General features: G+C 39.0%; 2 protein-coding genes across 8 annotated transcripts in view; both read left to right on the forward strand.

Annotated features, from left to right (window-relative positions):
• Positions 9,465–41,650, forward strand: SLC35F5 (solute carrier family 35 member F5). 7 transcript variants are annotated; one of them, XM_021397949.1, is made up of 18 exons: positions 9,493–9,599; positions 10,491–10,611; positions 11,923–11,993; positions 12,644–12,719; positions 16,230–16,371; positions 17,480–17,623; positions 19,930–19,992; positions 21,639–21,720; positions 23,028–23,218; positions 24,126–24,207; positions 24,934–25,021; positions 25,567–25,631; positions 25,960–26,064; positions 26,531–26,690; positions 29,650–29,740; positions 32,723–32,877; positions 33,314–33,402; positions 33,981–41,650. In XM_021397949.1, exons 5-17 carry the CDS (start codon positions 16,237–16,239, stop codon positions 33,393–33,395), a joined length of 1,443 nt encoding a protein of 480 aa, XP_021253624.1. In that variant the 5' UTR covers positions 9,493–9,599; positions 10,491–10,611; positions 11,923–11,993; positions 12,644–12,719; positions 16,230–16,236; the 3' UTR covers positions 33,396–33,402; positions 33,981–41,650. The 7 variants fall into 7 exon arrangements, with proteins under 7 accessions (XP_021253623.1, XP_021253624.1, XP_021253625.1 ...); XM_021397950.1 differs by having other exon boundaries at positions 9,502–9,599; positions 10,496–10,611; XM_021397955.1 differs by having other exon boundaries at positions 9,502–9,599; positions 10,496–10,611; positions 11,926–11,993.
• GPR39 (G protein-coupled receptor 39) overlaps positions 67,453–72,089 on the forward strand; it is a 64,787-nt gene continuing 60,150 nt past the window's right edge. The window contains exon 1 of the mRNA XM_021397956.1: positions 67,453–68,782. Within this exon, the coding sequence (XP_021253631.1) occupies positions 67,915–68,782 (868 nt within the window). The 5' untranslated portion in view covers positions 67,453–67,914. The remainder of the gene's footprint in view (positions 68,783–72,089) is intronic.

Below are 72,089 nucleotides of genomic sequence, written 5' to 3' on the forward strand. Positions count from 1 at the left end.
GAAGTACCATGTGGACTTCTCACTTCCTCCTTGTTTTTATTACCTGCTGTTCAGGGCTATAAGTGCACCAGGTACTACTGCTCTGTCTGGCAGATGGAGCCCTGGAGCAAGAGTAGCTGAGTTGCGGGAGTTCAGGTAAGCCTGGATAGGAGTATGAGACAAAGGCAAAAAGCTGTGACATGCGGAAAGCATGGAGCTGGCAAGTATTGACCTTGCTGTGCAACTTGTAAGGCAAGCCACAGGGGGGGATCAGCGCTGCCTAGTTAGCATGACTAAGTGTAGTGGGTTCTGAGCAGCGTAACTGTAGCTGACTGTTCTTTATTTCCTAATATTTCCAAATAGGAAAAGTAGGAGCATTTTCTGTGAGGTTGAAAGGATGCAGAGTACAAAGAAAAAAATACTGCACAGAATTTGAAACGAATCCCCACTGTGATCTCTTCCTATCAGTTTCTGCTCTTAATGAGGCTGTTTTAAGAATAATACGGGGGGGGGGGGGGGGAAGCAGTACAGTTGGGTTTTGTCTTACTAAATTACAGTTGAATTTACATTTGGGAAAGGAGGAGATTAGGACTTCTGTCATACTGAGGTGCTGAGTCAATTGAAGTTTTGCATGGAAAGGAGTTGAAAGACTAAACTGTCTGGCCATGAGCTCTTGCGTTCCATTTTATTAGTCCTCAAGTGGCTGTGGACCAAGGTCCCGATCCAATAAACTGAAGGTGCAAGTTTTCTCTCTAAGCAATATTATCCCACATCATTTTACCATAAAAATGTTTGCTGTACTCCTCAGCAAAATTCAAGTAGATCAGTCTAAATTTCAGTACTAATTCCTGCACAGACCCTTTGTAGTTTCACGCGTTGGCATCTCAATTATCTTGGTGGATATTTTTAGTGTAGAATCTTGTGCTCAGATGACAAAATACAGCCTATAAAGCTTCAACTCAGCTATATCCAGCAGGATTGCTGTGATGAATAATACGCTTCAAAACATTCTAGCTTTTAAATGTTATCGAACTCTTATTTATTTGTTCAGTACAGGAATAGTGGGAAATGCCATTTTGTCTGTTTTCATAGTATAATTTTCTGAATCTTTTCATCCTAGCTTGGCCAGAAGTCAGTTACAACAATATGTAAAACTCCTCACTGTTTCAGGGTGTACCAGGAATTGAATTTTAGTATGTAGAGTCAATGCCTTAGTATGTTCTCATTCTCTCCAGTAGAAGTAGAGTAAACTTCTAAATTGCCTTTATCTGGCACTATCCTGTACAGCACCAATATCATAATTCTGTGATGCATCAGAGATTAGCTTTTATAAACCCAGTTGAATTACAGGTGACCTTTTCCTGAATATCCACAATAAGATCATTACCACTGGAGAGCACACTCCTTGTGTTGCTGTCTCTGCTTTGAGGCAGTTTACAATGTAAATAGAGAACAAGAGAATGCACATGAATGCAAATGCGTAAGGAATGAGAAATGTTGAGGAGAAAAGTGATACCATTAGTTAGCAAGCAAACACAAGAGTAATCTAACAGCTTGACTTGGATTGAGGTAATTTTCAGATGACAACTTCATCCAATTTTACATTAAAAAATGTCTTGTGACCTCAAGCTTTTCCAGGACACTAGCACAGCTCTGGCGGTATTACATATTGAAATTTCATGAGTCCTTCAGCTCACAGAACAGCACACCTAGACAGAACCATTACAGATCACATACTGAACTAAGTGGGAAGCTTTTCAGCAGCCTGCTCATTCTGGATCATTTTCATGCAGGTAAAGGCCTGCCCGTGAGCATGCAGAAAGAACAATGCTATGAACCCACATTTAGATCAAGGCACTGTGAAGTGCAAGGGGTAAGAAGAAATAAAGGGAAGTGAAAGTTGCAGGGGTGCAGGGATGTTGGAAATGGTTGTGAGAGTGTGATTAAAATAGGATGAGAACCTGATCTTGCCTGGGTCAGCATGTTGCCATTCGGACTGGCATAAATTGAATTTAACAGGTGGGTAAATTTCCACTGCATCACACCCAACATCCTTTAAGCCCAGCTAAAACTGAGAATAAAAGTCAGAGAAAAAATCAAGGAAAATCTGGTCTAGATTATCCACTAGACAATGTTTATTGCATGCATTTCTTAAAAAGCACCTTGCTTAATAATTTATCCAACATATTCTGATTATTTTACTGTAAATAAGTTTTAGTAATTGGTGATGGAAAAATACAGAGAGCTAAATAAGAAAACACTATCTACTGTGATATTTGACATACGCAGATTTCTTCCAGGAAGGGCCACAAGCAAAATTATAATGCTACTGGTTGATTTTGGCATAGCTATAGCAACAGCCATATGGAAGGCATGTAGTTTCATGGAGCTGCACATGGCAAAGTCATCACAATTACCAGGATTTCATTTGATGCGGCTGCTTGCCAAGGTTTCTGACTTAAATGAACTAAAAACATTAGTTTTCAAAATACAATTAGTCCAACTATATTTTTTTAAAAATAACAAATGGGGGAAAAAATGCTATGATCCTTTGTACAGTGAAACAAGTATTTGAGAAAGAAACTTATAAATGGGAGCCTGTTTATATCCTTAATATTATGGTGATAACACCTCTATTGCCCATTGTATCTGCTAGGAAAAGCAACAGAATGCACATCAAAAGATAAACCAGAAAATATAAAGGAAGAATTTCACTGCAAATCTGATGACTTAAATAGGAACTTGATATTCTGGACAGAGGCAAAATCTGCAAGAGAAACAGTGAATTCCAATTTAAATCTTGCATTTTCATTCAAAATTATCTATCTTTATCCTGTTATTCTGTGGTCAATCATAACAAATACAACTTTTTGTTTATGATGGTTGTGAGGAAATTAGCAGCGTGATGCTGCAGTATTCCCAGAATAGCAAAATGCCACGTATTCTCTGCCTTTGTATCTTATCCATACTGCACAGATTCCACGCAGTCACACCCGGGAGCCAGGGAGTAGTAACATGTAGCTTGACCCTGATCAGAAAATCTGTACTTCCTTGTGTAATATAATTCTTCTTACATGTTCTGAGTATCTACTTTTTTGGCTGTAACAAATCTGTGTTACTACTTATTTCACAGGACTTCTAGGTACTATATGCTTAACAGAAGAGAGAACATCAATTGCAGCTTTGAGAATCCACTTGCCTTAGTGGCCGGATGGATGTTAGGCATCCACTTGCATGTTCACTTAGTCACAAAGTATTGACTGAACTAAAATTAAAGATAGCTTGCAAACAGACGTAAAATACCTTCTTAAATTTAATGGGCTTTAAAAAATATATTATTCAAAAACATTAATTGTGCTATATCACACCAGTATATCACGACTTGGTAATTTTGCAGTTTAGCAGCCACTGCAGGTGTCTGTATCCAGTGATATTTCCAGCAAAGCACAGGAGTAAAACCAAGCCTTAAAAATGTGGCAAGTGCAAGAGAAGTGCCAGATCATACATGCTTAGAACAGAGGAAGCCAGCATCTAAGTGGGCAGATTCATGAAAACAGGAGCATGATGATTCAAAGAGCATGCAATGATGCTGTGGATATTTGACCTGAAAACATGCTGTGCTAAACCTTCAGAGCTGCTCAAACACTCAAAGCTGCAAACAATTGAATCGGATAGGTAAACAAATTAGTTTCTGTTCCGAAACACTTGTTCAGACTTTAACAGATGTTTCCCAAATTTTGAGAGGGCTTTCCAGCCAACACTTGACCTCCCATTCTAAATTGCCCCTCTGATTAGCTTTTTAGAAGACAACTGAATTTAAAGACCACTGTATCACAAGTACTGTTGTAGTGCTGCGTTCTTCATTTTGTACTTAGTTCAAGATAACTAGGGGAGGAATATTTGAAACTTACATAGGCAGATGTCCTTCTCTGGATCAAGCAGAATGCCTGTTAAAAATGGCACAGCCTTTCCAATCAGCTGGATAATATTATAGCATCCACAGTTCTAATGTCTGCGCCAAGAGTAAGCAGTGCCTGATTTGTTTCAGACAAAATGAGAAGTAACTAAAAATATCACTCTCCGATGGGTTAAATGATGTGGCTGCTTTCTCTCCAGCAGAATAAGGAATGCTCTCTCCAGCAGAGCTGGGAGGTAGCAATGAACAGCTCATGCAGTATCTTTTCCAGTTATCACAACTATCTGGAGCCCAAGTTTGACTATGAACACTTCAAAAATATTGTGTTCTGTAAAAAAAAAAAAATTAAAAAAAATATTTCTAGTGACAATGTTGCATGTGTAAAAATGGAAACAACTTCAAATCACTATTTCTGAGTGCTGGGTACCTCTACACTAGGTTTATTCAGTCTATTTGTAATACGTAGGGAAATAAACTCTTAACTCATTTCTGTAGAATTGGCATTTCTTGCTTGTCCTGCTGAAAGACTGTAGGTAATTCTCCTGGAATAACACTTTAATTGATCATAAAAAGAATAAGAGATGATTTATAGCTGTACAATGATGTGTCAACCATTGCCAGGATCGTGTACGTGTCTTTGAAGAAGACCAGAGGTGGTCTGTGAGAAAGCCCTTGTGTAGTATCACAGATCTATCAAAACCAACAGAAACATTTTATCCAAGTGTTTCATTCCCTCTGCTGTTTTTTAAAAACTGCGTTAGACAAGAACTGCAGCAAATGATACTGATGATTATGTAAGTTGGCCAAAATCTTATGGATAAACAGGTGATGTGAATTATAGAATCATAGAATGGCTTGGGTTGGAAGGGACTTCAGGGATCATCATTCCAACGACAGTGTCACAGGCAGGGCTGCCAAGTGCTAGACCAAGTACTAGATCAGGTTGCCCAGGGCAATTATGTTACCCCTTATTGCAAGAATGGATACATGAACATACATATTTGGGGCACTACGTTCTTTTTCAGGTTGGTGTACCAGCCTGAAAGCCAGCCAACTTAACATTTAATGACAAAATATTCTGAGATCTTACTATCTGAAGACAAAGCACAAAATCAATAGTTCTGTCAGTGCAATTTCTCATCTGATAAACTTAAGACTTAGGAGTCTGTACTGGAAAGACTATAGGTACTTGCTACATCACAGGATGTGAGAAACAGAAACTTTTCTTCCTGTATTTCCCTGCAGAATAACTTCCAGTTTAATCCCTTTGAGTATTCTATAGATATGACCTATTTGAACAGTATGCCTGCAATGCTAATACTTTATGAATCAACACGGAACATTTGTTCCTTTGCTTTAAGCCCTCTTTACGTGAGCACCAGATTTATCTTGAATATTATGCTTGCCCAGCAAGGGATCAGTTAACTATTACCATATTGGGCGATGCTGCAATTCACTTTGAATAGTACCTTATGTTGCAATCAACCTCAGTGAATCACTGTGATTATTCATACAGGAAAGTACAAAAGCACAAATATCAAAATCTGTTCCATGTTCTCCTGAACGTGCAGGGTTAGACAGATTGTGAAGCTCTACACTGGTCAAACTGCCTGGCTTGACCTCTAGAAAGTGGCTTCTATGGGAATATTCAGTGTAAGTAAAAATCACATTTGACTCTAAATTACGGTTCATTTCTTCTTTTGATTGACTCTCCAGGCAGAGCAGGTACCCCCACACATGCACTTCTGCTATCTTTGGTATTCACATGATTCCCCTTTTGCCAACCTGTTTGAAGGTTACGCACGAGTCCTCTCCTGAGCAGATTATTTTTCTCAGTAGCATGGTGAATCTGTGATTCAGAACATTTCTGAAGGCTTGCTTTCCACTTCTTCTTTTGCTTGGATAGGCTTTCAAATGCTCTTTTTTTTTTTTTTTTAAATTGCCGTTTTTAACAAATTAATTATAATCACAATTTATCAACTGAAAATAATCGAGGAATAGTAATTTAATCATATTTTCAGTCCGGGAAAAAAAAGTTTTTAAATGCCCCCCTTCCCCCTCCCCCCCCAAAATCCTGTAAGAGTAAAGAGACTCTTATTACTAGATAATATTTGCAAGAACTGTTCAGGAGGCAGCAGAAAAGGCTCTGGATTCTATTTCATTTTCTAAAGCTATTAAAAGTAAGGCTTGATAAGAAGCTACATTGCAAAAATATTTGTGGTTTTTCCTTCTAAGCCATCTGCAGTGTAACATTTTTCCTTTAAGTACTGGTAGTATTCATATTAACAAGCATAGGTCTTATTGAAAACAACAGGCTTCTAAGGACTGAAGTTGTAAAGCTTTGTCACATGGTAAAGTAGGGAGCAATAGTAATCATGTAACAGCTCAGCAAGGGTAAAAAAAAATACAATACGTTAATAAATATAACAAAATGGAAACCATAACTTCATAATCTTAACTCAAAATATGCCCAGATTTTGATATTTTAATTTCAGTATCTCAAAAACTGGATCAGAAGTCTGGGAAGGCAGCGAGGATATGGAGTAATAGAGCCATTCCCTTGGCCACCAGTGGCTTCATGCAAAGTGCAGGATGTGAGGACATACCAAGGACAGCTGGGGGGGACTGTGATAAGACCCATTAAAACACAGACGGTGCAAAGGTGGTGAAGTGGAATAACTAGCAACCAGTGGGCTAACAAAGCAAAACAAAGCATTTTCTTTTATGCTCAGAAACTACCTAAATAAATCCTTAACAGCTAATATTCTGCACTACAACTGGTTCAAAGAAGGAATTAGACAAGTTAATAGGTCTGTCAAGAGCCATCGAACACACTGGCTGAATAACAGACATCCAGACAAGGATGCTGTAAACCATTTATTTCTAAAAACCACAAGGATGTACCATGTACCAACTCCTCTGCAAGTGCCTTGTTTCCAAAACCCTTTTCCCAGCTATCTGTTACCGGTCATCGTGGAGATGTGACTCAGAGCAGAATGGATTTTTGGTCTTACACAACAGAACAGAGAAAACCCTGCTGCAATGCATTCTGGTCTTGCACACTTAGACTGCACCCTTTTCATTATGAGAAAAATAATGGGTCGAAACTGAGTTTCTCAGTTTCCATTTTAATACAATTTTTTCTGCTGCTTTGTTGTTTATATCTTGTACATCAAAGATCTGATCCAAATCCTTCTGAAGCTTTTCTCTAAAATAAGCACATAAAATTCCTTTGTAAAGATCCATCACGAGACTTACAGAAGTATTACATTTCCTTCTTGAGATCTGATCTACTTCATCCAAACCATCCGTTACATTATCCTAAGCAGAGCATACAAGAGCAGAAGCTAAATTCTAATGTTCTTTATAAATGTAATTTATCAGCCTGTAAAATAAAATTGAGGATATTTTCTCTTATGAAAATGGTACAGTGCTGCGGAGAAGTAAATCTAATTTTGCCTTGAGATTTATGTACCTAAAATAGCCACTATGACAAAAATAAATATACAGCATATCTGCAATACACTAGAAGAGATAGTTCTATTGCATGGGATTACGCAAACTAATTCTAAAAAAGAACAACCAAAAAAAAAAAAAAAAAAGGGAAATCATTCTTACAGCAGTTTTTCTCAGAGAAGACATAAGATCATCATGTGAACTTTTAAAATAGGAAGCAAACTTCATAGCTAAGAGCTAAGACTACAGGAGTCCTGTGATATTTCTAGGTGTAAAAAAATGTAGGCTCGTGGGCTTCTTACAATGTTGCCCTGTTTTTCTTCAAATGCCTTAAAAACCACAGCCTAAGTTCCTCCTTGTGTGATGAAGAAATGTCTGGCGCTCCACCTTAAGCACCACAGTTTGCACAGCTCAGTCAGAATGTTTAAACCCAAAACATTTAACTGTGTCACCACAAGGAGATGCGAACGGCTCAGCCTCATAAGGGCTAAAACTTGCATACAAGAGAGGTCTCTGAGTTTTACCTCATAAACTTTCCACTATCAAAGACTGAGAAGAAAATACATAACATTTGTGCGTCTCCAGATGTTTTGCCCGGCGCAATGAGTTGAGTTTCATTACACCATTTCCTGATCACTGTGTGATCAGGCAGGACAGAAAAAGCTGGGAACGTGCCCCTTCCCTCTCGCCTTAGTTGCTCTCCCTGTTCGCATGAACACATGCAGCTTGATATTAGTAAAGGATTTAACTATCACTCCATTTTAATATAAATTATGCATTAAAAAATTTCGAAATATCTACTCAGTAACTAAGTGCCATTAGCTACAAAAAGGCATTATCTGCAGTCTCTCCGTCAGTGCTGCAGTCACAGCTCTGTGGATCTCTTCTTGGGCTTTGCCACACATTAACTCAGTGACCTTGGATGAGCCGTGGAAGTTTACTAAGTCCCAGCATAAACACTTCGAGGAAGGAAGTGCAAGATCAAAATAAAATCAGATGCTGTGAGATGCATACGCACTTTCATAATTACATTTTGCATTGTTTTCAGGTCCTCCAAGTTCTAGAGAAAGTACAAGTTCTAGAGGACTGCTGTTTTCTCAGTTTTAAGAAATTAATTTTATCTATAATAAAGTTGTGAAGTCAAAATTTTATATAAAAGCACCTTCCTGCATGTTTTGGCTTGAAGGCAGAAGAGTAAGGGCTGAAGCACAATGAATCAATGCAGCATTATTCATAATATATCCACAGAATACATTAAAAAAAGAAAGTAGTCTGAACCAAGAGCTAATTCACCGGATTTCCTGGAACACTCAGATCTCAAGTGCTTCGGGGCAGGTATTGCTTATCTTGTTACTTCTAAGAAGCAGTTATGAGGCACTAAGCTCGCTGGATGTCCTAGTACTACCACAAGTTCATAGGTTTCTCTTTTCCTCCTATGAAGCAGCTTTTCTTTGTACTGTTAACAATGTATGCATCTGAGAATTAACCTTAACACTTTTAGTACGTTCAATGTCCATCCAGTTTCATTTTTTTTTTTTACTGTTAAAACTGTGCTGACAGCAAGACAGACATCTCATTTGAGGATTAATTTGTCAGCACTACTTCCACTTTCTCCAAGCTGTTGTACCGCAAAGCTGTGCAGATTATTGTGTTTATGATACAAAATTTCTGCTATCTCCGTGTATTTTAGGCCATTTCTCAGGGGTCTCGCCGTTTGTTTTCCCTCTTCCCTTTTCATAACATGCCGCCAAGCTCCGTCCTACTCCTCCAGCCCCTAGTTAGTGCTGTGCCTCTGTGCTCTGTTCCTCCACAGTGCTTTTTTATTCGACCTCATCTCCCCTCAGCATCTCGCTGACGAGACCGCAGAAACACTCGATAACGACTGTCTGGAGGAAATCCTCTTCCATCACAGCTGTTCCCGCTCCCGTCAGAGGGAACCCCAGGCCTGCCCAGCCCCTCATTCGCTGAAGGGGACCGCCGCTGCGGGTCTTCAGCACCGCACTCCTCCGGGCTGCGCGGCTGAAGGAGCGGCCCAGCACAGCACAGCACAACGCAGCGCGACGGGCCGGCAGACCGAGCGCCGAGCGCCTCGATGGGCCCAGCCCCGGGGCGGGGCGGCCGCTCGCTCGCGGCCTCGGGGATGGATTCTCGGCCGCCGGTGTCGGCACGGCACCATCTTGGGAGGGCGGGAGGAAGGGGCGGACCGCGGGCGGCGCCGGCGGAGCTGCGGGCCCTGCGCGGCGCTCAGGTACCTCCGCGGGCGGGGGGCGGCCGGCGGCGCGTCCCGGCGGTTGTGCGCGGGGGAGGCGGGCGGCGAAACCCCCGCTCGGCCCCGCCGCCTGTCAGCCCCCACCGGCCGTCGTGGGCGAGAGGCCTCCCTGCCCGGCCCGCGGCGCTGAGGGGCGAGGCGAGGCCCGGCCCGCCTCGCTCCGCAGCCTGCCCTGGGGGCGGCTTTCCTCTTCCCGTCGTGCGTGGGCGGAGGCGCCGCGTGTGTGGGAGCCGTCCCCGCCGGCGCAGCGAGGGCCGTGCTGCTTCCTCACACGGGGGCGGGCCGGGGCCGGAGGTGTCTTCTCCCCGTCCTTCTGTCCGGTTGTCCTCTCTGGCTCTCATCCTCACTCGTTCTACGTGTGAGTGCAGGGAGAGACCCCGTCCTTCCCCCTCTCACGGTCCTCGCAGGGTGCGCAGCCGTATTCCTCTCTCCTCCGCCTTCCACTGCGTTCTGAGCGTTCAGGGAATTCACTCACTTCCCTTTCCTCTGTTCCTGCCGCTTTTACCCAGAAATAACTAGGCAGGAAGGGAAGTGAAGAGCCCATTCAGACTCGTGTTTCTGAGAGCAGTGGTTTTGCAGCGTGCCGAAGGGCTCGGCCTTCAGAGGGATGAGGGGTGACGTGCAGTTCGGAAGGCCGCTGTGTTCGCTGTTATCAGAGGTCTGCGGCTGTTTGTCCTGTGACACAGTGCGATATGTTTAGGTCTCGCTTTCAACAGCACTATATGGGCAGCCGGTGAGGTAGATGTCACTTGTTCGTAGCAAGCTGTAGGTGTATAATTACAGGTGTCTGACAGATGTCTGTTGCTCTGTACGTGATTACGTTGGAAGAGCTTGGGCAGCCTGACGTTAGTTTTTCTTCTGTTATTGGAGGAAAGGAAGAACCAGGCAACATCGGTCCTACTTGCTGGCTTTCAGCCTGAAGCTGCCGTGTGTGTGATTGATGTGGCGATTGATGTCCTTGCCCAGCAGCATGTAGTCATGCTGAGATGCTGTATGTATGTTTTCCAGTATCGTGTACAAGCAGATTTCTATAGCATCTCTTTATGTTAAGCTAAGTTTTCTCTCTTTCTTTTTTTTCTGTTGGTAATTAAGTTAGTGTGATATCTCTGCATACTTGGGGCTTGTGGAACATTTTATGTAGCAAAGAAAGGCGATCTTTACTTGCAGCACTCAATATTGGCATGAATAACTTTTGTCCTTCGCCTCATTGTATTCTGCAAGAAGCTTGTCCTGAGTGAGGATTACAGGGCTTCAATGAGCATGGCTGTCAAGCTATATAAGGCTCACCTCTCCATCTTTTCTGAAGGCTCTGGCTTTTACTATCACCCAGTGGTGCCTCTTGAGACGTAGGTCAAAGCTGTGTTAGATTAACATTGCTGTCATGTACATTTTGAGATTTAGAAGGATGGGTTTAACGTGTTAGCCAGTTTGCTTTCAGCTTTTTTTTTTTTTTTCTACTAAGAGGCAATGCATTGTTTCTATTTATCTTATCTTGAAAGTAATCAAACATGAAATGAGAATCACCTGACGGTGACAGTACATGTTCAAGGAGTGGGGGGTTGTGTCCCAGAACTCGTGGGATTGGAGCAGCCAGTATAACTGGAAAAACTAAAGCTGTTCTGTCTGTGGGTAAGCCTTGGTATGTTGTCTTTCATATTGTATTTACACAAGATTATTTCACCTCCAAGGAAGAATTTCAAGTTGAGTTGCTCTCTTCATAGTCTGTGACTGAGCTTCTGTTCTGGGTCTCATGTTATTCTTCTGAAATACTTCTTTGGGTGTTTTGTTTAATTCATGAAACACCTAGGGGCAATGCTCCTGTGTTACAATGATTTTTCAGTTCTTTTACTCATAAGGATCTCTTTCCTTATCATCAGTACAGTAGAAGTGCTTATGTATCTTGTGAACTTCATGTGGTTTTTCCTTTTAGGTTTGAACTTTTAATGGGGGCAAGGGGAAGGAGAACAAGTGATAATGTGCCCACTGAAATGTGTAGTACTACAGAAACAAGTTTGCACATTAAGTGTCGCCGTAGTTATACATTTTGCATCCTCTGTAGTCGCTTCTCACCCATTCAGTGTAGTAAGAGTTGGGCAAGACGTTGAGCCTTTGGCTTCTGTGTAAGCAGTGAGTTGAGCACGTACTGTGGATTATGTAGAGACTTTAAGTCCTCTTTGTTTTTGAGTACCATAAATTGAAGTGGTGACTGAAGTGATCTAGGATACTGTTACTATTTGAAAAGCAAAATGCAACCACAAGAATTGATAAATACGCTTTTTTTCATGCTTTTTTTTTCTTTCAGAAGATCTTCATGTAACTGGCTGAAAAATGGTTCTACAAGATGGCAATCCCAACTCTAACACTATTAAAATGGTAAATAAAATTGAAAAGAATTAAAAAGGTAGCCATGCTATTTGCTGAAAACTATAATGATATTAAGAAATGCATTTAAAATGAACATTCCTTTAAGTATTTACATTCACCTGGTATATTATAAGTTATACCCCATGGAAAGCATATTTCCTAATAACGGAAACAGAAAGCAAACATAGGCTAAAGTGTCTGCTAGATGTAGCAGGGTAAAATATTGTATTTACTTCTAACTCAACATTTCTGTTTTAAACTGTGTTTTCTGGTAGATAAAATTTATAACAACTCTATGCACTTTATTAATAAAATGTTTTGAAAGGAGAAAGCTGTGCTCTTCAGGAGAGGTGTCTGATAGAAGCAATGTTGTTGGCTTCCTTCTCACAGGAGCTGCTTGCGTTCTGTTAATAAGGAAGGAAGGGACAGTGATCTTTGGAACGTGTCTTACAATAAATGATCCTGTTCTCATGCAGTTCGGTGTTGTCTTGCTAGCAGTTTGATGTGAACCAATTGTTAAGGTTCTCTAGATGCCTCTAACATCTAGGACTTAAGCTGCAGTAGATGCTAGTTGGACTTTTAATTTTAGAAAATATTTTGCAAATCTAAGTGTATAATATACAAACACAGTTTTTCAGAGCTTTTTTTTTTTCCTTTAGGAGATTATCTTCACTGTGACATGATCTGTGAAATTTGTTAGCATTTTCTGTTTGTGTTTTACGCTTACTGTGCAAGGTATGTATGAGTGAAGTATGTCTTCCTATATTCATTTTTATTAGAGTTAATTGCTGTCATTGTGCAGAAGCCAAATATGGAGAAATGTGTATGACTGTGTTTCATTGCAAGTTTGGGAGTACTTGTTCTTTGTCAGTAAGTAGGATAACATGTCTAAAACTTCCCAAAATACTAGTTGGCATCTCTTTGCATTCTGTGTGAAGTGTTACATTCTTTTAGTCAGCTTCTAGCTGGAGATGCATCTTGCTGCACAGTCAAGACTTCTTAGTTGCCTGTTGAGCTCTTCCTTGTTATGGAAGAATGGTTTATTAGGTACTCAAAAATGTTAAGGAGACACCGTGTAGCCAAAAGAGCAAGTAATAATTGCTACTACTGTAACATAAGGCGTATTGTAGCTTTGAGGAATAAGTACGTTCTTTTTAATTTGAATTTTAAATCCCATGTATAGGTAGAAAAGAAATGATGTAACCTATTTATACTCTGAATGACTTCATGTAACCTCTAATGCACAGAGTACTAGTTCTGTTGTCCTTGTGTCCGCTCCCACTGAAAGATCCTAATGCAAGGAATTTGTACGTGCCTAACATAGGTTGAGTACAGTGCTAAGCAACTACAGAATGTACACAGTCTCCAGGCACAGCTTATACGGGCTGTGTGCTTTGGAGCAGTTTGTGGTGCGAACAAAAGAGTGATGGGTGTGAGCATGTCACGTAGAGATCTCAAATCCGTTAGGCAACTGTAATTCCTTCCAGTTTCCACCTACCTTTCCTCTAACTATCCACAGCATGTAAGTGGTGAAAGGATGGAGTAATTTCTACTTCTGCTGTATCTTACCACTGTTTTGCATCACCCTGTAGCCTGACAAGGAATTAGACTTTTCTTATAGATCCTTTCTTACTTTTTAATGCCCAGCTTCAATTTTGGCTGCATGTTATGCAAGTGTGTGAGTGATCTGTAGGCTAAATATAACAAAACTTAATATAATGGCTTGTAGGCGATTAGTCAAAATAGCAGCACAGTTCGTACAGCATAGTACATAGTATTTATTAAGCCAACTCCTAAACACTCAAAAGCCCTCACAAGATTCCAAGCACCACAACCTTTTTGTTAGATTGATCAGGTTTAAAATAATATCCCTGTTTTTCTCTTTGAAATAAATATTTTCTCCTTTATTCTTTATTGAATAGAGATTGCAACCCCTTGCTGAGTCTTTCATAACTTTGCTCCTGTCTACTTACGGATTTTTGCTTGCTTTTGTCAAATCCCACCATTTTATCAGGAAAGCAGAACAATTACCCAGAACTAATGCCCACACATGGAATATATCAGCATAGATCTAGTGGTGTAATTGTACTTCAAGAACTCTGCTTGATAATCTTTTTCTTTGGAAAGAAGCTCTTTTGAGAAATGGAGAAAGTAAAAATGGCAACGTTTGAACATGGCAAAGACTATTTACTGAAGGAGAGGCGTGAAACAGAAGTGGGAAATAGTGTCCTGATCTCAAAAGCACTTGTGGATTTTAGGGAACTGGCTTTGGCAGGGCAGTTAGACTAGATGATCTCCAGAGGTCCCCGTGGTTCTATGATATATAAGATGCAAGTGATTAATCTGAAGAAAAGGCTTGTCTGAAAACTAAAAATTCATGCAGCTTCCTCACTGAAGACAGTGGCACAGTCATTAAAAAAAAAATTATAAATAATGAAACGACAGTGAGTGATTGGTAACATGTGGAAAAACCAAAGTGTAATGTAAACTCCTATAACTATATTAACAAAGCAGTTCATCTGTCTTTACTAGAAGAGACAGGATGTGCTCTAAAAAGGTGAATCACTCTTTGGTTACTTGAAGACAGCGTGTGTTTGAGTTCTTTATGCTGATAAACAGCAAGGAACACTATATATTCTGTAGCAAATAAACTCTTAATGCGTTTTATTAAACTAGACAAATAATGTTAATCATAGAACTATGATATGCATATCTTACTGATTTTTATTAGTAAGTATTTGTAAGGCTATTATGAGTAGACAGAGCTATGAGAGATCGAGATCCATCTCTCTCCCATGTCTAAACTTGTATTTGAGACTTTTAGGGATAAAATTTGAGGTTTTCCTGAGTTTAAGTCTTAAAATGGGCACTTGTAAGGCAGTATCACAAGACTGAATTGCTTTTTGGTAGCATTATTGAATATAAGAATGCATGTAGATGTGGTATGCTCATGATTAGTGCTTGACTTGAAATGTAAACAAGAATAAAAAAAAATTCTTTTTGAAAGAATTTATTGAACACTTAAAGTGTTCAATAACACAAAGTTAACACTTTATAAAAACATTGAGTTAATATTTAATTTTAATGCAAGCTGCTGCAAAGTCAAGCCCCATAAAGTCAGAATGTGCCATTCTTTTGGCCAACCCAAGCAATATCAGTTCTGTTTTCTTGTGGTTACTCTGTGCTTTGAATAAAACAGAAGTACTCAGCCTACTGAGAGAGAAGGAAAGAAGGTTGGTGTACGCACCGCTGCTGTGCTCATCTCCTGCATAAATGTTACTGTTTTCATTCTGAATAGTCATCTTCCAAATGTGAATTTTTGCAGCATGCTTCTGCTCTTTCAGTACTCTTTCAGTTTCAACAGGAACAGTTGACTGTAAGCATTCAAACCCAACTGTGCTTTCCTGATAGCTCACCAGAATTGCTCTAATTGAGAACTGCTGCTACTTTGAATAAATATTTCTAAGGTCTGTGAGATGTGTATATGCAAAAGATAATAGGCTTTTGTATTTAAAAATCTGAATTTCAAGCTGTAATTTCTGGCAAGTCTGTGCAGCTTTAGTAAGGCACTTTTTTGCTAGCTGACAAGCTTAAACCTAATTAGTAGGTGTAGTTCTGATTTCTCAGCATACGGATTTTTCTAAAGTGGCTATTCCTATATGTAACATAGCAAAGTCACAGTCAAAATCATAGTTCTTTGAGCTTTTCCTTTTAACAGGCAAAGCTTTCTCTTGCATGCGTGCTTACCCATTGTTGGAAACATTACCACTAGAATGCCTATACCTCATGAATTATCAAGTAGATATTTAAAATTTGAGTTCAAGTGCAGCTGTCATCTGATTATTATTATTATTATTTTTTTTTTGGTCAAACTAATTCCTACCATCAGCTTGGAGTATCTGAACTTACAGAAATGTGCTTTTACCTTTTGCGGAACTTAGAATGCGTTTTTGGAATTTGCATGCTGCATGCTTTACCTACTTGGTTTGGTGGTAGAACAGTAGATAAATTGTTGAGAAGTCTAGATTTTCTTTATAATTGTCCCTCATGTCTCTGAGAGTTTCATACTAGATCTGTCAAAGACACACTTCTTAATAAACATTAGCATGTGTTTCCTGGCACAGTGGGTCCATCTCATAGATGTGAAATGCTTTGGGTTTTGTTTGCTTTGTTGTTTTCTTTTTGTTTGTTTTAACTTGCTGTTTGTAATCTTCTGGGTTTTATTCCTTTATTAATACTGAATAGGTTACAAATGGTGTGGGTTTTTATCATGAATCGAATGAGCTCCCAGAGCAGTTCATCTTCTCAGCGTAGAAGAATGGCTCTAGGAATTGTCATTCTTCTCCTTGTTGATGTGATATGGGTTGCCTCTTCAGAACTCACTTCTGTAAGTATTGCTCCATGCATCTTGAAAGAATCCTATTTAAGAGGAAAAGCTCAGTGGGAGTGTAGTCCCTTGCACTCAGTAGGTTAGAACTTATTGAAAAGAACGTTAGGAAGTTCAGTAAGGGGAAGACAGTGTCCTTTAGGTTACTGAAGTCACCTGTATATGCTACAAGTTATGAACAAGCTCAACTCAATGACTATTGGTTTCAGTATAGAAGATGTTGATGACAGTTTTAAAATGAAACAAAATAAGCTCATAAAAATGTACCATAATTAGGGAATTCATTTTGGTTTTTTGCCATTTTGATTAAATAATGCCTGAACTTTTCCAGAGTAGTAAATGAATTGTAGCATTACAGGTTATGTCATGTGGTTGATTTTTAGACCAGAAGATCCATAAGTCTAGGATCAAAGGCCTTGTGTGTTACTGAGTTACAGCCTATAGTTGTGGAAAAGTTTGTGGTGATTAGGTCATATATTCAGTCTTAAAACTGGTCTGGTATTTACTTAACAATAAGTTTTAGGACCTTAAACAGAGCAAATAAGCAAATAGAAATTGGATTTTTAATAAATTCTTCTTAAATTCAGGTTCCTGAACAGTTCACATTAAGTTCTGTATTGGTTTTGAAACTAGACATATAAAAGTGTTTGTGCTTTAATATGCTGTTATATTAATATTACATTTTTTCCAGTGACCTGGTGGAAACGCTGTTGATACTGAAATGTTACTTAAAATAATGTTTTCTGGTCTGTGATTGCTGTGTTACTGCTTATAAAGTTGGTCTTTCATTTAGGAATATTTGCATATAGGCGTATTTTTGGTCCTAATTGAGTTCAATAGCAAATCAATACTTTGGTTAATCAGTAAAAACTAGCTTTCCTGTGGTAGCATAGTACCTTGCAAGATGATATTTAAGATGGTTTGGGGGAGGATGTCCCCAGAATGGGTAGGACCCCATGTCTATTGATTGTGGCTGTCAAGACTGGGAGCATTATGAATTTGGAAGCCAGAATGTCCTGTACTATATATGCTTGAAACTGTTCATTCATTTTTATGAATTCTGACATAACCAGTAATTTTGGACGCTGCAATTATTTTCTTTCCACAGTATGTTTTTACCAAGTACAACAAACCTTTTTTCAGTACGTTTGCAAAAACATCTATGTTTGTTCTATACCTCTTGGGATTTATTGTTTGGAAACCATGGAGGCAACAATGTACTCGTGGGTTTCGTGGAAGGCATGCAGCTTTTGTAAGTATTTTAACTTTAGAACTGCTTGGTGTTGTAGAAGTTCGTATAGGATAATCTAAAATAGGCAATCAAAATTTGTACGCTTGCTAAATAATGTTTTAAGACAAGCATTTACAAACTGAATCATGGCACAGGCAGAGAAAACAATCATAATAGTCTCATGAGAGTAAGAAACTAAAGGTAAATAGTATGAAGTATGTGAGGAATCATAAGAAATGCTGTACTGAGCCAGGGCATTGGCCATTTAGCCTTGTATTTAACCTTAAACAGTTGCAGAGGATGATTCTTTTCAAGAAGAGCTGATGAGCCTCACGCTTTTACTTCCCCCATATCTGTAACTAATTGAATTAGTATTTGAACATTGTAGTTAAATGTCATTAATGACTCCTTTTGTGCCTGGCAGAACTCTGAACTGTTTTTTGAAGAGATTTTGAGGTTTTTAAAGTTGTATTTAGGAGATGTAGTAGAGCTGTGATTTTTCTTTTTGCTGTTCTTAACCCTGTACTTGGTAACTTTCATGCACATGAATGCCCTTCTGTTGCTCATCCTAGAACTGGGCACAGTTTGTGCTAGAGTCTAAAATTATTACAGAAACAGAGGCATTTTCCAAGGAAGTGAAAGATGTTGAAGAGCCCTTGTTCTATGCCAGTGTTTCAGAATGCTGAGCAGCAGGACTCAGGAAACAGTAAGGCATTTGGCCTGATGCTAATCTTGCACTCAAGTAACAGAAAAGGTGATCCAAGAACATGTAGTTAATAACATCTCTTTATAGAAATGAGCTGTATGAAAAGAATTTTTTCACGCAGAGGGTGGTGACACACTGGAACAGGTTGCCCAGGGAAGCTGTGGATGCCCCGTCCCTGGAGGCATTCCAGACCGGGCTGGACGTGGCTCTGGGCAGCCTGGTCTAGTGGTTGGCAATCCTGCACACAGCAGGGGGCTTGAAACTAGATGATCTTTGAGGTCCTTTTCAACCCAGGCCATTCTCTGATTCTATGATAAAGAACTGATTTCAGTCCTTCTGGATATGTCAGACTTCACAGATAGCAATCGTTGTACAATGTAATTGACTTAAACCCACGGAAGTTAAACATCATTTTTCTTTTTCTTTAAATCTTGCTTTAAATACTTGGAAAACATTTAGAGTTGGCTGTTATCTTGACATAATTTTTGGTAGACCAGCCTACAGGTTCTTCACTGGCAGTAACCATTAATAAGGATGATGTATGCACTAAAGGACAATTAGTTGTACAGAGCAGTTAACCAAATTAACTAATCTGAGCAGGTGAGTAGAATGAGGGGCTACTGTCTGGAGTGCATTGTGTAGTGGTTATATAGACCAGCTGAATCCAGTGTAGCGCTGTGTTAAAGAAGGTAATGCAATCGTCTTGTGAACTGAGCAGCAATGAGTGAGAGTGCTCAATCTGTCACATTTTGCGTGTGGCACTCATGGGGTCACTGCTGGAGTCCCATTATTTTCCTTTGTAACCCTATAAAGTTAATTTTCAATAATTTGTAGGAGATACCTAAACATCAAAAGTAATGACTGCTTTGAAAGAATGACACAGAGAAAGGGGGGTGTAGTGTGCAGTAAAAAATAAGATTTTTTTTTTTGCAGAGCCTTTTTTTTTCCCAAGGAGTTTAGTTAAATATTCAACAATATAATTACAACAAGTGCCTTTAAAATACCTTGTGTTTATCAGCCTGAACCAAAGTGGTACACTTACAGATTGTTATTTCAACCGTGATTGTTTAAGTAAAGACACCTCACTGCAAGCCCTTTTTCCACATCAAAGACTTTATTTAGCAGATACCATTTATTACCAGAACTGTAGAACAGGGAACTACCAATCAGGGAACAGGGGTAGTGGTGCTTGTTAGCATGTGGAAAGGAAGAGGAAAAATAATAGCTGGCCTCATCCTAATTGAAATCTTGTTAAACTAAGTCAAGAGTTCCATGCTTTTTTGCAAAGAAACGCTGTCTCAGTAAAAGACACCAAAAGACTACTGTAATATATGTGCAGTAACTTAGGGGAGAGTCTCACTAACTGAACTTTGTAAGTTTTGGCATTCTAACAGCCTGATCCTGCACTGATACCTGCGTATTGCATTCAGTGGGGTCACTCAGGAAATAATAGGAATTGCTGAAATCGAGTTACTTTCTGAATTTCTAAGCCCTGTTGATTATTGGAGTGGGGATGATGAGGGGAAGGAATTGTAACAGAACTATGGAAAAAAACCATGAAAAATCTTGTTCTCAAAATAGTGTCATCATAAATTGTTACATTTAAGGTTCTTTTAATTAGTTTGCAGATGCTGAAGGTTATTTTGCTGCTTGTACAACAGATAATGCTGTAAACAGTTCTCTGGTAAGTTCCTTAATTTGTGAAGGTTGGTGCTTTATATTTTAACGTGACCATTATCCTGACTTCTTGTCTTTAAAGTGTGATCTACTTTTATGTAATACCTTTTGGCAAAGGAAAATAGCAACTTCAATATTACCTATAAGTACTGCAAATAGTGCTATTACATGTTATGGGAAATACAGGTTCTCAGCTCAATGAAACATTTGTTTCAGTAGTACTTCATGCAATAAATGTTTATATTGCGAAAAGCAAATGTTTAGGTATTCAGATCAGCAGCTGCCAAAGCAAAATGTTGAGAACTAGCGGTAAAGCCAAACATCTTTCAAGACAAATAAGCAACGTTCAGTTAGTTGAGTATCTTGTTTACTGTGTTCCTGCACTGCGGTTTGGAAGAGGAATGGACTGCCCTTCTTCCTTCCAGTGGATGAAGTGGTTGCAGTTTACTGAATGAAATGCCAGTGCTGGTATTCTGCTGATAAGCCAGATGGCATTTTTGTAATGATTTTCATTGTCCGTAAATGACGATTTGTTATGCTCGCAGTCTGCTGCTTAATCTGCATACAGAGTTGGAGGCCACCTCCAGAAATGAATTAAAAACATTGAATTTTATCTGAAGTTCATGCTGTCTCCATTATAGCGTAGGGGATGGCAACTGAGCGTAGACGAGTTACAATACGTAGTGTATATTTTATACTGAATGAGTTGCTGAAGAGAGATTTTTCAGAAGTTTTCATCATGTCATTCTTTGTTATTTCAATTTCATTTATTTACCTACATTTAAAAAACAATCTTGTTAGTGTGCTCAATGCATTAAGATCACGCGACCCTAGAAATAGGATTTGTTGTAAAACAATTTTGCGTTAACTTAAACACTCACAAAAATTCTGGTCCTAAACAAGGAGCCTAATAAAAATGCAGCTACCAGAACATTTTTATTATTTCATTCCTACTACTTACTAATTTAATTTTAATAAGCAGCTTAACTCTTGTCTTATTGGAATTATGTTGAAACTCCTGCAAAGTGTCTTGAATACCAGAGTTCTGTTCCCAGACACGTATTTTGACATTTAGTCTTAGTTCACCAGTTTCAAATAGATTCATTTTTGTATGGATATTCTGGCTTTTATGTTTCTAGTTTAGCATTTGGAGAGAGGCTATCTACAGAAACTTCTGTGATTTTTGAGTTGTTTTTTATTTTAAATCAGTAGTTTTGAAGTTTTCAGGGATGGCCTTTGTGTTCATGAGGATATACACAAAAGCACACCACTGTAAAATGCAGCAGACAAATACCAGTATGTTGAATGTATAGATAATGTGAGCATACTTGACAACCTTATCAATTGTTTGTTGAACATTCAATTAAATGCGATTTTCTTAATATTCACCAATCATTTTATTGTATTTTTATTGTATTTATATCGTCCCTGGAGGTATTCAAGGCCAGGCTGGACGTGGCTCTGGGCAGCCTGGTCTAGTGGTTGGTGACCCTGCACTCAGCAGGGGGGTTGAAACTCGATGATCTTTGAGGTCCTTTTCAACCCAGGCCATTCTGTGATTCTATGATGATTTAGTTTTGAAGAATTTAATTCTACTGCTTGTAATTTAAATATCCTGCTTAATTGTATTTTACTTACACTGCATCTTTTCAGAGTGAACCTTTATATGTTCCTGTAAAGTTCCACGATTTGCCAACTGAAAAAAGTGGCAGTAATAATAGTGATGCAGAGAAAAGTGAGTAAAGATTTTCTGGAATGCTGAAATGCTACTTTGACTTATTTTCTTCTTTGTTTGTATAACTGTTGTCATGTTGCAGGACTTACTTTTTTTTTTTCTTTTCTTTCTCCCTCCCTCTTCCCCTTAAATCTCATGATGCATGAATTGCAGTTTCATATTTACTTTCAGGTAGAGAAAACATAGGCCTGTTGTTCAGTTTACCTTTCTTGGTCACTACAGATCCAGCCTATGTTTATCTCAAGGGACCAGCTGGGTTCAGTACTTGTGATTCTTTCCTTCTGGGCTTGTATGACCAGCAGCAGTGGGTCAGCCTCTGGAAAAAAACAAGCTATTGTCCTTTTTAGAGCAGGAGCAAAGCAGTCAAAGTAAGAATTTTACCAGTCTATGTGCATTCTGATATTATTTGAGCTTTACTATCACGTGATAGTAGCTGATACAGACCTGGCTATCCCAGATAATTAAAGAAGTATTGGCTGTCAAAGAGTCCAGTTGTCTGATCCTCAGCAAAAGGGTCCCTGGTTATAAAGGGGAAAGTCTCTTTGTTAATTGCTGAATGACATCTTTAGAATTGCTTTGTTAGGCTCTGCTGTCCTGTGATAGCAGGTACCAATCACTTAATGATTGCTTGAGCTAGAAGGCTTTTTTTTTTTGTAATTTAGAAAATGAGATATTGTTTCATGTCAAATCAAGTTAATATTTATATGTAGTGTGTAATGTTTTCTTTCCATAGGAAAATAATAATGCTACAATAATCTTGTAAATGAAACCTGAAACTGTCTATTCCTGACATTCAGATTAGTTAGGGGAGTAGATTTCAGATGAGGAGGTGACTTTATGATCTCTGCTAAGCTTTGACATCTGTTGGACATTCTCATCCTCTGAAAAACTGGCCTTGGAGTTAGGCATAGTTGTGTGTAGTTTTTGGTTAACTTTCTTTATTGGATTAATAGTCAATCTTGAATAATCCCTAACTAAAACGTCGTTGTTGTCTTGTGGGTATTTTTGACAGGAAAGATGCTGTTTTCAGTGATGTGGGGTTTTTTTGGTTTGTTTGTTTTGTGGATAGACAAGTGTACTGATTTAAAGCAGTAATTGTATTTTGCCTCGGTAGCAACCTACCAAATAGCAAAACAGTACTGTAAGAAATAAAAATAGGGGAAAGTCTTCTATTTGGATAAATACTTGTCATTAATTGGGGAGTATTGTAATCAGCACTGTATTAAAACATCGTAGTGTTATTTGTATGCTGTGTTGGCTTTAAAAGTTCAATGATCACGTGCAACTGTTTTCTTTTTTCTCTTAAGCTCCCAAAAAACCTCGTGTGAGGTTCAGTAATATTATGGAGATCCGGCAGCTCCCATCGAGCCATGCACTGGAAGCAAAGCTGTCTCGCATGTCGTACCCAACAGTTAAGGAGCAGGAATCAATATTAAAAACTGTAGGAAAACTCACTGCAACTCAAGTAGCAAAAATTAGCTTTTTCTTTTGCTTTGTGGTATGTGCTCTTTTTTTTTTTTTCAGAAAACTATAGATGCAATTAAAACTTAGATAATTTTCATTATTATTATTATACATAGAGTATTGAGAGGAATTGTATTCTTTATGCCACTTTTTCTAAAAAATATTGTAAACAGTAAAACCTGCCTCATGCTGAACATAAATGTGTAACTTCTTAAAAGGAGGGTAACAAAAAGAACTCCTGGGTTTCTAGTTAACTGTAAGGTCAGTTGTAAAGATACACCGTGATTTCCGAGCTTCCAGGTCCTATTGTCCAACACTGGATATGTTTAATGCAGCAAAATCTGTTGTTACGTCTACACAGACTGTTTCCACCTTCAGTGAAAATGATCTGAATGTATTTCCATGTATACACACATGCAGTTTTTCTAGACTGAAGTCATTATGTTCAAAAGAAATCCTCTTCATCCCATTCATGGATGCTGCTACTAATAGCACGTCTGTGTAATTCTTCTTGGACACTATAAATAGCCTTGTCTAAGACTTCAGAGTAACTTTCTTAATGAGATGATAAATCAAGAAATGTTTAAACACTTGCTGCTTTTTAAATTTATGAGGGGACAGACAGACATGAATCTTTCCAAAGTTTTTTGAGGCATTAAGTGTGTTTTCTTTTTAGTACGAACATTAGGCTGTCTAATGTCCCATGTAACTCCAGAAATTTCTTTGTGGCCCGTGTGCAGTAATTATCTTGTTTTGCGAGTTCTTCAAGATAAAAAGTACCTTCAGATAATGTGTTTCCATTATGTTATTTAATTATGTTGAAGTTCTGAAGTATATTATTTCATTATTACGCATGTAGTTGAATGTGGTTGGTTTAATTTTGTTCTAATTTTGTCTCTGTCATGTAATGTAATCACTAAATTATTTCTCTCATCCTCCAGTGGTTCTTGGCAAATTTCTCTTACCAAGAAGCTCTATCAGATACCCAAGTTGCTATAGTTAATATCTTGTCTTCAACCTCTGGTAGGTTTCAGTTACACAATCAGATGTGATATCAAGCTTTATAATGCACAAAATTATTTTTGGTTGTGTACACATCACTTGTGTAATATTTTAGCTGTGTTTTTGGGGAATGATGAGGCTATTGGAAAAAGTATATTTTAAATGTCACTATGTAATTGCGAAGTCTTAGGCTTTATGATTTCACTGCTTTTTGCTTTTCAAGGGGTGTGTGTGTTAATATTAAGTCTATATTTAAAGAACTATACCGGGAATGTGATAAAGTTTGAAGGAAAGATGGTATAACTTGTTGTCAAAATGGACACAATTCAGAGAAAAGTCATCTTGGTAATTTAAAAAAGATTTTTTTGGGTATATAAAACATAAACCATCTAAATATTGCGTATATAACTTGATAGTTTTTTTTGAAAGATTCAAATATGACCTTTCAAATGATATTCCTGTTTTGAATTGTTTTATAAAAATGAATTTTAAACGCACCGTTACTGACTTTTCAGGCTTACTGCTGTTTGTTAGTATGTCAGCTGTTCTCAGTTGAGTGTGTATTTATTTGTTCATTTGAGGATTCAGGTTATGATGTGCTAGTTTCATAATAGCTCCATTTAAGATTATGGATGCAAAGATCACATATTTGAAATGAGTACATGGAATATAAAGTGTCAGTGCTGTTTTCTGAGCAAACTAGTAGCAAAACTGAATTGTATAAACTCTTCTCATTTTGTCCTGCAGGGCTTTTTACTTTAATATTAGCTGCAGTCTTTCCAAGTAACAGTGGAGACAGATTTACTCTGTCCAAATTATTGGCAGTTTTTTTAAGGTAAGATAATGCAATAGAACATTTAATCAAAAACGCAGTGATATGTTGAGAAGACAAATATACCTATGGTGCCTGTGACAATATATTGATGTACTTTTAAGTCATTGCTCCTCCGACAAATTGAAGAAAATGTCTTTTTAAATACTGCATGTTGTGAGCAGATATCAAACTCATGCTCACATAGAAAATAAGATTAATCAAGTTTCTGTTGGAAACGTGTGGTTACTTTTTAAACTATGATTTCTCTACATTCATTGGAAAAACAGAGGTGGCTTGATGTGTGATGTCTTGTCAGCCTGCTCTATTAGATGCATGGTGCGTTGTGTAAGGGAGTGGGGTTTCTTGTTTGTTTTATAGCTTTGGATCTGGCCTTAACAATACAGTATTCCTTTTGGCTGTGCCAAAAGTCAGTTGTTATGGTTAATTAAGACCATGAAAAGATTGAACTCTTTTATGAACTTTTTCTCCTCCTTCCTTTTTTTTCATCTTTTTTTAAAAAGCTTTTGTGTTTTAAGTAGCATTTTGCATTTCTTCTTTTTTGCTAGCATTGGTGGTGTGGTACTTGTTAACCTTTCTGGATCTGAGAAATCTCCGGGAAGAGATACAATAGGTATTTACTTACTTTATAACTGTAGATTGTGCAGTGATGAGTACCATCTTTTGACATTACTCAGTATGTTGTATTGAAGTTGTTTCATACTTAACACTTCATGAACTGTCTCTGTAGTTTCAACTTCTGACGCTGATTTATAGCTTAAATGAGTCAGTCTTTGCGTTTTTGAGCTTTCTGCATTTTCCGTACTCTTTACATAGTGATGGATTCCATAACAAAGAATTTGTATCTCTGCCAACTTTATAGTAGGTACGTGTTTTGAATAGTTGACCCTAACGTGTGTAACAACTGACATGTCTTAAGCCAGTGTTTTTCATCTTTACAGGCTCCCTTTGGTCTCTTGTAGGAGCAATGCTGTACGCTGTGTACATAGTGATGATAAAAAGAAAAGTAGATAGAGAAGATAAACTCGATATACCAATGTTCTTTGGTAAGAATAAAAGCAATGTTATTGAAAGTTTTAATTCAATCTGATTAAATTCTTTGCTTTCAGGCAGTTAACTTATATGAATGGCCAAAGGGCTTAGAAGAGCTGTGGAAGTAGAGAAGGCTCGTTGTTGCCATGGTGAATGAGTACTTAAGAAACTAGTTGCGTGAGGGATTTCTTGTTTATACTCCCAACAAAGGAAGATAACACTACCTGTAGGAATGTGGACAGACCCTTTTGATTCAGTGGATTTTTTTTTTTACAGTTTCAAAACTAAGTATCTGATATGTGTTGTTTGTTAGTGTAAGGTAAAGTTCCTTACATTTCTCTCTCTCTGAAAGATTTAAAATCTCGTTTTGTTGCTGCTTCTTCACATGTGTGTTGTCAGAATAGCAGAGTTTGAGATTTCAGTTATGCTGAAGCTGAAGGATATTTATTTTGATTAACTTAATATTGCTTTTATGCTCAGGTTTTGTAGGACTGTTCAATCTGTTGCTGCTATGGCCAGGGTTTTTTCTGCTTCACTATACCGGCTTTGAAGCATTTGAGTTTCCCAGTAAACTGATATGGATGTGCATTGTCATTAACGGCCTTATTGGAACAGTTCTGTCAGAGTTCCTCTGGTTATGGTATGTACTATTCACATAAATTTCACAATTTAAATTGTCTTACCTGTGTCAGCAAATATTGAGATGTGAAATTGGCAGGGTTTTTGCTTTCTAGCTTGAGTTGCAAGTTGTCATTCATTGCATTATGCTTTAAAGTAAGCAGCAGCTTACTTTAAAAAGCAAGTGATGTGTGCTCTAGAGAATTTATTAAGATATTGGGTGCATAGTTCATTATAGAACTCACATTTTCAGATGAAAAGTCTTGGTAGTATAGAGTCACAGTCCTAATAGGATAGTATGAACTTCTATTTTAACAGTTATTTGGCTTCTGAGGCCTTGTGGAAATATGAGTCAGAAGCCATCAAATAAGTATTCTGTAGCTGATTGCTTGTTTAAGTCTTCAGAGAAATACTACACCAAATCTCATTAAAATGCATTAATCACCAGGGTATAGCAATTCATACACTAGCCTAACTTTTGTTCATTTAATGCTAAGATGGTCTAGATTGGTCTGCAGCAGAGGATCGAACAGGAGATTTCTAGACGAACAGCTAAAAAACTGTAGCTGAGTTGGAAACTTCTGTGTATCTCCTAGAAGGATAGTGTTATTTAGGAAATTTCATCATGATGTTTGTTTGTTTATTGGCAAATTTTTAACCAGTTCTAGTTATAAAGCATTGCAGAACATATTCTTTTCTAACTTTAGCTTAGTTTATTGATTAGATACTTTTGTGATGCTAATACCTTCATATAATAGACTAAACTACAGCATTGGCTGGTCAAAAGATTAACTGCAATTTCAACATAGGCAAAACTAAAAAACAAACTAAAACAATGAAAACACTGTTGGCTCTTGTCTCAGTATCAAGTACTAGTATGGGGGTAAGAATATTAATGTACACAGACTTTTAAAATACACAAGCTATTTGTGTGACCACTGAGAATGATAGTGCAGCCTAAGAGCTGTTCTCATGTCCAATTACTTTTTTCTGCAAGTTTGGACTGGGCCTAATCTCAAGAGTTCATGCTGACTTCATCCACGTATGTGTCCAGTGTGGCGCTAGTACTGTCTGTCTTTGGATGTGAATAATAATATCTAACTCACTTCTTCACGTACTGCCAACTAAATAATGCGACATACGTGACTCTTAATTTGTCTTTTTTTTTAACCTGCTGATTAGTTAGGATTGGATTCTCTGCTATTTATTCATTCATGGTGTTCTGGTGGTTAAGTTGGTTCTTACTCAGAAGTCGGTGCTGCAATACAAAGTACCCTTTAGTGAGACAGAAGGGAATTTAGAATATTGAGGGGTGAAGTTCACAAAAATACAGAGTACATAAAATGCTTTGTCTTCATTCTGTTTCTTTCTTATCTGCATACATTTTGCTTTCTTTTAAAGATACTTAACAAACCATAATGATTATATATATCGAAACTTGTCATTTTTGTTCGTCTGAAAGTCAGTCTCTTAGGAAGGCCCAATGGTTTTGGAGTACTGTTCTATTTCAGTTTGAGAAAGATGTGCATGAAATCACGTTCTAGAAAATGTTTTCTAAATCTTTGTTCAGTTCTTTGTTTAAAAGCTGTTAAGAAATTCAAGCAATTCTATAAGCTAGCAATGCTAAAATAGCATTCTCTTCAGTTAATCACATTTCATGATTATAGTTTCAGTGATGGTGCATCTCTTTAATTTTACAGTAGCCAGACTAAAGATCAAGTGAGTTTAATAAAAGAAATCAGAATTTTAACAAAAAATAGAACTCAAGTTTTCTTCTGTTTAGAATGAGCTGTTGGCAGAACTGATAGCAGTCCCACAGAAAAGCACAGCTAGTGCAGATTTCAGTGCTTCTCAAAGATAAGAATTGGCTTTGTTTTAAAAAAAAAAAAAAAAGAGAAAAAAATCCAGATGCCTTTGAAATAAAACACCCCAGCCCACTCATGAACATTACTGATTTGAAGTGGGTGGATAGCACCTCGTGTTCATTTTCTTCATGTGGTAGAATACAATATTTCATAGAGAATTATTTGCTAACGAGACTTACTTGATACTTGGCAACTTCTGACTAGGGCAGTCGTATTTTCATCGTATCACATGCTGTTCACTTGGTATCAAAACTGCCCAGACCATTAAGCATAGAGCGTTTGCTGTGTATCAAAGTGCAGGAGATCTTAGGGGCTCACATATTACCTTAGGTCTGTAGTTGCATATACTTGTGAGGATTTTTTTTTTCCTTCCAATTTTATTCAGTAAACTGGCTCTTTGCAAAACTAAGTATGACTTGCAAATAAATTTGGGAAGAAAGGTTAGTTTGCTGTGGCTGCTAGTGATACTTGCATGTAGTTTTGTTGTTCTGTCACTTAAATGCAACAGAAATAATTCAATTTTTTTTTTTTTACAACTAGATGATTTAGAAGTCTGCTTACTTTTTTTGCGTATGTAATACGATGAGACCACTTGTACCAAGCAGAGAAGTCTCACTAAAGCTCAGAAGAATGCTTTCAAGGGTGTATCGTAGCAGGCACAGTCTGTTAACGTAGTATCAGCAATTAAATCTAACTTGCCCATCTCATTAATTTAAAAAAAAAAAAAAGTTACTTGTGTCAAGAAATCCTATCCAAAAAGAGAAATATTTTTGACCAATAGAGAAATTAAATTATTTGAAAATGGGAACAAAATGCAGATTTTTCTACTTCAAGTCACTATGTGTGAGGTGGTGCATCCTCAGTCATCTCAGAAAATTTGTATGGGAAATAAACCTCATTCCTGAAGACATCAGTATACTTCAGACATATTTATACTTCAGTAAGAAGTATATGTAGTTTTGGAAGTCTTTGACAGTGTGGATGTCACAACTTCTGATTATTACAGAAATAACTACAAGTTAAGCTTAATCAAATTCCTTCTGCTGCTTGATGTATTACTGTAGTTGTCTTCTGACTTTGAGGTAAGACTTTACTTCTTTAATTATTATTTTCTAGGGGCTGCTTTCTTACCTCATCACTCATTGGCACACTTGCGCTAAGCCTTACAATACCTCTGTCCATAATAGCTGACATGTGCATGCAAAAGGTAATGTATTACCAAGTTTTGAGCATTGTTAACAGACTGGAACTTTTTTCCTTTATCTCCACAATTCAACAGCAGTGTTATTTTAAATGATGTGTACAACGTTTTCCTTTTACTGTCACTTGTTAATAACTGTTGAACTGCATTATAATTAATCCTCTCCTTATATTGACAGTTGTAGTAATTTTGCAGTTTGCTTGCATGCTTTAGTGTATATTTATGGTTAAGATGATGCTTGGATGAGAAGTACCCTAAGTCATCGATAATGCCCAGTGACATGCTTTATTATAACAGGAATGTTTCAGAACTAAAGAACAGCTGCAAGTACAGTGCTTCTTAAGTTCAGACCTTTACATTTACTGAATTGGTACAGACTGCCTAGCTTGAAAAAACTCAATGAGTGATAAAATAAAAATTCTGTATGTTTATGGCAGAAGCATGTAAAAGCTACGAGGCTTAATTCCACGTCACTCTAACAACGTTCATATTAGGCTTTTGTGTAACTGTCCTCAATTTAAGGTTGGTTTCATTGTTACTGAGCTAATAACGGTGGATAAAGCCCGCATACAAAGGAAGAAAAAGAATCAGATAACCAGTTTAGAATAGAAGCTATATGAAGTTAGCTTATATTGCTCTTAAAGCTTCACAGGTATTTTTCGTCTCATGCAGATTGGGTAGAATTTTCAGTTTTTAAATATTTATTTATGCATGAATTCCAATTCTGAATATTTGAATTTAATATCTAATCAGTGGGAAGGAATGTAAAATTCTTAATATGAATAACGATGATTTTGCATATTCTGCAAGCATACAATTACTGTCTTTGTCTTTAAGTTGAAGTCAAGCAGTTGTTTCTATTTCCTGAAGCAGGATCAGTTACTTGTTTCTGCTCTTTACTTCGGATTTAAATCCCTACTGTTAAAATTTTAATTTCCAAAGTTAAATTTTAACTTGAAAGTTAAACCATCTGTTAAACTTTTTGGAAATAGCTTTCAGCCTCACTTTCTTTCTGATGCATTTGTTGTTCAAGTGATCTTCATAGAAGCCACAGAGATAATGAATTCTTTGACAGGGCATCTCCACCTAGTCCAGCATGGCTAGAAGTTTCCCACCCCTCAGTGTAGACACAGGTGTCTGTAACATGGCTAAGCTGTAAGCATTGCCACTGCATGCTTGCTTGCGTTTTGACCATTGGTAACACCTGTATTTCATTTACATTAGGTGTGCATATACCTGTGTGGGATGGAGAGGCTACAAGAGGGTGTTATGGGTGGCTTTGGTGGTTTTATTTTTTTGTTTGTTTTTGTTTTCTTTTTAAATTTAGAAAGCTGGGGGTAAAATTATGTGCCTGGTAATGCATCTTCTGGGCTGAAAAGTGTGAATTGGTGCTCAGATGCTGACCTAGGCCTAACTGCAGTTTGTGACCAAAATACAGGAACTTAAAGAACCGGGGTGATAAATATTCATGTGAAGCAGGAAGCAACTTAGTCATGTAATAGCTTACCTGAAGGTGGTAGAAGTTAAAATGACAAAACTATACCAACTCAGAACTAAGCATATAGTACTACTCCTGAAATTTCGGGCAGGCTAATGGTCACAGTCTGTCAACTACTGTTTGCTTACACTGCTTTGATTTTTCTCTTGAGTCCTTAAGCAAATGTGGCTGTGTTGAGTTTTCACACAGAGCTTACAATGTGAAAATATGAGGAGACACAAAATCTGGCAATGCCTGGAATATAACTTAACTGAGCTGTCTGTCTTTCCTGAACAAAAGTGGCTCGTACATTAGCTGTGGTGGTACAATCTGTGACTTGTTTTCAGTTACTACATATGAGCTTTCTTCTGTTTCTTTTAGGGTTGTGCTTGTTTGCACAAGACTTACACAGAAGAAATTAGGCAGTGAACTTTGCACTTAGCATAGCTCATGCCAAAAAGAACTCACCAATGTCAGTGATGGATTTTGAGGAAGTGCATCTTTCATAACCTGAATCTTCATGCCTCTTCCTCTCCATCCCCCATTCTTTCCGTTTGCCACACCTGGTTCTTTCTGGAGGTTCTGCCCCACGTACTTGTTACTTTCCATTTCTCTTAATCGTCTTTGCCTTGTGTGAGAAGGCTGCTTTGTCTTCCTCTGGGAAAATCCAGTACCTTACTTTTCTTAGGCAGCTGTCCATCAGGTGGTGCCTCACACTAAGAACCGCAGTTACTAGATCTTGAGAGTGAGCATCAGTACTTGGTATCGGGTATTGAAACTGTAACTTTTTTCCTCTGGAATCTCCAATCGTGTTTCCACCAGGGGGAGCCGTGCTTATGTTTCATTGCTCTGCGAGCCTTAAGACGTTTCAAATGCATTCCTAATTCTTGCACCCTTGACTTCTGTAACCTTCTACAATTTTAAGTTTAAAGCTGTTTCAGATGGTGAGTGCTAGCAGTATAGGTACAAGGAGAATTTAGTTCAAACTGGACGAGTAATGTGCTCTGCTTTTTTAAATGGAAAAAAAAAAGGTAACTTTCCAGTTGCATAGTCTTATTTGTGGGCACTGATTTCAGCAGTGACTGCTCAGACAGGATGTTTGCAGTGAACAGTCAGGTGCGCACATCTGTGAGGTGAGCTCTTCTGTCTGACTCACTCGCCAAAGCTTTTATCTAAGTGTCTTAAGAGACTTCCTCATTTGTATCCAAGAGATAGCTACAGCCTGAAAATGAGAGTATTTCCAAATAGCAGTCCTCATCCACACCACACCACAAACTGCATGTTTGTATGGAACAGAAGAAAAGTGTTTCAGTCACTGCTGCTTCTAATAGGTGTAGAAATTGTACCAAGTAACTTGTGGAAGTATTTGTAGTATTTCAACCAATTTCAAAAGAACCGAAAGTGCATCTTAAACATTAAGTCAGTTTGATAATAATTATTTATAATAGACAATATGCTTTTTTTTTTTTAGAAATGCCGTTGAGTGATTGATGTTTGTATTTTGATTCCAGGTGCAGTTTTCCTGGCTGTTTTTTGCAGGGGCAGTCCCTGTCTTTTTTTCTTTTTTCATCGTAACTCTCTTATGTCATTATAACAACTGGGATCCTGTGATGGTGGGAATCAGAAGAGTTTTTGCCTTTATTTGTAGAAAACATCGAATTCAGAGGTAGGGCAATCACAAAATCCCATTCCCAATCTCGTCTCTCCTTTAGCCTTTCCAGCACGGTGTAGCCTTCTATAAGCCACAGCACTCATACTGTATCTATTTTCCTCTAAGATGACCTCAGTGGTTAATTTTTTTTTTGAGTAGTAGTTGTCAATCCAATTAACCTATGAACTATTCAGAAAACGGGAATACTTGAAGTCTGTTCACATTTCAAAAGAAGTTTCCTAGTAGCTATCACAGTTTTATTTATTTAATGTTGTTGTGGTAGTTGCTATACCCAGAACATACAGTGAAAAAAGTGTTAACTTTGTGAATGGGATTTGTGTGTCTTATTGGCTGCAGTTCAAACATCTGTCACTCACTTAGAACTTACTAAATGGGCTGTTTTGAAGCCAACATATTACTGTGTAATTTAAAAATATTTTTTTCTTTTAAGAATGCCAGAAGAAAGTGAGCAGTGTGAAAGTCTTATTCCTATGCATAGTGTTTCTCAAGATGGAGACAGTTGCTGTTCGTAGACAAAAGGTAATAGACAACACAGTAAAAAGTGAGGATTGATGTTTCGTGATGGCACTTGTTACATAAAAACACATCTTTCCAGAGCATACAGTTAATCTTGTTCTGAGTTGATAGGTAAAATATTAAAGAAATATCAAAATTACTTTTATTCTATACCGAGCATTATTCTGACCTTTATTCTGCCCTCAGTGGGTACAGATGCAGTGTATTACAACAGTGTTACCTAGGAAGACCTTGTGAGTTTGGAAAATAATAAGGTAGTGGGGCACTACACAAACCTCTGACAGGAATATTACAGATGGTTTGTTGGGACTGTCTTGGGGCGTGGAGATGGACTTAGTTTAAAACTGTCTTAGCCAAATAACATAGAAAATGAAATGATCAGAAGAGTACACTTTTGTTCTCCAACGTTGCTTAAAGATAACCACAAAATTAAAAATACACTAATGAGTTATTATGATGTCTTAAGCTTTGTACAAGCTCTTTCCTTTGTTTATTAAGATGGAAATTAACATGTATAGCAATTAGCTTTTTGTAATCTTTAATTGTGTAGTGCTGATAACATTTTTTTTTTTTTTGCTTAGTTTAAAAATGGAATGATGCCTAGTGAAGAGACAATCTTCTGGAAAAGTCCCAAAGGAGTAATGTTTCAGTGCCTATTCTGAATTTTTAGTAAAAATGAGAAGTTTCTGTTCTTGTGAAACTCTAAACATCTTTCTTGCTTTCATCTGGTTTTATAAATGAATGAATTTACTCCATGCATATCAACGTAGGGGATCTTAGTCCATCTGAGCAACCAACCTGCCTTACTACACTGAGCTGGTGAAGTTACTTGACAAAATCAAGAAAATGAATGCTGTTAAGTGATTTCTTTCTCTTTTTAACTCTCAATTTTGTTAAATGCTGGACAACGTTATTTTAGAAAATACTTTCGAATGAGTTATGTAAATAAGTTTGCAGGTCATCACGTCTTACAGGCTTTCAGATGAAAAGCTAAATAGATACGTTACCTGTAGTAGGTACAAATTAACTTTTTTATGTTGTATAAACTATTTGCATATTAATAGAGGAAAATAGTAAAATAATTTATTAAGTGAATTCTTGTAATTATTAAGGCAAGATCTTTGTACAGTCCTGGAACACTACATATATATTGTCTTACCCATTTTGAGAAGCCTTGTAACGGCAATGGGTGCCGCTGTTTAAAAATCTTGTGTTTCCTCGTGATCCGGAATGTTTAAAATCTTAGTGAATGAAAGAATATTTAGAATGACAGTACATTTGAGTGTACATTCTCAAAAACAATCCCTTAAGAAGACCAATTCTGTAACTCATCTTGATTCCAAATGATTTCATGTGGAAGGCTTAATTTGAAAACTTTCATTTCAATAGCTGCCAACTGAGGGAAGAGATCACAATAAGTTGTTACAGTTTTCAGTTGTGGGTTGGCACTACAGCAATCTACTAAACAATGTGAAAGCTAAAAATAATTGCATTGATTTTTTTTTCCAGTTGCATTAATAAATTTATTCTAAAACTGATTTGTTTTCCTTACAACCTCTATCTTCCTTCTACTGCAGCTTTTGTCCTATTTGATTCTGAGAAGTTATGAATAATTACATTCAAGGATATTTGAAATAAATCAGTGACATTTTCCAATTTCTGGCCTATAAGACACTTCTATTAAGGAAAAAAAAAAGGCTTGATAGATTTTGTTTTCCTATAATGAATGTAAGACAGATTTTCAGATAGTATATTCTCTTCCGCATAACAAGGCAATTAATAACAGTGCATTCTTATATTTCCATACAGATATGAAAGGATAACAAAGCAAATGCTTTTTCATGCTTTGACCCTCTAGTAATGATCCTTCCAAGAGGTGATTTGGTGATACAACTGGTAGACTAGATGGAATTCAGGAAAGCAACATGTTCAGTGAGACTGTTAGAAGGATTGATTCAACCAGCAGCTAGAACGTAAAATTCTGTATGTAGAGAAGGAAAAAGATACTAGGGGAAAAAAGTGAATCTGGGGGCTGTCCTTGTTGAGTATTGCACCTTTATCAAATTTTTCCTTCTATTTCTTAATACTGAACTGCATTAAAAGTTTCAGTTACCTGAGGTGTCTTTTGAGATAGTAAGTCTGTATTTGGATACCTGAAATCGTTTTTAAAATAAATAAAAGTAGAAAAACATAAGTTTATTAAATTTAATGTAGATATTTTGAAAAGGTTATCATTTCAATTGGAAAGCCCAACAGTATAGGAGTTGGAAATACAGTAAGTAAAACTAATTTTATGTTTGACTTCATTAGAATTTTCGGGGATTTCATTGGTAAAAGGAGTTTACAGTGGGATTTTTGTTTCCTAAATTAGGACAAATTAGAGAATGTTAATTTCAGCCATTAACTACAGATTTAAACCCGTTCCTGTATAGCATCTAATCAGTGACAGCTTCATCAAACTAACTCTAGGAAGGCTGAGTTTGCTTTCAAATGGGCAGTAATAGTATTTTCAGCAGGATATTTTAATACTGTCTTTTGAAACTGGTCATTCTGATTGATGGAATGGATTGATAATGTGTCGTGGGCAGTTGCTATTCATATTTGTCCTTATATTCGTGGCTGAAAATGAAAGCTTATCATAGCTTTCTACGTATATGACTTCTGTTAAGTGGCATTATTATGTTAGATTTGAAACTAAGTACTAGGAGAATGTTCTTCTGTCTCTGACCTAATAATCTTTCTGTTCAGCAAACTCAATGTTAGGGCCTTCCCGCTGTTCTGGTTTTTTGCAAAAGACGTGTTAATCTTTTTTCAAGATATTTACTATTTTAATCTTTTGGCACTTTGTAGCTGGGACAGGTTTTTTTTTTTGCATTAAATTACAGTCCTTTAAAAAATAAAAAGCAAAGAAAAGATAAAATAAAGAATAAAAAGCAAACTATTCTTCTTGAAATGCCATGGATTTTTAAGCAGTGGTGCCCCTGTGGTTACAAGAAATATACTGCGGTTTTATTTACTGAAGTTATATGTAACATTGTTCCTGTGTTTAATAGAATGTGATGAGATTTTTCTATAAAATCTTGTGATTTTTAGTACAATAATATTTTATAAATATATTGTCTTATTTGAAATGTAAATTGCATAGTTCTCTAATGGGTGCTTGGTAAATGCACAAGAGATTTAGCTTTGATTCTCAGGTACCTCTGATGTAATGGTGACATACTGGTATTTTTTTTTTCCTCGCGACACAACTGGAATGTGAAGGGGCTCTTGCAGATGCTTTACTGCTGTGTGCTAGCATAAATTGTCGTTCTTACTGTTTCACTTTGGGGATGTCTTTATTCTGACTTGCTTCTTGTGGGAAGCACATACGCTTTAACAAGGAAAATAGAATTTTTAACTCAAGCATTTCTTTGAATGTCATGAGATGCCTAAAGAACGGTGATTTCCCATGCCTGCAAAATGGGTACTACATGCATTGTTCTGTCAAACAGTTTAATTCCTGCAATCTTATGAGACAAACCAAGAATTTCTTCTGTGTGCGATTGAGTTTTTTTGTTCCGTTTTTATATATGGAAGAAATTAGGACAATTTGCTAAATGCCACGTAGCCTGTCTTAGCTTTTAGGGTTCTGGTGAGTCTTGTCTAGTTTAGGCTAATGTGCGCTGCAACCCAGAACAAAGGAGGAAAAATCAATTCAGTTTTTCTAGCTACTGTGTTAGGTTTCAGTCGTGCCAGAAATGAGAGGTGCTGTAGAGGTAATACTGATCCAGCAGTTACTTGGAAAGCATGAGGCACAGGAATGCCACTAAAGACATGGAGGGCCTGGTATTTCTATTGTCAGTGAGCACCACATTTCTTTTATGCTTGCTTTTTGCCCTTGGAAATCAGTGTGGGGCATGTAGTGTGCAGCTGATCTGGCCTGCCATGGAGCTGCGCTAGAGTACACTGCACACATCAGCCAAGAAGCTGCAGGCTGGGGCGCAGCTGGGGGTGGAGCAAATGCTCAAGTATTTTCTCCCAACATGGTGTTTAGTAGTGGTACTCCTCAAATGAGAAACCATGGTGCTGCATGTAATACTTGACCCAGTATGCTGCTACACGCGTTGCATACCACCACGTGACATCCTAGCAAAAATGGAAGAGCCAGTGAATTGCTTGTTTTGGTGTGTGCTGCTGTAACTGTCGTTCTCTTTCACTGCGCTTAGGCACTGCTATTTACTAATACAATTGCCTTAAGTAAGGTGGTGTAATAGTTTCTTTTGTAGTTCTTAGTTCCATCTCTTTTCATGGTGAATGTCATCGTTGCTATTCCTGACTAAGAGAACCTCTTATCTTAGGAAGATGAACTTACTGAGCTTAAGCTAAGGTTATCAGAGGAGGAGGAGTTGTTAAACCGAATGGCTCAGCTGCGCCACACATGAAAATAGATAAGCCTTGCTAAGGAGAGTGTTTGTAATTGAAGTTGTAGGAAGATGCATCCTCAAAAATCAAGCGACAAACTGGTGTTAAAAACAAAGTTGAGTCATATCACTTACTGTAGAATGGTACTTTGAATCAGTTTTTGTTATTCTGTGCAAGCTTTGAGTTATTCACAGTTTCTGTTAGGAATGTTATATAGTGTCTGCAATTTAATACCTGTGATTGCAATTGTATTTAAGTGTTGATGGCTCATTAACAGTTGTTATGCATGATTTTTTCTTTCTAATCCAGGATTGCATTAATTGTGTATTTAGTTTTACATGTTTATTGCATGGCATGATTTCTCAGGGAAATATGGGTGATAGCATGCATTGTAAGAGCTGGTAACTAATTCCTGCTTTTAAAATTGTTACAAACTTTCAGATTTCACTAAACACTTAACATCAAATGAATTTCATGTTGAATTGCTTCTGGTTTATTAGGTGAATCATGATGAAGGTGTTAACAGCATTTTAAAGTGTCTGTAAAATGCAATCTGCCCAATACTTCATTAGCTTTTGGACATTCGTCCATTTTAAATGGACTCAGCAAGTTGTGTGGTTTTTTTCGTGCTTTAGTATAATATGTGCCATATACATTAATAGTTGCCTGAGACACAACAGCAATGTTAATTTCCAGAGTTAGACAATGCTATAATAATACAGTCTGATTCTGGGATAGAGTACCGGTATAAATATTCTAACATATTTGCTTGTATCATTAAATTTTTACAAAGTGTTCTTACTTTGGGGATTTTTGTCTGCTTTTCCAGTAAAGTTACTTTGTCTAGACTGGGATTTGATCCAAAGCCCACCAGCATTATAGGTAGCATTAATAAAATAAAACTTTATTGAAATGCTCAGCAGTCGGGTTGACCTTTATGCTTTTGCAGTGTTTTTATCTGCAGCATACATGACGAGCAGTTTCCTTTAAGACTTCACTAATATAAAAGTTGAGGGATTTAGTGTTGGGGAAAATGGTAAACGTACCACTGTTACTGATCACAAAATATATTTCCCTATAGCCAGCATGCAGCTTAATTATTTAGAAGGTGGATTTGTCTTGCTGCGTGACTTTTCTTTAGAATCAGCAGCGTAGGAAATGTTAACCGCTTTGCTTAGTTGTGTACTAGAAGAATATGTTTTGTCAACAGCGAGAATGTGATCGTAGCTTTGAGGATCAACTTCTTGTTGGTCTCTGATTTGACACTTCCATTTACTTTGCAAAGAACGCAACAGGACATCTCCTAGCTAGTTAGACTAATTGTATTCTGAGTGCCCCGATCATCTGTATTGTCATATACCTAACGTAAATCATGTACTTCTAATACAAATGTAACCATTCCTCTATGCCTTCTCACTGTCCTTCCAGCTGATGTATTGCATCATTACATCTGGTATTAATAGACAACTGGACAACTTCTGGAATGCCCACCATGGTGAGGAGTGCATCCAGAGTTTAATCTAGTTGTCACCTCCTACTTTTTAAAAGCGTGAAAGGCTTTTCTCTGAGGATTTTGAAGAAAGTACCTGTTTAGTTCTTTAGCTGCTGAGTTCAAAGTTTAGAAACTGAGAAACAGCTACTTAAGTTGTATCCAGATCTCTTCTGTTTTTATTTAACTTCTGACTTTTGTCGGGGAAGGTGTGCAGTTCTTTGCATCTTCCACAGAATGTATGTGACTCGATACTGGAATGGCCTCAGAAGTAACAGTGAAGAGATGCTTGTATGACTTTTAACACGTTCCTGAAGTTTTTCCACAGTTAATTTAAAAAAAAAAAATTATCAAGCTGAGGAGAAGGTAGGCATACAGTGTAGAGCTAACTTTATAACATACAAATTACTTTGCTTTCATTAAATGTCCTTCAGTGTATTACTGATGTTGCCAGCCCAGAAGTTTTTCTTGTCTGTTAAATGTGATGCTTCTCTCCTCTATAAATTGGAACTTTTTCGTGTAAATTAAACTAGATCCTCTGTCACAATGACTGATTTCTAGAATATTTCAGAATCTTTTCCTTTTAACCTTTAACTAGAGGAACAGCAGGGGATTTCCACCCAAACAGTGTCCTTTTCCTATGGGAGAAGAAAACATTAAAAAAAAAAATTGAAATAAATAATCTTATCGGACAGCATATAGGATTCAGCTGCAAGATCGCTGAGGTAATTGCCTGTAGAGCATGTTAGATACAGGACATGCTTAGGCAATAATTGTGCAATGGACTGATCTCTCTGATCATGTTTTAATGTAGAACGTAGGTATTTAAAATCTCCTCATTTTGTGTTGAAGCTGAGTGCTTAAGTCCTGTGACTGTAAAAATCATGGAAGATTTTATTTGGAGCAACAGTGTACATGCTAAGGATTTTCTTGGTTGCTTTTTGGGATTCTTAGTTGTTTTTTTTTTTTTTTATGAAGACCTATATGTTCCGTGTACAAATCAGTTACAAATGAATGATCTGCCTATTAATTGAAAATTTTGAGAGCCATTTACACAAAGCTATCGTGAAAGCTGAAGCAGTTGTTCAAGTTGACGATATCTGAATAGAATTAGAGAAGTGTAATGAGCACGTAGTACGGACCTCAGCATTGTACAACTGAATGCGTCCTTGTAATGATGTAAAATTTATTCAGGTTCTCCTTGGGATGGGTATTAGTTAAACAAAATTGCATCTGAAACTCTTGTTTAGATATTTATGCTGACCGATTTGGTACATTTCTAAAAGTTGTGCATTGAAACATGCATGAAACCAATAGCTAGTACCCTTGGTCCTTTTAGCATTACATCTTGCACTACATTTCAGCTCTGTAATTTGAAGAGAACTCTGAAATTGCTTCAACTGAAGAACTTTAATATGACAAAAACTTTTGTTTGCATGAAGTTTGTATGGTTTGCTGATAATTCAGATGTTCTGAGAGCACAGATAGTTCCAGCTGTATGTTCTTTATGTGTTATGCATAAGCTTTTAAACATTTTCCTTAGGAAGACCAGAACCTGAACTGCCTGATGCATATTGCATTTGCACCTAAATACTTGATTTCGGAATGTGTTAAACCTTGTCTATTTTTGATAAGAAACAACATTTTAATCCAATTTCCATTTAATAATAAGTATGTTCACACAGAGGAAAATCATAATCGTGGCTTGATGCGGTGATTTATGCAAGAAAACAGCAGGATGGCAGTAGTAACTCTGAAATGAAGATGCAAGTCTCTTCAGAAACTGGCTTCTTGTTCTTTCCTTCCTTCTGTACTAAATAAGTGTCTTCATTATTCCTGATTTATACAGGTGAAGCAAGGACCAGAACTTTACCCTTTTGTTTTTTAAAAGTGAACATTGACTTTTGCCTGTAGCGTCTTTGTCACATCACTTCATTTTCTGAAGGGGATTCAGTTAAATGAGAAGTATAAAATAAGTATTTTTAATTAAAAACAAATTTAAGCTATTAATAATTTTGAAATTCTCAATATGAATAGAGATCTAATGAATGAAAATTATAGGCTTATATTGCAAATACCAAATACTGCTTATATATTTTTTAACAAAATCAGTATATATGTGATTATTTGAAACGTGTATAAAAGTGACAATGGGAAAATCATTCTTATGTTGATAGATTTATAAATTGAAATTATTAATATCCAATACCAAAACCCTATAGAAGGGCTAGTGAAAAGACAGTGTAATGTATTCTGAAAAACAGCCTGTGTATTACAATCAATGGGTGTGATGTTTTTGTTCTGTATCATATTTATTATGTGTAAGTAAGCCAATAAAGATTATAAATCGTATTTTCTTAAGAGGAGTTAGTATTTGGTTGGGGTTTATGTTTAATGTATTTCATACCATCAATTAAGAAAAACTGAGTGGTCACTGAAGATCTACCCTGGGAGTACAGCATAGTGGCAGAAAGGTCTTGAATTAGTCCACTTAATTCCCCTCCCTCCCTCTTAAAGGTGAGTCAGAGGATGTCTTCTCTTACCTGAATTCAGCTGGGATGTCAAAAGGCTGTAATTTGGTCTCAGATTGGTGTGGTAATTAAGTAGCGATGTATCAATTTTTAATTCATGGCTACAGATGATTTTACTTGCTAACACATGATGTTTTACAAGACTGCTGTGTTTCATCAGCAGGGGGAGCTACCGTAATACGCATCTATTGCATTCCCGAACTCTAAGAGTGACAAAAGCAGTAAAATGCAATTAACTTACCTGTTTATCATCCTTGATTCTTACAGTTAAACAAGACTAGATACTGGCTTATTTTCATGCAGTTGGACTTTCAGTGTCTTTAATTATTAAAAATCTCTTGGGATGGTAGCACTCACCTAAATATTTAATTAGAAAAAGTATTTTGCTACCATAGGCTCTTCTAAGATTTTTCTGAATTGTGTTTAATTAGTGTATTTAATCAGTTCTGCACAGGTATAGCAAGAAGCAGGTTTTGGTATTGAAGCAAGAGAAGATACTTGCTATGACTAATCTAGGCTGCTCCAAAAGTAATGCCTCCTATTCAGTGTAAACAGCAGCAAATACAGAGAGCACAGTAACACTCTTAAAGGGAAATTCTGAGCTACAAAAGGCTTTTTTCAATGTACTCACCACCTTTAGCTATGCATTTTTGCCAGCAATAAACAACAGCTTGCATACCATGCTCATGTTTAAAACAAAAAAAAACAAAAAAACCTGCACTGGTAGAAGTGACTGCTGTCACTATTGCTGAAACACACCACCCACCACTTCACTGTGCTCACATTTGCTGTTTTGTCTCCATAAATGTTCAGCATCAGTGAATGTCAATGGGTGCTATTTTTTACACGTGGAGGAATTCAGTTCCACCCCTCTGTTTCATACACACTTCCATGTCAGACTCCATTTTGTCAGGCTGCCCCTCTGCTGCCATCTGTCACAGGGCAACAAGATGTAACAGTATTGGTAGGAAGGCTCCATCTCTGTTGCCATACCACCAACATCCACCTCCGACACTGGACCAATAAAAAATAGGAGGCATTACTTTTGGAGCAGCCCTTGTAAATATGCAAAGATCCAATATGACATCACTGCCAATGCAGATACCAAGTAAATGAATCTTCAGTTTTATAGCAGTATTTCGTGGAAAAAAAAAAAAAAAAGATAAATACAGACATGAACACGTACCAAATACAAATAACAATGTCGAGAAGGAAAGGAGTAGCACTGATGTTTGCTGATTTCTGAAATCTAATTACCTGTAATAAACACGCATGATGTAATCAAAGCAATTATTTAATGGAAGCTGCAATTACAGTGGCTGCACTGTCTTGTGTATGTTTCATTACCAGGAAGAACTATTAAAATTGATGAGCAGCAGGCTTTCTTTAAATACAGTAGACTAATGAATTGTGGTGAGAATCATTTCTACTCTAAGACAGACTTGTAAAAATCGATTGAAATTGTTACTTATGGAACATTTTATTCTTGACATCAAATGGACATGTATCATGTAATTACTTTTTTTTTTTCCAGCGTGGGGAGGTCTTTGTGGTGTCTTTCAGCATTTGGCAAAGAACTTTCAGAGACAGTAAATGAAACAAAATCTCTTAGTCAACACTGGTGCACTTCAGTAGTTCAGTTTTAATGGACTCTTTTTTTTTTTTTAAGCTAATTAACATAGTTCATCTCGTTAATGCCTGGCAAGCAACCAGGGATTCTACAACATGTATTAAGAATCTAAAGCAAGTTTCTATTAACAATTTCTATACTGTTGCAAGGAGAACTTGGCAATTACATTCCTGCTCTTCCTAGAGTCCTAACTGATGGCTGACATCACAGCTGTTTTGTGATCCCTTCATTTTTAGTTCTACAGCTGCATAAAAAAGTGGAATAATTCTTTCATTGTTGGCAAGTCCTCTCCCTGAGCATAACCCTAACAACCTAAGTAGTACATCGTGAATTGTGCTGAGTGGACAAGTGGCAGTGTAAATGACCAGGGCAACTGGTCACAAAACCGTATTAAATAGGTTTTTCCACAGAAGTTTGATAAAGATGTGTTGAGGCCCTTAAGGAATGCTGGCAGTGCACTGTGGTTTGCCATCATTCGTTAGCCCAGAGTGTGGGAGCTACTGGGCTAAATGACTGAGAGCAGAAATGTCGTTTGTTTTTTCACTCCCTTATCTACAGCTTGCCTCAATGTATTTTCATTCCGTTAGGCTAGTAAGATCTAAACTGTTTTCTGTGGTATCTCGGCACCTTGTACTTTTCTGTATACAAGGGGGTAAGTTAGTGCGGGCTAGCTGGGTTGCTTTTCATTCTCTAGGATGTAACTTGTTGGAGTATTTTCTTACTCTGTATTCTCTTCAGCTTTAGGAGATGCATTTCATACCCGAGACAGCCTTTTACCAGAAGCTTAATGTTACTGCTAGGGGAGGTTTAAAGCTTCTGAGAAAGATGATGTTCAAACCATTTTCAAAGATTTTATTCTACTCTCGGTAGTATGTATGTGGGAGATACTGTTTTTATTTATATCTGCAAACCAACTATATCCCATTTGTACTGATTAAAAAAAAAAAAAAGCAAAGCTTAAGGTTTCCAATGAAGCCATTGTTTATTATGTCAATGTGAACTCTTCTTTCTTTTCTCTCCTTTTTCACCCTCCTTCCCACCCCTACCACAAGCTTATGGAAAAGAAAATCCAGTTCTAGTTCGTGGGATTGCAAGCCTTAAGGACTTCTTTTTGATAGTGTTTATCCGCTGTCTTACCACTTGCTGCAACTTGAAGGTGTTCATACCATAACAGTTCCTTAATTACCTAAGTTGATTATTCTTAGTGGGAAGCTTAGCGCTGTATCATTTACTAGGGTACTTTGATTTAACTGCTAGGATGGTGAAACATCCCTTCAGAACTAAGAGGAGACGCAGTGTGGATTTCCTATATATGAGGTAGCTCCTGCAAAATGAGGCAGCCTGAGATAAAATTATTTCTAACCCTGTCCGTTCTGTTTTTGATTCAGGGTCAGCTAAGAGGTGGAGTTTACAGTAAAGATTCAAGAGAAAACAATTTTATGAGAATCTTAACTGTTACATGAATAGTGAATAAATAAGCTTGAAGTTCTTAACGGATGACAAATTTCAAATCATCCCCAAACTGAAATAGTAGAAAAAAATACATATATATTTTTGAATACATAATAATAGGCAATGCCTTGTGGGGTCTGATAAAGAGGTTTGATACAGCTTCTGTCATGAAATAATACTAATGCATCAGCTCTCTGGCAAAGTCATTCCTCCAAACACCTAGTTAATGTCTTTGATGATGCATCTAGGCTTGCTGGTACTGGTCTGCCAATCTACTTCCTCCTTTTGCAGATGATTTTTAAAATTGCCACCTTTATGTTTCCCTTTAAATTCCTCATTTTTCCCTTCTCCTCAGAGCTTTTTTTTTTTTAAAGTGTTTAATGCTAAATTGCTTGCAAAATTGGCAACAGAGGCGTGCTAGCAATATAATGCAGAGGCACAAGTACAGAGTTGAGAATACCAGCTTTGAATATTTCTCCTGTCAGAGCATACTGTTTAAATCTGAAAGTATATGATAGCCTTGAACTATATATTCAAGAAAGCTCTTAACAGAACTTCTTGTTTTCACATAATATTTGCGAACTTGTTATTCTACATTTTATAAACATTGTACCCTACTTAGTTTTATTTCCAGCAGATAATACTTTTGAGGTAAATGTTTGTGTAAATGCAACACAAAATGGACTCCAGGGAAACTCTGTAATCTTAACAGTAAACTCCATACTGTTTCCTCTGAATTTGGCGTGTACTGTGGTCTGGATGTTTTATGTTGGTGCTTTGAACATCGAACGTGAGCAGAGAGCTACTACTTCCCCTTCCTCATCATTGCTGATCATACTTGGGAAAGTCCCTTTGTGTTTCTGTGATTTGAATTTCCCCTCAATAAAAGGTTAGTGGTTGTAATTCTCTTCCCTGTCAGGGAAGAACATGATAACAAAGTGTTAGTGCAAGGTGTTCTTAAGTAAGAACTACAACTTTGAGACCAAGCCCAGCGTCAGCGCTGCTTGAGTCAGTGCCTGAGGAACTGGCCTAGTCTCCTCAAAATACAAACGTGTGGAAGACTAGGGAAAGGAATAAGCTGAGGAGGAAGGGAGAGAAGGTAAACAGAGTTGCAGTTGATGACAAATGAGAAGTGAATGCCATGCAAGGCCTCTCCATCTTTCTGCCTCTTAAAGTAGCTGGCAGCTCCCAAAGCCAGAAGAGATGGGTCAGATTGAGCCCAAGTCTGAAAGTTCCTTCATGCAAACCATCTCCATAGGTTATCTTGGATGGAATGATTGCTGGAGATGACTATATGGAGACTGTAACATTTAAATCAAATTCACAAGAGCCTCATAAGCCATATTACAAAGCTTAGATGAAGTCAAAGCTGTCAGCAGCACACCGAGCAGCATAGCCAACTGCTGTAAGACCAGTTGGACCATGCTGAACACAGCACTCTTATTTAGGTTTAAATTCAGACAGATGCCTGCAATCCTGGAGAGCCACCTCAGCATCCCCTTCTGCACAGCTCTGCCTTTACTGATGTAATGCAGGGCCTTTAGCAACAGCCTTACCCTAGTATGAGTCCACCTACTTAGCTTAACCTGGAGATAACTTGGAAAACATGACAAAAGGGAGCCTAGTCTATATGCAGTGTTTTCAATGTTTAATTATTCGGAGCTGTTTTTTTAAAAAGTACTGAAATTACTTTTATGGTTCAATATCCCTTAGCCCAGATCTATCTTGCAGCATCAAAACACCTGAGAATTGTCTGCGTATTTATTTTTCTGTCCTAGAAAAATCTGCATATAATAAAAAAAAAATTAGAAAACATCCTGGTGGCAACAGTATTTCATCACTCTCCATCTACAATCTATTGAGAATAAATTTTTGCTTCCTCTGAGCTACCTCGCTGCCTCAAAGCCAATTCACGTGCCTCTAAAAACGCTTCTGCTGCAGTCTGCAAATCACCAAGCTCAGGTTAGGTAGGAGAAATTCCTCTGCTGTTAAATGGGCTGAGTATAGTGGTACCCTTGTGTGGTTTCTGTCTGTTTTTTAAACACGTGGTGGTCCCACAAACCTACTGCATTTTTCTTCTGTTCATCTTTGTATGCACAAACATACTCCTTGGAGATGGTCTAGCTTCCAGAAGTCTGAAATGTGAGCCTTTTGTAGAAGAGCTAATTACCAACATATAAATTGTAGTTCTCTGAAGATGCATCTCAAAAATTACCTCTTCCCCACATACTCACCTTTGCATCAAGCTCAGAGTTTTCTGCAGTTTATGGGCTTTAAAAATAGGATGTCCCTCCCTCCGTTCTTAATTTGCTTCTGCACTGGGAGGGTTTTTTCACTTTCTTTTACAGACAAAATGGGCTTTTGGAGAACTCAGGATAGCTGAAAATTCTCTGCAGGTATGGTGTAAAGCTGCTTGCTGTGAACACTGACTTCAACTTTGAGCTCAGCAGCATCCTCCCATGTCTCTGTTCAGGTGAACAAAATCCCACATATTCCAAGAAAGTTACAGGCTGGGTCGTTAAATGGGACGAAAAGGCATAGCCCCATTTTTATTTTTGTTTTAAATTTTTTTTTTTTGAGCGGCGCTGTGGAGAATGTGATTTTTTATTACATCAAATAAAAATGTGATCTTAAAGGAAAATCTGCAGTTATGCCCTACAATGGGTAAGTAATATGACCTTTATGGTACTCATTTTCTGTTTTGTAGTTTTTCTGTAGGTCGCATCAACTATAGACTACATGAGAATCATAGCAGGCACAATTACTAAAAGGTTCAGACAATTACCAGACAAATACAAGTCTTACCGATAGCTGACACAATCCCTATCCTCCAGCTCAGCGCTCCTCCTTGGTTTTAAGGCATTGCCAGTCAGAAGGGAGAAGACACACATGTTACACCCATGGACCATCATGTTGAAGCATCATTCCAATTCACTTCCAGGTATGTAAAGTGCAGAAATGAAGCAATCACTTGTAATATGAATTGATATCAAAGGGATTAAATGCATAGAATTTGCAATCCTATGTGGCAGAATAGAAATTAAAAGGAAGTACTGTGACAAAGGAAGACAGAGCGGGTGAATTTACATAGGTATTCCATACAGCCCCCCAGGGCTTCCAGCCCAGGTTTTGGCTGGTGCCAGAATTACCACACAGGAATGCAGCCAGCTTGGCCAGTTAAGGGAAGAAAAGCCTCAGCTGTGCGGCCCCGGCCTCCTTTCCAACCATTTCAGGCAGGCAGCTCGGAGGGCATTCTCACTGATTTAGGTAGAAGTATCCTGTTATCTCAGCCACCTGTGCTTCAAGTAGGCAGCAGCGCTCTGGCCTTGCTCTGCTGCCTCGTCCTGAGGCGCCTCCTGCAGCTGACGGGCTCAGCCGGCCCTTCGGTGGGGCCGCTGGGCACGGCAGGCTCTGGGGCTTTCGGGTCGCCGCTATGGTACGTTCCTGAGCGGTCTGTCACCGTGTGCAGAAGGGCCACGCGTCGGTGGAGAAGGAGAGGCGACGGCTGAGCCCGAGCTGCGCGCCGTAGGAGGCTGAGGTAAGCTGGGGGCTTGCGCCGCAGCGGGCGGGGGTACAGCAGAGCTGCGGCGCCATTTGCAGCTCACGTGGCCGAGCCGCCCTTGGCCGCCTGGCTCTGGGGCTTTGTTCTGTCGCCGTGAGGAAGCGTCCTTTCCCGCGTTGTTCCACGTGGTTGTCTTGCTCTGGCCTTGTAGTGGCGACTGCGCGCCCACAAGGTCTGGTGCAAAATGGGTTTTGCTTGCTGCCTGAATGACATAACGCAGTTCTCAAGGTCTGGCAAAAACATGACCTTGAAATTGTAATCATATTACCAGAAGCTCATATTGGTGCTGTTTCAGTTTGATCTACTTATGCGTCTCTACAGACTTGCTTTGACGTTGCCTTTGTCTCATCTGGATGTTACAGCGTAAAAGCCCCTGAAATCTGTTTTACTGTTGGCTTTAGCGTAGAACTATCCCATACAGCAGGCATACTGTGATCGTCGATGTGACCGTAGAAATAGGCAGACCTGATTGGAAAAATGTCACAGAAATTACTAGCTCACTTGTTGCAGAGGGTGGCCTGGCTGCATGGCACAGGGGCTCGGCCTTTCTTTTTTTCTCCAATTTGAGATTTACTGTAAAAATGTATATTGGATTTTAAAATGTAAGTCCTCTTTCTGCAGGACAGAATGTTGGCTTGCAAGCCAGGGCTGAGATGAGTGGGTCTGATTGTATCTTGTAACCTGGAGTCATTATTTTTCAGAGAGAGAGCCTGGGTTCCTTGTCCAAAAGCAAGAATGGCTACTTTAATCAAAAGTTTTGAAGTTAGAAAAGAGGGACCTAAAGAATAGTGAAATAAAATAGTATTAAATACAAAATAATCTGAGGATAACGTATCTTAGTTTCTGCATTCGGTAGTCTTTTTGGCCCGTATCCATCATGTGTGTTAGTCTTTGAGGTACTCTTAGCATTGCTATAGACAACATAAAATGTTTTGCATGAAAAAAGGAAGTGAATTCAAATAGGCCGGAGCTCTTGTTGCTCCAGGAATGATCTTTTTTTGAAAGCAAAGTAAAACAGCGCACAGATTGGAAAAGAAAAATAAAAATTTCTTGTATAGAGTTAATTCTGGCTTGCAGCCTCACTGCTGGAGAATTATAGGGCAGCACGTGGCCTTATCAGCCGTGTGGAGACTGCAAGTTCATGTGAGAGCGAGGCTGCTGCGAGTTGTTGCTTTTCAGAGCTGCCCTCCTGGCCTGCAGCTGCCAAAGACACAGGCTTAGCAGCCTAAGCCGGACCCTCATTAGAGAAAAGAGATACAGAGTAGGAGAGCAGTTTACTGAGGGAAAAGGATTCACATCAGGGTGAGGGCAGCATCAGAAATTCAGTATCCGTTTGGAGATGACGTTTCTGATGGTTCTATCTTTCTTTTCTTGTCTGGTGAGGGCTTCCTCAAGTATCAGGGCCAAAAGATGTGGATTGCTATCTCAGGAGCTCTTAAAAGGAGAAAGAGCAAATTCTTTTTGGAGTTCATCTTTCTATGTGCGCCTAGTAAAAATCTTCTGTAGCTACCTCATCAGCAATGAGTAACTACGACTGTGTTTTTGGAAAAAATTATTTTTAATCTTGGCATATCGTCTTTGTTCTGTGGGTTTTCTGGAAGATTCTCTTTTTTTCTTATAAGCAGAATGCAGTTCTTAGTAATATCAACAAGTTTTCTTTTTTTTTTTGTTATAAATTTAGACCTAATGATCTTCTTGTACTGGGAGCTTGACAACAGCCTTCATGACTGGTAATGGGCACTTTGTGAGCTTTGTCCATACAGTGGCAGTGAAGCTTAGGCCCCGCAGGCCCAGTTGTGAGTGTGTATAGAGAAAGAAATTACCTTACTGGAGCTGGTGAGAAAACAACGTCTTCAAAGGCAGGGATAAAAGAATGCTATTTTGGGAAATGCTGGACATCCATAAATATAAGTGCGTATATGATGTATCTTTATACATCATCTTCAGAACAAAAATGCTATCTATTAAAAGAAGCTATAGTACTATTAAATCCTCATGAGATCGCTCCCTTTCCAGTCTCCATTACAGTACTTACTAGGAAGTTTCAGAATCTGAGTAATGTACTCTGCAATGGAGCCTTGTTCTGCTGCCCTCTGTGTGGTGTCATTACTCCAGGTAAACGTGTGGGCAAAATGATTGTCAGGCATCAAATTAACAGGCACAGGTGTGCACTTAAAACACTATGAATTTCATACAAATGAGTGTGTGTGCACTATTCATTCTCATACAGTGTGAGCACAGCTTTCCTGTATTTTTAGTTTTTTTTTTTTTACCAGGCATCAAGATGGTCTTAATTATTCAGTAGTTATAAAGAGCTCCTAAGACTGGAATAAGGAGCATGTTTCCTAAATGTGAAACATGGACGTGTTTTCTAGGCTATTTTAATGCTAATTCTATACACTTTATCAGAGCTTGAGCTTTAATCACCACAACTGTGGAAAAATTGGACCAAATTGAGAAGTGCATTTGGGCCATAGAGACAAAATTGTGAACTGGCATTTAATTGTGGAAAGTGATTCTGTAACAGGTCGTTTCAGATTTTTCAATTGGTATGAGTCAGTGAGCTTTTATGGTAACAAAATTGCACAGTAGGTTTTAATTGTGCATAATTATTGCACTGCATGGTGCAGAGTACTATATTCTAACTGTTCCACTGCATTCTGTTATATATTTTATTGAACTCGATGAAGAAGTGTACCTGATGGTGTCTGATAGATGCTTGTTTAATCTGCTCATGGTTTTTTTTGTCTTTGAAAAATGAAAGTAATTAGAATGGAATACTTCTCTGTTGTTGTTTTGCACAGTTTTCAGATGACTAATTGTCCTGCATGGGCTACCTGTGGGCTTCTGCTAAAACTAACTGGAGTCTTAGTTCTGTTTTCAGCTGCAAGAATCGTATAGAAGGACTTTGGGGCTTAGAAGTGTCTTTAAATAATATAAAGTTCAGCTTTGTTTTGCTTTGTTTTTGTACGTTCATCTGTGTAGTATTCAGACTGAGTGATACTTGGTGGACTTTCAGCTTCTTACTTCAGTAATCAGTAGTAGGCTTTTCCAATTTAATTATTTTTTGTTCCTGATCCATTTGCTGGATCTGACCAGTGCATCCAGCTGGAACACAGCCTGTGATTCAGGATTAGGGAAATTTTATTTCCTCCTCCATAAGTAAAATGTTTTCATCACTGTGGACCTGGTGATTACAAAATCCCACTGTACCATTTTTTATTTCCTCCTGCTAAGCTTTCAAGCCATCAGAAGTGATCTGTTTTTTTTTTTTTTTCTCCATCTTTTCACCAAACATGGAGCCCAGGCCTGCACACTGTTGCTCTCATGAATTTAAAGTCACAGCTCTTGATCATCAAAAAGCCTAATTATGATGTTTGTGAGATGTGATGTTACTGTGGCGAAACAACTTTGGGTTTGGGGCTTGGACTTTTGGGGGGGATGAAAAAAACGGAGCCTGACGTTACTGTAATGACTCTACCGAGAGATTCTGCAGTTATCTTTCCCTGTCAGGAATGAAAGTACTGGATAACAGACAGGAGCTCTAGCAGATCTTTTTCCAACCTGTATTGATGAAGTTGCCATCCTTATAATGTAGATAACACACCTTACAATACTCCTTTCTTGTTAGCATCATCCTGCATGGCAACTTCTTCAGCTGGCCTCAAAGAACAAACCACAGGAAGAATGGCTTTTGATTACACTGTTGCAAAGCCCTTTTTGTTGTTCTTGTGAAAATGAAGAAGCAAGAAGGGCTTTATTTTTTTAATCACCTATTCAGTATTCCTCCAAGGCATTCAGGTGAATATTGTTACAGATGGGGATAAGCTAGGCAGAGTTTCTGTCCCCTTCCTGCCTCGTTACACCAATACTTGGTTGTTCCTGTAGTTCAAAAGGAAAATGTGAAAAATTCTCCAATTACTTTACAGTTCCTTACTGAGAACGCATATATTCGGGAACAATGCAGGATCATTGGCATCACACCCTACTCTGAATTGCTGGATTTTACCAGGGAGGCGAGCAATGCCTCTAGCTCTTATGACTTCTGCTACACTGCGTCTGTCAATGGGAAGTTCTGGAACAAACCCCGCATCCTGCCTGACGCATGCCATGCCGTGGAGGAAAAGGAAACATTTGAACACTTTTTAAGACCCCTTTCTTTTATAGGCACTAACTGTGAAGTGGGGTCTGATGCTCAGCTAAATAAGGTCATTTTACTATATGGCAGGCTTAAATATCTATTTACTTCAAAAGCTATTGCGCTTCAACTAAGCGCAGTGATAATCAAGTCAAAATCATCAAGTCTTTGACAGTGTGCTATAGAACTGCATCAGCTGCAATGCTTCAGTCAGGTTTGGGTTTTTTTAGACTGTTCTTGTATTATTTTTATTTTTTCTTGCTTTAGTTTTTAGTGACAGGAGAAAGAACAAGCAAGAAAAAAAAAAAAGGAAGGAAATGTTACTGATTCTCTTACTGCCTTAGAAGAGAATCTGGATGCGGTCCCAGATCATACATCTGCCCCTCTAATGTACATCTCAAATAATACTAATATCAAATCAGACATCTGTTTGCTAGATGTGTTCAACTGCTTCCATGTGTGGTGCTGCTGCTGCATCTGCAGAGAACAGATTGAGCTTCCTCATGATTTTAGCAAGGGATGGAATGGGGAAGGGCAGCTCCCACACTTGGGCTTGCCACCTGATTCAGGAAGGTGTGTTTGGCATTTCACTCTTCATCCCTCTTGCTCTGACAGCCATCATGTTCTCTAGTGCACATCCACAGTCAGGTTGTGCTTCAGAATTTCAAAAGCAATTAAAACTGGTTTCTCAACATCTTGCTGACTGGACAGAAGCCAGCACCAAGGTCCTGATGAATCTCTGGTGGGAGATCAGGCAGTTTTTCCATACTGAAGCTTGAAGAAAATAACAATTGGCTGGCCTGCACTAGCTACTCAGGCTTACTTCTTTAAATGTTCTTATCCAATTCTGATAAATTAAATTTGCCTAAACATTCACAGCCTTTGAAGGAAAAGTGAAACTTTGTAGCTTAACTGAAGTGACAGGCTGAGGCAGGATAGTGAAATAGTTTACCGTTTTTATTTATTCATATAAATGCATTTAGATGTCTATATTTTGCTAATACTTCTAACTATAAGGTAGTTACAGAGTGGAAAGATCTTCCGTGAAATTGCTGCATTGTCAGTGTAGAAATAACACTGATATTCAGTATGTCCCTCCTTTCAGGTTCCTTTTCCAAAAGACTTCTGGTTACCTGGCAACCTATAAATGAAGTCTTTGACTTTTAAATAATACTTCATTCAGGTACAAAAAGCAAGATTTTTCCAAAGCTGAAATGCCAAAGGGCTATCTGAAATGAACAGCAGTCTCAGCAATGCCTACGGAGCTGACCACTGATACCCACGCAAACAAATGTGAAGGAAGCAATTTGCTAAACTCTTTAGTGGCTGTACGGATTCAATTTCGAGTACAGACAGCGTGTATTTTCCTAGCTGATTATTAAATTCAATTTGCAGATTCTGATTTAAGGTCATGTTGATGTTCAGTAGGTAAATCATATTTTTCATCTCCTCCAGGAAAACCAGGCATTTGCTGCTCCCAGTCTGCTTTGGTTCCTCCACCAAGTTCACTGGCATTTCTGAATTGTGGAAGAGAGGGATAGAAAGATAAGGGTAATTAAAGTCATCAGCATTATCCTGACCGGTCAGATATTTTGGAAGAGAGAAGCCAGCTCTGTTTTCCTTCTTCTTCTGCCCTCATCTTAGAAGAAGGAGCCCAGTGCTGTGTGGATATTACCCACATTCACCCTCCGAGCTGAAAGGAACACAGCCCCAAAAAGAGCTTAGTCACGATGTACTAGTTTCTCTGCCATCTGCTGAAACTATGGCTCAGGTACATCTTAGGCAGCAGCAGCCTTGTTCTATAGATGTAATCCAGTGGAAGTCAAACGTTCATTACTGTCCTGTGCTAAGAGGCATCAGTGGATGCAGTTGATTTTAGTTCTAATCCCTTGTAACTAGACCTCTCGCCCTAGCTGGTTTTGTGATGAATCTTGTGCTAGAGAAGCTTTTAGAATGCATCTTACTGTGGAGAGTCTGTGAGGCAGGTGACCTGCCTCAGAGCAGTCTCCTCTAATGATTGCCTCTGTGATGTTTAGCACCCGGGCAGCAGTTGCAGTGCAGCCCTGCCAGCAGGGAGCCGCCCTGGGACCAGTACCTTGTTTTATGCAGTTCTCTAAGAGTCCCACCATGGCAGTGAGTTTCTGTTCTTATTTGGCCTTTCCCTTTAAAGTCTGAATGTTGAAAGTCTTCTTCAAGTACCAGTATTTTTAGTGTGGAAATACGGTGAAGGTCATTGTGAAATTTCTTGAACATTCAAGCCAAAAATTTTATTTCCAGAACTTCATCGTGGCAGCAATGTAGTAGAACAACTTAATAAAATGTTTACTCCAACGTCTGAAGTTCACAGTAATCTGAGAGCATGCAAAGATATCTGTAGGGTAAGTTATACAGCTCAGCACTGAAACATTACTGTGGTACAAAGGATATTGTTTGGCAATCCATTGTAGGACATGAAATCTAGCTTTGCAGTTTTTGCTTGAGAAATGCACCGACAACTTTAACATGTGTGAGAGTCACACGCAATCCTTTGGCCGTTTCAGTCCAATCTGAGTCCTTTGGGCTCAAAACTGGTGCAGAAAACACAGCGTATGTACCATTAACAACAGCTTCGCTTTTTCTAGCAGTGTGCTTGTGTTGGCTATTCAGGTAAGGTGAAACTGATAAGATATTTATTGTATCTTTTGATATGTCTGCTCTTCTAATGGAGAGCTCTGAAATTACAGCATGAAGGCTTCAGGTCTATTTCAGCAGAATCCAAAAGGCTTAATCTTTTATTTTTACAAAACTGGTCAACTGTCTTTATAAGCGGTGTAAGACAGGGACAGAACACAGAAGAATCCTTTCACACAGTCGCTGCAGTTCTTAGGTAATAAGTTAGCAATTGGTACCTCAGTATCTATATGTTTAGTTATGTCAGACTGCAAGAAGTTTAGCAACGTTCTGTCAAAATTTGGCCTCCTCAGCCTGCATTTCTCTTCATGTCTACCAAAAAATACACGTACCCAAAAGTACAAAAAAGCCTACATCGGAGCTAATACATCAATTTGCTAAAATTGCAAATGGAAGTGATTCATCTCTTTTAGGTACTGGCTTCCTACTACTAATTCAGAAACAATGAAGAGGTGTGGGGGAGCTGGAAAAACTCATTATAATGTCTTTTTTTCATTCATAATTCAGTTGGATCTGGACCCAAACGTGCTGAGGAATTATGGCAGTTGATTGCAATAAGATTGTACTATCTGTCCCTTTCCTACACACACAGACTAGAGAAGAGCTTAGAAACGAAACACGGCCGTGTAGTGCAATGGAATATTCCAATCAAATCATAGCCAAATCCTTCAGACTTTGCTCAGGCATTAGGCTGCTTCTGTTTGTAATGACTCAATATTCAATGAAGTATTTTGTTCAGTGCCACAGAAGGATGACTAAAACAAATTTAAAGCAGCAGATTTGGCTATCTTGTACTCCACAAAACTTTAAATGAGTTTTTTAAAAGGCCGTCTCTGGCCTTGTGATAATTTTTTTTTCATTTTCTTTTTTTTTTAATCGTGAAATGTGGGGTAAAGTTGTTAATGTAATAGCATATTCCCAAAGCTTAAAAAGCCTTACATGGGTGAGCCTTACATATTCTTAGTATTATGTCAGTGTTGGGCAAAATAATGGAAAAGTTGTTAAGAGATTTTTTAAATGATAGTGATTCGAAGGACAGAAATATAATAAATGCTAATCAGCATTGCTAAATTTGCAAATGGAAGCGATAATGGCTGTGCAGATTTTGATAATATTTTTCTTTTATTCTGATGAAAAATTTTGCATTCTGCAGCTTCAGTGAAACATGCATTTAAAATGTGATAATGGATGGAACTCAAAAATGAGATATCAGTGGCAATTATTACAGAACTCTTAAGGTGCTCTAGGGTGGTTGGCTCAGGGAATCTTAAACAAAATGTGGCAGGTGATAGACTGAGCAGCGAGGGCTCATCAGGTGTTTGGAGTCAGGTGTCCCAGATGGGAATCAGAAAAACTTGGCTGTTATTTCAAACCCCACCTGAAAGTACTGGACATTTTCATCACTGATCCAGCTGTAAAGACATAAACTAAAGGCTGGGGCAATGATGTAAGGTGGGAGTAAGGTATACCAGTTTGCTGTATATGACATTTGGTAATCTGAGCCCACTCACAAAAAGCAACCAATGCAAAAGGACAAGCTATAAAGTTCACATCTTCAGAGGAAATAATTTCCTGGAGAACAGCAACTCTAAAGATGTTTTAGGAGGTCAAATGAAATTCAGTGCAACTTGATGGAATACTGCAGCAGAAAAGAGGAGGAAGAAAGGAGCACAAGCAGGGACAGCTAACAGGACTAAGAAGGCATACTGCCCTGGTGAGACCAAATGCAGTCATGCTTTCTGAAGTGAAATGTTGGCTTAAAAGAGGTAAAAAGTTGAAGACCTTGAAAAACAAACAAATGTGGCTGGAGATAGCACCTTGATATATTATGGAAGAAATAATCACAAAGAGCACACAGAGATGATTATATAGGTGACTGGAATACACTGAGGTTGCTTTTTCAAAGGCAGTTTAACTTAGAGTCACACAAGAACTAGTGCTTGGGGGTGAAAATCCAACAAGTTCAAATGTGAAACTAGAGTCTCATTTTTAAGCAACTACAAAGAGAAATGTTGATGTCTTCATCTCTCGAGGTCTGCAGGTTAAGACTGGAATAGATATTTTAGCCAAACAGAAGCTAATGTTCTTAGTGCAGGGAGATCAGTGATTGTCATGGGATCCAACTAACCTGTTCACTTCTGATCTTAAATTTAATGAACCTATGAATGAAAAAGCAGAGCATTCATTGAAGACAGTTAAATTTTGCCTACAGAAGTACTGCAGCATAAATCCCATTTTTTGAGAATTGGACAGAGTTCTTGGTTCCGAGTACAAATCGTGCCTTACAATTGTGCCGTTTGCACACATCGCACAATTCTGGAGTTACTTAATTCTCATTAGCACAACATTATTAATCCACAACACTGAAGAACAGGAGGTATAATTTAGAGAAATCCTTATGGGAAGGATCTCATAGGAGATAAAAAGGAATTACAGTCTTTCTGTAGACAAGTAAGACAAATCATGGCATTCTAATGATTCTATGTGCATTCTAATGCAGCTACGTTTTGATGTTGCAAATGTAGAATTCTGCAGAAGAATTTTGATTTCCACTGGGTGCTATAGGGTTGGGGAGAAATTTTGGTTTTTAACTTCCATCTGTGTGATTCTTTTCAGTTCCTTAAGGCTTTTCAGTACTGTAATTGTTAGAGAATCACTGAACTGTTCAGCTTGCTGTTTTGGGATTATTTTCTTTTATACTCACTAGCAGTTTAACCTGTCAAAAACAATTATTAAGCAATTTGTAACGTAGTAGATGCAGAAATGGTCTCAGAAAGCTTATGACTGAAAAGAGTAATGACAAAAAAAAGAAGAGCAGCAACATGCTAGAGCTCCTGTATGTGTGAAAATCCAAAACAATTTGTTTCCCAAAAGTCAGAATACATGGAAAGAATTTGGAAAGTTAGAACATGTGAAAATTATCCATCTGGATTTTTTAGAATCTCTCTACTTTGATGAATGTTACCATCTTGTGCAGTGGCTCTTCTGCTCAGACAGAACTTCTTGCAAAGACAGAAATGCCTTCAGCTGTGTGACCTGGTATCAGAAGGGGTTGTTGCTCCTAGTAAGCTCATGGTTGTATTGGAGAGGAGCTCTCTTAACAGAAACCCTCCAGTTGGCAGTAGCTGGCTCTAACAGATTCACTGCAGAAAACAACAGAGCAACATCAGTATGATGCAGAAACAAGGCTTTTTTCCTCCACTTCTCAGCATTTGAAAACTGAGCTGACCCTTCTGTCCATCCTGGAGCAAATCCCACGAGAAAGGTGAAAAGTTTTATGTCTCAGAGATGGAGAGAAATCCCTCTACCCATGGGATTCATTTTCCGCTTTTCTGGTAGGCATTGTGGAGAGGACATTTCTGAGGACACATCCCAAGTTCCCTGAGAGGGACGTGCCTCCCCTTGGTTTGAGAATGTGGATGTGTCGTTTCTCATATCTTAAAAGTAAGAGACACAAAGCCCTGGAAACAGCAGTCTCCGTGAGTGATGCTGCAGTCAAAGTGGAAATGAAACAACAGTGCTTTAGACAGCACAGTCTCAGAAAGGGTACAGGCGTGACACTATATTCCACAATGTTTCAGTGTGGGAGACAAATTATCTCAGTCAATAACAGCAAAATGAGCAAATAAAAGAGCTTGTATTTTCACTTAACAAAAGGAAATGGCTGTTTTGACCACATTTAGTGCTTCCTCAACTCTTTCTCACTGGATTCATCCCATAGTGGTGTTAAAGACATAAAGTACTTATATTTAACGCTGACATTTATTTTGACTGCAGCCTTCGGTCTGGGGCTTCCTACAACCCCTGCAGTCAAGCTTGACCTCAGTGTTGGTCATGTGAGAGTTGGCCCTTTCAGGACTACAAGTGCCAGGCAGACCCCAAAGCAGGAGAGAAACCTCAGCATCACTTGCCATGGGTCCAGGTCTACAGCCAGAGGTGTGTGGAGAAAGTGGTCTTTGGCTGCGTCTCTTGAAAAGTCATCTTCAGTACAGGTCTTCTGCCAAGCATTTTTCCTGGAGAAAATTGGAGTGTGGCTTGTTGCTAGTCTTGCATGAGCCTCCAGACCAGGGCCACACTGCAAGTGCAAAATTCCTGAGTCAGTCATTCATTTGGAGACTTTTCTACAAGTTTCACGTAGATTATGCTAATGCATTTTTAAACACAACTTACACATCAACAAAACCCGGGACAGACTGTAAAACTGCCTACATATGAAACACTGCTTAGGGGACTCTGACTTAGCACTCTTTTAGGATTTTGATTGGTACTTTGCATCCTCAGGATTCTTTCTTCCTTGACATTCTTTTCTTCCTCTAGGTGGTGCCGAAATGTGAGTGATAACTTTGTATTTTTACAAATTCCATTTCCTTCTATCTGTGTCATGTCTGGACCAAACATCTGGATAGACTCTATTTCTAGGACAGTGTCTCCCGATAATTTCTGCTCCTTATCAAATGTTTATTTAGGACCAAACCAGGCAAAGTCTATCTTGGAAAAATCATTTCCTTTTGTCTAGAGCCAAGGCTTTTACCTCTGTGAACGGACATCCTGTAAAACTAGTGACTCTTGAGCAGTCTGTATTGCTAGCTCTTTTCTGCATGCAGTAATTCTTCCTGATAGCTCTTGAGTCGCACTGAAGACTGGAAGCCACAATAACAAAGAAAAGTCATCCAGCAGTTGGGCAAAGTAACATTCATAAAACATGTGGGATTTTTCAGCTGATATATACACAGTGATTGTATTTGTCTCTTTACATACTCTATATTACAGATGTTTGTGTTACAGAATCATGTAATAGTTTGGATTGGAAGGGACCGTCAAGATCATCTAGTTCCACACCCCCGCCATAGTCAGGGACACACAAGGAGCCCTTTTTGTCTGCAGACAGAAACAGGTACTCATAGGGCTGTAGGCATATTTTGCACATCCTCCAAAGGATGGCATTAACTGGGTCGATGTTGCTCTGAGGAAAATCCTCACTGACTTCAGGCAATCCTGCCGTGTGGTGTCAGATGTCAGAGTGGGCCTTGTGGGAGCAGGTTGGCAATTACAGCAGTTGAGAGTACGTCTTTCCGTAGTGTGAACACTTCACCAAAAAAACGGGGGTAGAACTATTGTAGAGAGGGAATGAGGGGGAGAGAACTAGAGATTCAGAGAGCAAAAAAAAATAGTGATCACTAAAATATTTTCACGTGGAATTTATATAATTCATGCTTCAAAAGTTACATAATAGCAGTTGGTGTGCTCCAAACAAAGGAGTTTCTGTATTTTTCCAAAATAGAAGAGCTCTGCTTTCCTGGTACGGGAAGTTACCACGATTTATTGATCATATATTTCTACTGTAAGGTAGTTCTGTTTTAGTTTAACAACCACTTGGACAGAATATAGTACTGCAATAAACACAGGTGAAAATACTGTGGAAAAAAACAGTTTAGGATCCCACTTCCTATTCATTTCCATGTTCACCTTCAGGATTTGGGTTTGTAGGAGAGCGACCAGCCACTTCCTATGGCAATATTTGGTAGAATTTCAAAAGTAAAGGAAGTTGCTCAGATAAAGTTAGGCAAACAGCATGTCTGAAGCATATGAGGAACACCCCCACAGTGATGTAGTGAATAAGCATCACAAGCATTACAAACATCAATTCCTAGGTAAAGGCTGTCCTCTAAATTTAGATCAGCTCACTTTCACCTTTGTTTGCTTTGTATTTTCTTTGCTTGACTTACAGTAACCAGAATAGTACTAAATTGCCAAATAGTCCCGTAACACTGTTTATATTTGCTTCTGCATTTCAGTGACAGTTTAAATGCAGAGAAGAAAAAGTGCAGTTCTTCCATGAGTCAATATGGAGGCAGTGTGGAAGTATGTCACTGCCGCAGAGTTAATTTGGGACATTGCTCAGTGTCAGTGGAGGGTAGGAGCCAGGCAGAGCTGCTGAGGACCAGCAGAAAACAGGTTCTCTGTGCCAGTGGGGCCCTGGCTTGAGGCAACCATACGCTCTGGATCTTTACATCATTTCCTGTGTCCTCAGGCTGCAATTCGAGGCTCCTTGGGCTTGCTTCCCCAGTCACCTGCATGGTGATGCTTTCATGACCAGTGAGCTTGGGACTTTGCATCATATGCAGTGTGCTGCTGCTAACTCAAGCTGGCATGCTGCTGACCTGAAGTGAGGCTGCAGCCTAAATAGTCAAGCACACATCCTCCAAAACTTTCTCAGGTTTTCCCAGCTACTATGTGCCCAAGCAGGGGAAGAGCCCAGCATGCAGCAGCACAGAACACCTGCCCCAAGAAGTCCTGCTCATACACACCAGCATGAGCGCAGAAGGAGTGAGAATAGCTTGGATAAGTATTTGGAGTCTGATGTCTTGTCTGGACAAAGCGATGGGAGTTGAGTGTCTCACGGACCCTGCAGTAATGGCACATTGTGGAGCTAAAACTCCAGAAATTCATTTAGTGCTTTCTCTGCGAATAAGAACTGAAGCCTGTCTTCTAGGCAAATTGGAGCTATGATGGATTCTGTGTGTTTTACTTAGAAACCAAGATGTGGCATTCCCTACACCTATAAATTGCTATGTAATGTTAATTGCCAGCTCTACCCAGAGGTATCTGCATCATTTCAGCAATAGTTGAAGCATTTTACTTTCCCTTACAAGCTACCTAAAATTGAATTTGTTGAAATTCCTTCAAGGGAAGGAGCTATATAATGATAAAATACAATTTCCTTAAAATGAGAAGTTTTATATTGTGAGCTTTGGCATCATGTACGTATTGTAAATGAGAAAGAACAGGGTGACAGGAGTGCTCTTGCCATGGTGACGTGCTGCTACAACTCCTTAGATGAAGGTCAAAAAGCCATCATTAGCTTGCTTCAGGCTAAACCTCATCAGCTGAGTTTTGAAGAGAGGCAAAATGATTCCATAATAGCTCAGCTGGGCACAAGCGCTGATGGTGATGAGGTGGCAAGTACAAGAAGGGAGCAAGAATTTTTTTTTTCCAATAGAAAAGCTTAGCATGGTTATAAAGAGAATTTTCAGGAGACTGTCAGTCAACTTTCAAAAAGAGTGAACCATCAATATTTTGTAGAAGATTCTTGGTTTACTAACAAAGAAGAGCATGTACTGTGAGTTGCAGTTTTTGTATCTGCGTGTGACAGCCATCTCCATAGATTACTGACCTTACAGATGCATAACCAAAGTCATGGAGCACTCAGGTTATTAGAAGCTGTGTTTTTACAGAAGTTCTTTCTATCTTATACTGTTAGGCAACTAGCTGTATTCAGAGAGAGGTCTGAAGTTTTTTCTAGGGCAATAGCATAACAAGATCCAAAAGGATGAGCCTCTTTTAAAGATAGGTTGGAACAGTGCACTGTCTGTAAGGATTTTATTTGTCAGCTTAAAAATAGGGCATAAGGAACAAAGTATGCTCTTAAAAAGGAGCTTTGACATGTATTTTGAAACCATTGCCATCTGTTTGGACAAGGCAGTTCAGAAGTTACTCAGAGAAAAATGAGATTTCATTCAGCCTGTTGGGGATTGTGCCCCAATGCTCACAGTTTCATGAACCAGACGTTGTGTTGTGGTGCTGCTGGGCTGCAGACTGAGGGCAGTCTGAATGGGTTATTTCAGGAAATGTGATCAATATGATCGGTCCATGATTATTGAGACCTGTGCTTAGCGTGTACATGCTTTTTGTTTTTAAGTTACAGCTCCTTTGTCAAGTCTGGGAAATAAATAGACTCAGTTCCTTCAATGCCTCATTCCCAAAGGATGCAAAAAGGACCGTCGCGTTTTGGGAACAGGCTTTCTTTTCCCAGCCTTTCTAATCAGCTTCTCCCTGTTTGGGGCCACAGCTCCTTGCCTCTTTTTTTGCCTCCTAACAGCTACAGCAGTGTCAAGGGAGGCAGAGAAGTGCCTCTCCTCCCTGACTCCAGAAGTGGAAAATCACTTTCTTGCCAGGCAAAGTGCACTCCCACCTGATCGCAGCAATCCACAGACATCCTGGTGCCTTTGGTTTGCTTCAGACAGCATTGTATTTGTGGGAAAGCTTTGAACATCTTCACTGTTTTAATTTACCAAGGTAATCAGAAAGCAAGTGGCTTGTTCAAAAACTTCAGATACGACAAAGTACAATAATTGTGTGTTTTGGCACTGTAAATGTATTTAAATTACTTTGAATTCAGTCAGCTAAAGCACCAGGACAGCTAGTTATGAGCTGTGTAAATACATTTCTTGCCCTGTGGTCTGTGTGCTACAGGTTATATGAGGAGGTTAGCTGAAATCCAGGGTAGCAGTGAGGAGGCTCAGGTGTCTTGGGTTAACCACATAGTCTCATCACTGTCACCAATTTCTCCTCTTGTTGCTTGCCAATTTGTAAAATATACTGGAAGAAGTGAAGAGCTTTGTTCTATTTATTTATATGGAATGATTTCAAACAGAGATCGCTTTTTACAATGTGTCCTGGAAACACTTTTGAAAACCCCCTCTCTATCCTGCAGATGAGCAAACGCTATATGACATTCCAAGAGGATGGCATTACAGCAGAGAACATGGTACGTAGTTAAATAAAAGATGGCACTTTTCCATATGTCACCTTTCTAGAGGTAATCTAATTAGATGAGAATTAATTATGGATATGCAGGTTATGCATTGCATCCATTGCCCTGGTTGCATAACCCAGTCTCTCACATTGCCAGGAGGAGCCGAGCAGTTGTTAGACTGTGTTGCCCAGGAATGAACTCTTAGGGAAATGGAGAGGAAATACCTCTTGCAAATGAATTCTGCTTACTTATAGTATTAACTGTCAACATGGTCTGCCAATGAAGAAAAATAAAATTCAAGAATAACTCACCAGAATAATACGAAGGGACCTTAACAGTAAAGAAGAGGCTTGTTAGATACTGAGAAAACAGAAGGAAACCTTGGGCTAGCTGAATTAATTATATTTTTAATGAAAAATAATTTAAAAAGCCAAGATGAGCTGTCTCTAGCAAACTGATTTTTTAAAAATATTTAAAATTATTCGGTTTCTTCACTTTTGTCTGCGTTATTTCTTCCTTTTATTCCTGCAACGCCTCTCCCTCTGCCTGTGCAGATCAGAGTAGCTGCCTTCTGCAGAACAGCAATCTCATTTTGTTTACCTTGTGTTTCAAAGAGAATTGAACAAGCCCGGGATTCGCCTTCTCTAAACAAATACTGGCAAGACAAAGGTATCGCAGCTATTCTAGGGACAAAGGGTTTGTCGAGATGGAGAACGGTAAAGACTGGCAAGAAAAGAAGAGTCGATGTGGTTTTATCTGGAAAAAGTTAATCCTTTTCACAGCCTCATTTTCTTTGCTTTTGAGATAGCTCTCCTTTTTCATTTAAGTTTTAGAGTTTTTCATCCAAAGGAAGTGAGAAGCCAAGGTATTTTCTTTGTTCCTGTCAAGTAGCTTGAACAGTTCGAGAACAGAAACCAGTCAGAGCAGTGTGATTAGCGTAGCCAATTAGGGTGGATTTGCATATTCACAACACAGCTATCGAGAAATAATTCTGCAGAGATAACGCGAGCATGGCAATGCCTGTCTGCCAGTCAGCGCATCCTGGCTCCTGTGCTGTGCGGTAATTGAGAAGTAACTGCGGACTGATTCTGAGATTGGGCACCCCCAGCCAATCCACGTGCAGCTCGGCAGGAAAGTGTATTTGCAAGGCAGAAGCTCTATGACACCCTTGCACGCTGGAAAAGGTTAATCTACAATCCATTTACATAAAATGCAACAGCATCTGTCAGATGAGTCGGTTCTTCAAGGCTCATTCCAGCTACAACTTGTGCTAGCTATCACTGTGGGGGGGACTCAGACCTCATCAGGAGTTTTGGGGTACGTGGCTTTTAATGAGATGGCAGATGACCAAGGCCTGAGCGTCCTGCCACTCTGCCCTTCAGCTCAGCCAGGTGCACAGCACAAGGGGAAGGTGAGCTTTGTGCAGCAGACCAAAGGGCGGGCCATAAAACTGTGCTCTTCTGTCCCAACAGGCCTTGCAGCAGCAGGGTGTTATCCAAGGAGTTGGCAAGAAAGCAAACAGTCCTTCAGGAAACCTTGTAGATAACAGACCAGGGTGGATGATCACTGCAGCTTTGTAATCTCTGAAAGTAAAAAATCACCTTATACGCTGTAGCAACGACAATCTGTGCTCCATCTCTGTGCTCCTCCTGGTCCCACCGCTTGGTGTCTCTACCAGCAACTGCAGGTGAGCAGGGCTGTGGCCTGCATTTTCTGAATGCTCTGTTTGTTGAGGGGCTGACAAGTTGCTGCCTGCATTGTGCAGCAGCCGCATATGCTGATTTTAGAAAGACACACAGCGACGCCTGTCCTTAATCCTCCTGACTCCTCTTCTATGCTGGGTGCTGAAGTTGCGGTGTCCAGCTGCAACAGATCAGGTCTGGAGTGGCACCATGGGGCCTTCTCCTAGGTACAACTGCACAGGCTGCATGCGCTATCAAAACTGCTACAGGAAAGACTGCAACACAAAAATTAACTTCCTGCTACAAAATCTCAAGGAAGACTCAACAGAATCCTTCAAATTAGATGATTCTACAAATCATAAGACTATAAACTGGTGCTGTATTTGCCGGAATAAAGATTACGTGCTCGCAGCCTCCAGGCCACAAAGAGGCATTAGGCACATTTAGTTGGGCAGAAATGTCTCCCTCCAGGAAGATAATTTTGTTACGATCATCCATGATAGGGATTTTTTTACCTATTTCTAGAACGCTCACTGCTAGTTTATCTAGTCCACTGACTCAAGTAGGATTTTTTTGGTCTCACTTTATGAATATCCACTATTGTCTCTTGCCTTCCTATCCCCTTTGCGGCACCAGCTTTTTATTAGAAAGTTAATAAACTTTGTGTATGTTCTAAAGATAATATTGAAAACTGCAAAATTGTGTTCTGCATTTTATAATTGGTGTGGAAAAAAGGAGGAGATCTAATCCTATTGGGCCTTCTTTGCTCTCTTTTGCTCTCTCTCTCCCTTTTTCCTCTTTGATGGTAAGCAGCAAATTTTAATTAGCTTCATTTCCACAATTCAGTCATGCATATGTAATCTTTGTTCACACTTTTATAAAGTAAAATTAAGTGAAAGAAATTGGGTAATAATAGAAAGCTTGTCTGAGCAGAACAAATGTGAATTATCAAACATAAGGAAAGATGACTGGGACTACAGGGCTTGAAGTTGTGCAAGGTTTGAGGTGATTTTTCTAAAACAGAGCTGCATAAATAATGCATAGAAACAGGTGCTGATTATCCTGTTTTGGGCATCTTTTGTTCATTATGTACTTGGGCTGCTGAGGTACAGTGATAACCAGTGAATGTGAGGAGACTGCTTAATAACAGCTTTCTAATGTTTCTCTTTTATCATGAGCTGAAAGTGTCACATGAGCTTGTCTAGTTAATAAAAATCACTTTGTGAGCCCACTGTTCTTAGATTTGGTGTTGGAGCAGATTGCTGTACTGGGCCTCTCTCTTGATTATAGCTGCAAAAGTTGTTCTGCCGTTTTGCATTGTAATTTAAAGGTTTCCTAATCCATATACACGCCCTCTAATTAAATGTTTCCAGGGGTTACCTTGGGAGCCTTCAGTGCTATGGTTTGAAACTAAAACTAAAGAGCGCATTAAATTCATTCTCCCTGGGGTGAGACACAAGAGAGGGAAGTACATTTTCATCCCCTGCAACTTCTGATTATTAGAAAGTATGAGCATAATTGGGACTGCTAACTTCACTCTTTTTTGCTATCTCACATGAGAAGATGGAAATTTAAAGGGAGACAATGTGTCTAAGTCTGGAGTTCAATTTATAACTTCTGAGAAGATTCATCAACAGGAACTGAAAACCGGAATCTCCTGCTGAAGTAAATTGGTCCATAGCCACAGAAGCTGCATAACAAACACCGCTGCACCAGGTGCTGAGGTCTTCATTAAAGGATATGTAAAATAGTGAGGTGTATTGGTGTCACTGCATAGAGAAGTAAAATCTGAAGCCCAGTTAATGTTAAACTTATGAGCAGGTATTTCCCCTCAGTGCTTGTTCACATACTCAGCCTCACCCCACCAATCTAACAGCTTTAGGAGAAACACCTTTCTTTGTCCCTGAGAAGGAGCTCTTATTACAGGAAGTGAGTTTCAGACTTGGGCTTCTTTTTTTTTTTTTTCTCCTAACTCTCCTTTGCTACCAGTGACTAGGGACAGGCAAGATTTAAATTAATGGTTAACAGAGGTGCACAGAAACTCTGACTTCCTCCTACTGAGGTCAGGGCAGAAAACTGCCTCTGTTCGCAGAGGAAGAGACGAGAGCTGAGCGAAGAGCAGTTCACATTACAGAAGGGCTGGAGAGCGGTAGCTTCACTCAATAGAAAAAAGAGGAGGAAAACCCAAAAAGAGCAAGATTTGTTTGCTGTAAAGATTGGTAAGAACTGATTCGCTCCCACTTGGATTATTGACTCAACAGTTGTTGCTAACAAAACTCACAGGTGTGGCTTGTTGAGACGATTTCATTGTACCTGACTGCTCGGATTTGTGAAGGGGGCAAGGTGAGAAAAGATTGATTTGCTGTGGTATCGAACATCAGAGAGGCTTTTCCTCCCTTCTCCTCCTCCTAGAGGCTGCTGATGGCTAAACAGGCATCCTCTTCAGACTGTTCTCATCTCATCGACCACAGCCACATCCCTGAGTTTGAGGTGTCTCCTTGGATCAAGATCACTTTGGCCTTGCTTGACATCTGCATCTTTGTGGCGGGCATCTTGGGCAACAGCATCACCATCAAGACTACCAGGATCCTGCAGAAGAAAGGCTACCTGCAGAAGGAGGTTACAGACCACATGGTAAGCTTGGCATGCTCTGACCTGCTGGTCATCCTACTGGGCATGCCCGTGGAGTTCTTCAGTGCCATCTGGAAGCCCTTTGCCACCCCAAATGGCAACGTGGCTTGCAAGCTCTACTACTTCCTCTTCGAAGCCTGCAGTTATGCGACTGTGCTGCATGTGGCCACCCTTAGTTTTGAGAGGTATGTGGCTATCTGCCACCCCTTCAAGTTCAAGGCAGTCTCTGGACCCCGTAAAGTGAAGATCCTCATTGCTTTTGTCTGGGGGACATCTGTCATCGTGGCTCTGCCCCTGCTCTTTGCCATAGGCACCGAGTATCCACTGGAAATCATTGAGGACTATCAAAGTGTGACTGCCTGTGCCAAGTCAACTGCCAGACAACACCTTCCCGAACTGAAGCAAAACATGACCATCTGTACCAGCCTCTCCTCCAAGTGGCCTGTCTTCCAGGCCAGCATCTTCAGTGCCTTTGCTGTGTACATCATAGTGCTGGGGTCTGTTGCTTTCATGTGCCGCAGCATGATGAAAACCCTGATGATCCACAAGAAAGGAACTGTGGCGGTGAAGGGTGAGCCGGGACAACAGGAGCAGTACCTAAGGAAAAGCGAGAGCTCAGAGGGCAAGAGCTCCAGGAGACAGATCATTTTATTCCTGGGTAAGAGCCCCATCCTGCCCTCCCTCCTCACCCCTGCCCTCTTCCCAAAGAAGGGAAGGAAACCCAGAAGCCTCTATCTTACCAAGTTCTTCTCTGTGAGGGGTCTGTGGCTCAAAGGGGAAAGGGATACTATTGTTTGTAGTGGTATGTTTTAAGAAACCTGATTTCCCTGCATGTTTCTGATTCTTTCTATTGGTAGAAGAGGTGGGAGGGAACGTGGAAAGAAAAGTCTGATTGCTGTCTAATAGTTATGTTGTCTGACTATAACGCATGCCTATGTGATGCAGTAGTGGTAACAGGGTATTGATGCTTGACCTGTGGGGTAGCAGTAGGCACAGTTGCCAGGATATAAAGCAGCTCTATTTGCATGTCCTCCCATTAAATTACAAATACGTGCATATTTAGTAAGGCTCTTCATAAGAGGGAAGACTGATGTGCAAGATCTAAAATTTGTCCCACTGTGAAGGCAATTACCTGCTAACTCAGGGTGCTCTCAGGAGGGCACTTATTTAGCTGGGGCTGTTGTGGCTGTGTTGCATCGGAGCATTAAGAAAGCTGGGCTGGAGAGCTGATTTGGTCTTGCAAATAGCGGTTGTATTTTTTTTTTTCTCCTGGTTTTATTTGAAGGCCTGTAACCTTGGAATTATGTTTGATTCTGATCTCTCTTGCTGCATTTGTCAGACAAAAACTAATCAAGCTGTCATTTCACCAACTTGGAATCTTTCCGGGCTGTGATCCATGCAGTCTCCATGTTTGTTGATGCTCTTAGAGGCACCCTTAATCATGTCTTGGCTGAATTACAGCTAGTTCTTGTTTTGTTGAGTTGCTCAATACGATACTGGATATAATAAATGAACCATCTTGTGTATAAGTGCACAGCAGACCTAGGATTTCTATATTGGTTTTTGGTGCTCTGCTTGATGTTGAGAGGGGGAGTTAAGACTCGTGGGTCTGTCCACTTCTAGAGCTTTGTGTAGATTAGCTTTTTTATTAGTGTTTTCTTTTGTTTTTTTGACAGATAGGGCTGGTGACTTGAGGGTTTGGGGAAGGGATGGAGCTGTACTGGCATGGAGTATGAGAAGGGCGTTACGTGGGAGATCATAGAATGGCCTGGGTTGGAAGTGAACTCTAAGATCTTCTAGTTCCTTCCTCCCTCAGCATGGACAGGGATACTACCCACCAGATCAGGCTGCTCTGGGCCCTAAATCTCCCCTCGTTTAGTTTAAAGCCATTCCCCCTTGTTCTGTCACTATCTGCCTGGGAGATGTGACACATAAGGCTGCACAGACCTCTTCCTCATGCCTAGGGTTCAGTTAGAGAAGAAGTCATCTCTTTGTGCCAGGTATCTGTTAGTCAGGGATGAGAGACCCCACATCAGGATGATTGAAAGGGCTCTTGATATCCATGCTCCACTGAGAGTACTGGCTGCTGGGGTAGAAGCTTTACAGCTGCAGCTAAATGCAGCATGTTGCACAGATGAAAAAGAGATAAGGCTTTGCTCTTTAAGTTAAGTGCTACTGGGGGATCTTTAAATGCCTGTGGATCCGGCTCCTCTTGTAAATTACCATCCACAGCTCAAAGTCCAGTCTAAGATCCAAACTTGGTAGAAGTTCTGGCCAGGTAAGTTACTGTGAAGGTAAGTTACTGTGGCTTTTCTTCCCCTCGTTGGCTGTTGTTCTTTCTTGGTGGCAGTCCGGTGTGAAATGGAGCAGACCCATTGCTGCTTGTGGCAGTGTTAAGAAGCTAAATGAAGGCAATCAGCTTGTCCTCTGTCTCAAGGGAATTTGCCACCAATATTTGATGCTTTCTCAGCTTTTTGGAACTAGTAGATACTTCTGTGAATTCTCCAAAACTATTTCAGGCATCTTTCAAATGGCTCTTAATATGAGTCTTGCTAATTAACTTCTGTTGAGAAATAAATTAATAAACTGAAGAGGAAGAAACTGTAGCCTGCATCCCTGAGAACAATGCGAAGCAATTTAATTTGGAGATTTCATAAGAGTGATGCTTTAGGGCAGTTTTAACCCAGAATAAATGAACATATAAATTGTTTACAAATCGCTGAATTTAAATATAGTGATTTAGAAGTCCTCTTTGTTTTTCGTTTAACAGATGGGTCAAATTAAAACAAATATTTGCTCGTTTACAACATATTTCACTTTTAATGTGAAATGTAAATGACAGCGTATAGCAAGATGTCTTTGAACATCTAGCAGCAATAAAAACAATTTAGCATTTTCTAGTTGTTAAAAGTGGAAAGTTCAACAAAACAGAGATTAAATTCATAAATCTCCTGACGATGAGAAAAAGCCAGGCAGAAAGAGACATGAGATGGAACTGGTGCTTTTTTATTGTCACATTATTGTGCAGCACTTTAGAAAATTCATGAAAATGAATTGGAAATGTTGAAAGACTGCTTGCCGTGGGTAGCACTGAGGCTTGCAGGACGAGTTGCAGATGGGCTGACACCACAGCTGTGGTGGAGGAGGGTGACAAGGGGCCAAGCAAGAGGAGCAGCAAGGTGATGGGCAGGCTGTGCTCACCTGCTGAAGGACTTGTGGAGATCAAGTCCTTGGGCTTAAAGCCTGGAGAGGCTGGTTGAGGATTTGAAGTCTGTGGTGTTCCTGGCTACGCTCATGGTGGAGAGGAGGAACTGGTGCAAGAACTTTGCACCTATTGTTGTAGAGGAAATACTTCCAGAGGCAGGTCAGCTCAAATTTTGGTAGATTTGCCCCACTGGAGGAAGGCAAAATTGTCCCACTGTTTTGGAGAAAATCACTTTTGCTTTTATAAATTAGGCTGTGCAGTGCTATTGTTTCCAGCTTCTTTCTCATTACTGCTCTTGGCAGTAATATACGGTAGATATAACAGCATATGTAGGTCTCTGCATGATATTCCTGCTCCTGAAATTAGGCATTTCATGCTTTTGGCTAGACCAGGGCACATTTCCTGTAGTCTCTGTGCCTATGATTTATTTACTCATCTTCTGAGTGAGGTGGCAAAACTCTATTGCCTGCAGTGGGTCAGCCCGTCCCTATGAAGGGAGCAGATCTGACAGGTAGGCAGTGGGTGAGTTTTCCATACCAACTGTTCATAAGGGAGCTTTGCTCATGTTGGGACAGGAGATCTTCTAGTGAGCCTTTGTACAACAGCAGCTTGTCGTCAAGCTAGATCTGACTGGCCTGGACTTGTACTCTGTGATGAAGCAAGTTTTGACTGTCTCAAATGAAAAATGTATTGCTTCTAAAGCTTCTGTGGTATCTCTCTTGCCAGCTTTAGTTTTGTGCTTCTGCTGAAGGCCTGTGTT

The sequence above is a fragment of the Numida meleagris genome, chromosome 5 (genome assembly GCF_002078875.1).
Source record: "Numida meleagris isolate 19003 breed g44 Domestic line chromosome 5, NumMel1.0, whole genome shotgun sequence".
NCBI classification, from domain to species: domain Eukaryota; kingdom Metazoa; phylum Chordata; class Aves; order Galliformes; family Numididae; genus Numida; species Numida meleagris.

Excerpts from the sequence above, each read along its gene's own strand:
- SLC35F5 (XM_021397948.1), top strand. The coding sequence starts at position 16,237 with ATGGTGTGGGTTTTTATCATGAATCGAATGAGCTCCCAGAGCAGTTCA. Across the intron at positions 16,372-17,479 it reads CCTCTTCAGAACTCACTTCT|TATGTTTTTACCAAGTACAA; the intron begins GTAAGTATTGCT and ends TTCTTTCCACAG. Across the intron at positions 26,691-29,649 it reads TCAGAGTTCCTCTGGTTATG|GGGCTGCTTTCTTACCTCAT; the intron begins GTATGTACTATT and ends ATTATTTTCTAG.